The sequence below is a fragment of the Oncorhynchus gorbuscha genome, linkage group LGY, assembly GCF_021184085.1.
Source record: "Oncorhynchus gorbuscha isolate QuinsamMale2020 ecotype Even-year linkage group LGY, OgorEven_v1.0, whole genome shotgun sequence".
In the NCBI taxonomy this organism is placed as follows: Eukaryota; Metazoa; Chordata; class Actinopteri; order Salmoniformes; family Salmonidae; genus Oncorhynchus; species Oncorhynchus gorbuscha.
This window is the reverse complement of record NC_060199.1, coordinates 999,936-1,072,024: the sequence shown is the minus strand read 5'-3', so window position 1 is coordinate 1,072,024 and position 72,089 is coordinate 999,936. Positions and strand designations below refer to the sequence as shown.

Sequence of the window (72,089 nt, the reverse complement as noted above, 5' to 3'; positions counted from 1 at the left end):
TATGGTAATTTATCAAAAGGATTTGTTTTCTAATTATTTGTGGGTCTATGTAATCTGAGGGAAATATATGTCTCTAATATGGTTATACATTTGTCTGGAGGTTAGGAAGTGCAGCTCAGTTTCCACCTCATTTTGTGGGCAGTGTGCACATAGCCTTTGTTCTCTTGAGAGCCAGGTCTGCCTTTGGAGCTTTTCTCAATAGCAAGGCTAGGCTCACTGAATCTGTACATAGTCAAATATTTCCTTCATTTTGGGTCAGTCACAGTGGTCAGGTATTCTGCCACTGTGTACTCTATGTTCAGGACCAATTAGTAGTATAGTTTGCTCTGTTTTTTTGTAAATTCTTTCCAATGTGTCAAGTAATTCTCTTTTTGTTTTCTCATGATTTGGTTGGGTCTAATTGTGTTGCTGTCCTGGGGCTCTGTGGGGTGTGTTTGTGTTTGTGAACAGAGCCCCACGACCAGCTTGCTTAAGGAGCTCTTCTCCGGGTTCATTTCGCTGTAGGTGATGGCTTTGTTTTGGAAGGTTTGGGAATCGCTTCCTTTTAGGTGGTTATAGAATGTAACGTCTCTTTTCTGGATTTTGATCATTAGCGGGTATTGGCCTAACTGTGCTCTGCATGCATTGTTTTGTTTTTTTACGATGTCTCTCTCTTTCTCTCTCTCTCAAACACACACAGACACAAACACACAAACACACACACAGATACATATATCTGGTTCCTTTATGTCGGTTTTAGATTCACTCACAAGCGAGTCAATCAATTAAAGAAAAGATGCATATCGAATAACGATATCTGGATGTAACCTAGTCGATGCCATTTAGGCCTACAAACAAAACAGTTGAGTTGATTCCTGATTGTAACCTAAGCAAAGTATGCTAGTTTATAGCAAAAAATGTGTCTCCCGGCGTTGATAATACATTTAATTGATATATTTTTTATTCCATTTGAAATCGTTGAATATTCCATATGTTATGAGTATGTTATTATTAATTAGAATCTCCATATGAATACATATAAAGTATATATTAGCATCGAAATAGTACAACTGACATATGAATGCAGTCGACCCAGAGCTTGCCACTGTGCCATATCTGGAGTGGAAACGCGGTCATCATGAATCCAGAGACCCCCAAAATTGCTAAAGCCTTGGTGCTAAAGTGCATCGCGAATTACGCGCGAAGGGAATCAACATTGACTTTGACTAGCACAAAGGAGGTCAGAGCAAGCCTTTTGAACACACGCACTGAGATATTAAACAAAGCAATATCACTAGAGGTAAAGAGCAACATGAATACATGAATAACGGTTTTGAAAGAACTTTATACTTTTACCAATAACACATGAACTGACAAACAGGAGACGAAGCTATTACTTTGGTGGTGGTAGTGGTGGTGGGGTGACGTGTGTAAAGGTCGACCGAGGTAATCTCGTTTATCCACGGGTGATTATTTATTTAAAGAAGACAAGAGCAAATATTGGAGAGCGAGGATACAAGATACCACTAAACTCTGTTCGACTGAACCTCACAATATCATATTTCATCCATGAGCACAGACGTGCTGGGCAACGCTTTGTTTAATGCATGAGTTTATTCCAGACAGACGACCTAGATGATAATTATGCATTTATTCAATTAAGGGTATTACATTAGTTTTTATTTGCATACGGATTTAGGACGTACCAAGGCTCTTTCGTGATTGTGCTGCGATGGGGCCTTTTCTGCACCACGATGTTTTAATTGAATAGATTATAGGCTCTATGTGTAACTACCTCCTACCATGGTGCACCTTCTTACACGTCGAAATCAAGAGGTATTTGAGTTTAGGTATTCAATGTAAAGTCCTTTGGAAATGTTGTGACGGATTATTTTAAACGTTTGTCGTTTCATTGTTACAGGTTCATGTATTTCCCTGTTCTTCATTGGGTTCTTTGTTAAGCCTGCCTGCATAAACCGTTGTAATAGGCTATACTACATATTGTTGACTGAACATAGAGTCAATTCATTAGCAAGTGATATCCGGGTCCGTTACCTGAAACAAGTGGAAAGGACTCGAAATGCTCATTCAGTTTAATCAGAGTTTTGCTTTTTTTTTTATTCCGTCGTGCATCAAGTGGTTTTCGTTTGTTGTTTTGCAACTTCTTTCCAAGGCCAATTTCTATCCTAATAAGTCAAATTTGACATTATTCCATATGTTAGTTTATTGTCACCTCTTTTAAACTACGGAGTAGACTAGTTGATAGCTGAAAATACGCACATGACTTTTAACATCTCTCACATTCAAAGGCTCAGCCAATCAATGAAATAACCACAAACACGATATAGTCCCACACGTTTCATGTCTTGGAATTAACATACAGAGTAGGATGAAATTAATTTTCGATCATGCAAACAAACATGCGTTATGTTCTGAAACAAATCCAACAAATGAAATAATCCATGCTGTGTCATTTGGCATCCTGCAGCAGCCAGCTATTTCCGCAATATCACTCCTTGTGAGCGAACAAATACAGCCGTTGGCCCCCGCAGATCTGGTCTCCGATGCCAGCCTCCTATGCCAGGGCTCACCTCTGTGTTCAGCGGGTAACGCTGTAGCACGCACACGCGCGCACACACGCACGCACACACACAAACAGTAATTATTCAAATCAGAAGCGAGTGGTTTAAGTATTCAATGAAGAGGGAAATTATAAACTACAAAAAGACCTCAGTTCACGTCGATTTGGAAACCTCAAGACACAGGCCATATTAAGGGCAAAAGTAAGTGTAATTTGCATCAAGCTATTTTTGTGTTTGTTTAAGGATTAGTTCCAAAAATTTATTGCTAGATCAAAACTACATAATTGTTACATCAAAAACGCAAATAAAATGTGGTAGGCCTAACTCTTGTGTTGAATGGTTGGATAAAAGCTTCACGGGTCATTATTTTTGTTTGTTCAATCCTTCTCCAACCCCGTTATTTTCTCAGACTCTTCGGGGGAGGTTAACTGATACACAATAACATATCCTTTGAATATACGGCCTAACATGTGGCATATGCTTCGCTAGTCTTGGCACTGGCAGCATGCACTAGCGCCTTTGGCAAGCGCAAAGACTCCCCAAGCCTGCCAAAGTGAATGTGTTGGACATGCGTAAATGTTATGCCTGCGGAGCAACACAGAATCAAAAACACATGTAACCTATCAATGCATTCACATCACAGACCAATTCTCTCGTTTGACATCGACCACGCCTACTTGAATAGGCCTCACCAAACAAATAGGCTCGTTCAGCAACATTTTGCTTAGCAAAACGTCATATAGCGTTTCCCCGCCCTTTCTTTCTCTTCACAGAAATCTTCCCTAGATCGATGCTGACAGTAAATATTCAGGAAGTTAATACGCCACTTCCCGGCAAGATCACAGATCCTGTTTGAAGCGCGAGACCTGACAAATAAGGACCGGAGCGGCACACAGGGCCTTAAAGATGCTCTAGCATATATTGTCTGAGAGGTGACGTTTCTGAGTTTGAAGAGAGTAGAAGAAACGTAAACAATGTGGTGGACATAACTGACATTATTCTACATTTAAAGTGTCAATCTGCATTTTTAAACAATAACTGCCACTGCCACTGTTTCGGTAAAAAGTTGAGTGATGGACCTGGAGAAATGTAACCACTCTCAAATTCATAGAGGATACAAGGACAAAGAATCCATGAAATTGAAATGATAGTTTTCAGCATGTTTACATTTACATTTACTTTGTTTAGAAACATTGGAATAAAACAAGCTGATATTTTGGGTTCTGATGGGTTACAACAGTTGAGCTAAACTCATGGGGCATTTCTAAATTATATTCTTCAAGAATCACTGAATGTCATGACATGGACGATGTAAATATGAAAATGACCCCAATTAGAAACTCATTTTGTAGCATAGGCTACGGCTTCCCTGATACACTCATGATATACTAAACATCATTAAATACTTGAATGTTGACAGCCTACTGAAGCAAGTCATTGCAGTGGTGATATAGGGAAAATGTCTCGTGTGTGTTTTTTTCGCCAGGTGTATGACAGGACATGATATTTAATGTGACATTAAATTGACCTAGATTCTGTATAAGGCAGATGATGGGGTATCCTGAAAATATCCGATTCATTTGATAATCATGAAGTAGAAAAATAGGAACTATGCCTTTTGCTGTTCATTTATTTACCACGAAACTGTAAGAAAAGAATGCAAATGAGTCGATACATTTGGTTATAGCACAACCATGCAAATGAATAGGCTATAACATGGAAATATATAAACATCATCTACTACTTGATAATGTAACCCATACGATAATGGAACGCTATAGGCTATTGAAAGTCGATGTTTCATTAAGTAGATTTTTTATAACAAAATGGTTATTAGCTATTAGTAGAATATGATGGATATTATCAGCGATTAGTATGTTAAAACTATTATCTTTATAAGTCATTGTGTTGACTGTGGTCGTGACTGTGAAATGTAACTAATTGCAATTTAAAGGTACATCGTGGATATTGAGATCGCAGGGTCGTGAAGTAGCAGTATGTGCAATGTTCAGGGACTGCAACATTGAGCATGTCAAGTAATGGCGGTTGTACAAATAAGTTATGGTATAGGGAGGGGAGGGTTAAAAGTCTTTGAGATGTCAATTTTGTTTTTGTTTGTTCATGAATGTGAATGTTTTATGACATTAATTCGTTTCCTACCGCAGTGCATTTTCTTGTACTAAAACAAATAGCATATCTGTGAACATCAGACACTAAAGAAATACCTAATCTATATTATCTATTGAAATTGAATGTATTTGTTTTATGGTACGCTGCATCTTACTCTGTTTGCATGCTATAGGCACAATACTATTGTGCCATTATGGCGTAACTACATGTGCGGACACTGAAGTCCGGACCTTGGTCATTGTTTCTAATAATAATATAAAATATATATTTTGTACACAAAGAAACTAAATGACGGGTCAACATAAATCTATTGCTCCCAGCGTTGATCAAAGCTCAGAACGCTAATATTATCGATCTGACTGAGTACTAATCGCGCCTGCCTTTGCAAACGAGGGATATCATGATCAGTAGTTTTTCGTTATATTCACCTGCGTCCCCCGGATTTGCCTTTTAGCAGCACATTCACCACTCTCTCAAACGGTTTACTCCGCCCTCTCGCGGCACAGACCGAGAGCCTGAGATGTAAAACGAACTACCGCAGTTTGCGGTTGGCTCAAGTCGGCACCTTGAGACGCTGCTGACAGTTTGTTGGCAAGATGCTGGACAAAAGGCAATTTTAAAACCATCCTGCGACTGCTGCTATGGCTACAGACATCCCCCAAACAAACAAAAAACCGTCTCCCGGAGAATGAGTGCACAACTGGTGAATAGTCGCTTAAAAATAAAGTATGTCAGTCAGGTGGCTAGCTTCCGGCAGAGACTTCTATTGCAGTAATGTTGAGGGGTCTGGCTAGCATTACTTAGCCAGCTAGAAGGTAGAAGCTAAAGTTTACATTAAACGGAGCCTCCTATCTCAGCAAGAGCAAAAAACATGCTACTGTACTAAGTTCACATAACTTTGTGGGCTACAACAGTGATGTGGCGCTCAGTGTGTGTGTGTGGGGGGGGGGGGGCAAGCTACAATGCATGCAGGAAGGTGCAGAGGAGACAGAGAGACAGAGAGAGAGAGGAAGCAAGCAGAGAGAGGTTAGTACAGTGGTTCACAAACTCGGGGTTGGGCCAAATGTGGCGTTCCCTGAGAATCTGTACTAATATTAACAAACAAGTTTTGAACTTAAAAAGAAGATAGGCCATGTGGAGATGTTGATATTGAAGCATATCTTCCCTATAGGCCTACCTTACAAGGCAATCAAAATGCAAATAGTACAATTCTAAAAAAAACTTGTACATTTTGGTTTGTAGCTGATGCTAGGTGTCAGTGTGAATCATTTCTCATATTTTCCCGCTTCCAGGGGTATAACATTACAGTTGTATAGCTATAGGCTAGAATGGCTTAGGGTGTAACTCTCACAGAAACACCATTATATCACCAACACTTTTTTCAAGACTTTCCCTGGATGCCACTAGTCTAAAAATGGAATCTGTCTCATCTTAACATTTTAGGTCACTCCAACAAAACGATTTTGAGGTACACTGATATTATATTATGTCATTTGGAAAAAGTTATATATATATATATATATATATATACACAAAAGCGAACACTAAAATAACACATCCTAGATCTGAATGAATGAAATATTCTTATAAAATACTTCTTTCTTTACATAGTTGAATGTGCTGACAACAAAATCTCACAAAAATTATCAATGGAAATCAAATTTATCAACCCATGGAGGTCTGGATTTGGAGTCACACTTAAAATTAAAGTGGAAAACCACACTACAGGCTGATCCAACTTTGATGTAATGTCCTTAAAACAAGTCAAAATGAGGCTCAGTAGTGTGTGTGGCCTCCACGTGCCTGTATGTCCTCCCTACAACGCCTGGGCATGCTCCTGATGAGGTGGCGGATGGTCTCCTGAGGGATCTCCTCCCAGACCTGGACTAAAGCATCCGCCAACTCCTGGACAGTCTGTGGTGCAACGTGGCGTTGGTGGATGGAGGGAGACATGATGTCCCAGATGTGCTCAATTGGATTCAGAACGGGATTGGAACGGGTAGACCAGTCCATAGCATCAATGCCTTCCTCTTGCAGGAACTGCTGACACACTCCAGCCACATGAGGTCTAGCATTGTATTGCATTAAGAGGAACCCAGGGCCAACCAAACCAGCATATGGTCTCACAAGGGGTCTGAGGATCTCATCTCGGCACCTAATTGCAGTCAGGCTACCTCTGGCGAGCACATGGAGGGCTGTGCGGCCCCCCAAAGAAATGCCACCCCACACCATGACTGACCCACCGCCAAACCGGTCATGCTGTAGGATGTTGCAGGCAACAGAACGTTCTGTCACGTCTGTCACATGTGCTCAGTGTGAACCTGCTTTCATCTGTGAAGAGCACGGAGCGCCAGTGGCGAATTTGCCAATCTTGGTGTTCTCTGGCAAATGCCAAACATCATGCACGGTGTTGGGCTGTAAGCACAACCCCCACCTGTGGACGTCGGGCCCTCATACCACCCTCATGGAGTCTGTTTCTGACCGTTTGAGCAGACACATGCCCATTTGTGGCCTGCTGGAGGTAATTTTGCAGGGCTCTGGCAGTGCTCCTCCTGCTCCTCCTTGCACAAAGGCGGAGGTAGCGGTCCTGCTGCTGGGTTGTTGCCCTCCTACGGCCTCCTCCACGTCTCCTGATGTACTGGCCTGTCTCCTGGTAACGCCTCCATGCTCTGGACACTACGTTGACAGACACAGCAAATCCTTTTGCCACAGCTCGCATTGATGTGCCATCCTGGATGATCTGCACTACCTGAGCCACTTGTGTGGGTTGTAGACTCCGTCTCATGCTACCACTAGAGTGAAAGCACCGCCAGCATTCAAAAGTGACCAAAACATCAGCCAGGAAGCATAGGAACTGAGAAGTGGTCTGTGGTCACCACCTGCAGAACCACTCCTTTATTGGGGGTGTCTTGCTAATTGCCTATAATTTCCACCTGTCTATTCCATTTGCACAACAGCATGTGAAATGTATTGTCAATCAGTGTTGCTTCCTAAGTGGACAGTTTGATTTCACAGAAGTGTGATTGACTTGGAGTTACTCTGTGTTGTTTAAGTGTTCCCTTAATGTTTTTGAGCAGTGTATATATAGCTTTATCTAACGAAGTTATAGATCAATATACGTTTCACTATATACCACTCGGGGAGCCTAAAGTTTAGAGAGAACACATTTCATCAGCTTTTAATACATGTAGTACAATTTAAATTATATTTGGGGCAGAGCTTGCAGGTGTAGAAAGTGGATGTGGAGGTTCTAGACTGCAGTTGGATGTACTGGCAAATTCTCTAAAACAACGTTGAAGGCGTCTTATGGTAGAGAAATTAACGTTCAATTCTCCGGCAACTGCTCTGGTGGATATTCCTGCAGTTAACATGCCAATTGCACACCTTCAAAACTTGAGACATGTGTGGCATTGTATTGTGTAACAAAACGGCACGTTTTAGAGTGGCCTTTTATTGTCCCCAGCACAAGGTGCACCTGTGTAATGACCATCTGCTTCTTGATATGCCACACCTGTCAGGTGGCTGGATTATCTTGGTAAAGGAGAAATGCTCACTAACAGGGGTGTAAATTTGTGCACAGCATTTTTAGAAATAAGCATTTTGTGTGTGTGAAAAAATTCTGGGATTTTTAACATTTTAACTCAAGCAACTCAAGCACATATCAAGCAAAGTAACACTTTTTGGTTGAGTGATAGGACTCTTCAAATCAAATGTTATTTGTCACATGCACCAAAAACAACAGGTGTAAACTTGTCATGAAATGCTTGCTACCTGCCCTTACCAATGATGCAGATTTTAATCTAATTAAAAAATTGTGGCAAAAGAGGAATAAAATACACAAGAATGCAGCTATCTATATCCAGGGAGTATATAGAGTATACCAGTACCAGATCAACGTGCAGGGGTACAAGATATTAGAGGTAGATATGTACATAATGGCAGGGTAAAGTGACTAGGCACCGGGATGGACAATAATAACAGTAAAATAAAGAACAGAGTAGCAGCAGCATTGTGTGTGTGTGTGTTTCGGTATGCGTGTGTACATAGTGTATGTGAATGTGTGTGTGTGAGTGTGAATATATAGTATTGTGAGTGTGAATATATAGTATTGTGAGTGTGAATATATAGTATTGTGAGTGTGAATATATAATATTGTGAGTGTGAATATATAGTATTGAGAGTGTGAATATATAGTATTGAGAGTGTGAATATATAGTATTGTGAGTGTGAATATATAATATTGTGAGTGTGAATATATAGTATTGTGAGTGTGAATATATATAGTATTGAGAGTGTGAATATATAGTATTGTGAGTGTGAATATATAGTATTGTGAGTGTGAATATATAGTATTGTGAGTGTGAATATATAGTATTGTGAGTGTGAATATATAGTATTGTGAGTGTGAATATATAATATTGTGAGTGTGAATATATAGTATTGAGAGTGTGAATATATAGTATTGTGAGTGTGAATATATAGTATTGAGAGTGTGAATATATAGTATTGTGAGTGTGAATATATAGTATTGTGAGTGTGAATATATAGTATTGTGAGTGTGAATATATAGTATTGTGAGTGTGAATATATAGTATTGTGAGTGTGAATATATAGTATTGAGAGTGTGAATATATAGTATTGTGAGTGTGAATATATAGTATTGTGAGTGTGAATATATAGTATTGTGAGTGTGAATATATAGTATTGTGAGTGTGAATATATAGTATTGTGAGTGTGAATATATAGTATTGTGAGTGTGAATATATAGTATTGTGAGTGTGAATATATAGTATTGTGAGTGTGCACAGTCAGTGCAAGATAGGGTCAATGCAGATAGTCCGGGTAACCATTTCATTACTTCCTGTTGTGTTCCTGCTGTGTTCCTGCTGTGTTCCTGCTGTGTTCCTGCTGTGTTCCTGTTGTGTTCCTTTCATGTTAATTAATCCTGTGTTCCTGTTGTGTTCCTTTCATGTTAATTAATCCTGTGTTCCTGCTGTGTTCCTGTTGTGTTCCTGCTGTGTTCCTGTTGTGTTCCTGCTGTGTTCCTGTTGTGTTCCTGCTGTGTTCCTGCTGTGTTCCTGCTGTGTTCCTGTTGTGTTCCTTTCATGTTAATTAATCCTGTGTTCCTGTTGTGTTCCTTTCATGTTAATTAATCCTGTGTTCCTGTTGTGTTCCTTTCATGTTAATTAATCCTGTGTTCCTGTTGTGTTCCTTTCATGTTAATTAATCCTGTGTTCCTGTTGTGTTCCTTTCATGTTAATTAATCCTGTGTTCCTGTTGTGTTCCTTTCATGTTAATTAATCCTGTGTTCCTGTTGTGTTCCTTTCATGTTAATTAATCCTGTGTTCCTGTTGTGTTCCTTTCATGTTAATTAATCCTGTGTTCCTGTTGTGTTCCTTTCATGTTAATTAATCCTGTGTTCCTGTCCAAAATGACCGCCCCATTATAGCTAATTATGAATCAATAATAATACACATATTATCACCTAACGTTGTGTTAGATCTTTTTATCAACTTAAGTTCTTGTGAACATTACAGGTTTTCAACTTCTATTTGCTATTTATGGCCTGTAGGCCTCATTGACCTTTTATTTTATTTTTTGACCTGAGCTCATACAACTCATTTTTGAGTAAAAAAAAGCATAATGTACGGATGATTTTGAATATAACAAATACTCAGATGAAACATATCATGCTATTTATCACAGACTACTTTGTGTCAAAGTTAACAAGCACTCTCTCTTCCTCACCAGTGTCATGATCAAAGATATGATCAAGAGACTCACATAGAGTAAGTATATCGTTTGGTCATTGTGCTGCCACAGAATGAATTGTGACCAAGGCCTCAAATAAGCTTTATATACCAGAGCAGCAAGAAAAGTTCTATATATTATTGAAACAATTGTGAGAATGACAACAAGTGTGGTTTCCGTGGAGGAAAGATTATATTTGGGAAAGGTTCCCGTGGGGGTAGACATGGAAGCCAAGAAGGGGAGTGAGGTGTGTGTGTGTGTGTGCTCAAACACACATGCATGTGGGGGTCTGGGGGAGGAAGTGTGTCCATCTGATGAATGGGCATATGCCTGAAATCTATTTTATACACTACTTTTAGTATCACCAATTCATTTCTAATGACCGGTCATTAAAATGTAATGAAAATCATCCAAATGTATGTTGTGTGTTCAGATGCTCTGTATGTACAAAGTCATGGAACCTTATGACTATCAGATTAAATGAACGATGTTTTTCAGAGAGAAAACTTGTAAATCGGTCCAATTCGACCAGAACACGGATCATTTTGGTGACATTTGTAAACCAATGAACGACTGAAAAGGGCTACGTGACGTAGTCTACGAGTCCCCGTAGAAAGGCGCGGAGTGTAGCTATAGGTACCAAGGTGCGAAGCAAAACGAAGCTGAGACCGCTTCCGAGTCTTGACAAGGGATTTGTACACATCGAATCAATAGTCATCTCCTCCCCATAAATTGCACACACACATAGGGCTCAGTGCTCGCCTTGCCGAAGAGCTTGATACCCGTAGGAAAACAATGTCTGTTTTGCAATAGCCATTGGACTTGAACAATTGTGTGTTTTTATGCATTCGATCGTCGTCTTTGCTATTATTTTATTCTCGATTGATATTCGTTTTGGGTGTTTTGCGTCAGCATCCACGTGTAGCATTGAACGTCGCTGTTATGATTCGAGCCTTGGAGCAACTCAAGAGTGGAGGCCAGGATACCAACCACAAGTCATCTACAATTCTGCCGTGTTTTTAGTTTTTCCCCTCCTTTCTCTGTTGTTTCTGGAATACGTATTTACTCCTTCATTTAGTCCTAATGCAAGTTGAACCTGTGCAGTAGCTCTCGACCACTTTTGCCTGAAGACAGAGAGAAAATGGTGCATTTTTGTGCATCCTGAAGTCTGCATATTGAGAGAGATTATTTGATTCAGAATTTACTTTGTGGTTTGCTGGTATGTTTATTTAATTCTTCTCATCTATTGGTTGTAAATAGTAGGCTATTTTGTATTTGATCACGTGTTCAAATATGGTGTAAACTATAGCCTACACTCCATATAGAAAACGTAATATTTACTATAATCATGTCTGAAATTAAAGGCCTATATTTGAATACGAATCAAAATCACAGTGTTGGAAAGGAAAATATGTTTTTTCGTAGCCTACCATCTTTATTGGCTTGGATTTTTTGACATCCTAAACCAATAGACGGGAGTCATTCACTTTAAATGCATGGGCGAGATTTGCGTATCATGGAAGTTTGGCTTGCAGATCTGAGGGAGACGCTTGCAAGTGTAGCTCTCCAGCCTCCACGATGCTCTTCCACGGGCTGCTCGGAGGCGAGATGCAGGGGGGTTATCTACGAGATGGGCCGGAGGGCGAAGGGCGATTCTACCGCCATCAGTTCGGCTATAGACATGGGAGAAACCGAGACGGTGGGTGAATGCTCTATTAAAGAAGGACCTGCGCTGTTCAGACATGTGGAAGCACAAATAAAGCGTTAATTTCGAGGGACTATGGTCAGAAAGTAAACTACGATTAAAATAGATGTATTTAATAGATGTATTTATAAGATAGAAAGCAGTACATTGCTTGCATGTTAGCGTTCACATTTGCTAACCATGTGTGCGTAAAGTGTAATTATTCATGGGCTACTGGCTACTATTTCGTATTCCTACGAAACAACATGTTACAATAACTTTAGAATTGTATTCACGAAGTTTCCTTTCGGATGCATGTAGACGACATAGGCCCACTTAGATAACAAAACAGATATATACAGTAAAAACTCAAAACATTTGATTTTACACTGCATGGTATGTCTGTTTGCCCGTTTTAAGGCCGTGCATGTTCATTCACAACCCAATAATTATTTCTAACAGATCGTCTTGATCACTTTGATTTTGTTGTAAAAACAAACAAGTCGTTGTTCAATAGGCCTAGCTCACGTCGATTGTCCACTAAAACACGTCTTAAAGTTGGACATGCTCATGTCCATTCAACTCTCCAATTGAAATATAACACATCCAAAGGAAAATACGTTTATTTCACAGAAACATTCGAATTATAATGCTTAATCTGTGATTATTTTTTTATTCGTTTATTAGACCTAATCAAATACGTTTTGCAATATTTTGGTTGTCAACAATATTTGTTAATTGATGATAATATTGAGTGTTTCACGTGAATTAATGCGCTTAGGAAAAATATTTTAATTTGACATTTTCATTTTATATAGTTGTTATAATATATGTAGCGCATGCCTCAATGAAAAAAGAAGGTTTCTGGTGCATTTACATGTTAGGCCTACCTGTTACGTTATGCCACATTTAGGTTCTATCTAGTGTTACCATTTTATCTATCGCTTTCATGACTGCAAAGTAGACAGAGGTATGAACAGGTATGGAATATGTGTGCGCAAAATATTCACTGTTATACAGTATTGGCCTTGACATTTCTTGGTGGCATACTATCGAACGTGTTCTCATAAAACTGATTTCCCTTTCCCTCTTCAGGGTATGAGGTCCATCAACAGCGACCGTGTGGCCTTATGCGCGGGCTGCGGGGAGAAGATATCTGACCGCTACTACTTGCTTGCGGTTGACAAACAGTGGCACATGCGCTGTCTCGAGTGCTGCGAGTGCAAACTCAACCTCGAGTCCGAGCTTACCTGTTTCAGTAAAGACGGCAGCATCTATTGCAAAGAAGATTACTACAGGTAACCATGATACAAGGCTACAGCTATAACAACAACAACTGGCCAAGCAAGCATATAAACGAGAGATATCCAATTAGGCCTAGGCCTACAGCTAGTATTCTATCTAGGCTACTTATTACAAACACTTCAACTCCCCAGCTACTGCTACTCCATTGGTAGGCTAATCTTCCCCAAAACCATTGGTAGGCTAATCATCCACAAAACACGGTAGCTTGTTATCCACGCAGGCCATACATTATTTACAAATTACAACACATTAGCCAATATGCTACTATTCCATATCTCTGGTAGACCTATTCTTGTTTTTGATGCTCTACTTAGTCTAAACCAAAACATCATATTTTTAAGTGGCAAAAGGACAAGAATGAAACAAAAAACATGAAGATCTGAAGGCATTTAGCCTTTTACGCGTGATAATGAATATGCATGTATTGATTAATAACAACTTTACATCAACGTTCTTCGTCAGAATGTGCACAAACTAAAGTTTGTTGACCCTGGATTGAATCTATATTCTGTACGTGTTTGTGTCATCCGCTCTCTTCTCCCAAGCAGGAGGTTTTCCGTCCAGAGGTGCGCCCGGTGCCATCTCGGGATCTCGGCGTCGGAGATGGTCATGCGGGCGAGGGACTTGGTCTACCACTTGAACTGTTTCACCTGTACAAGCTGCAACAAAATGCTCACGACCGGAGACCACTTCGGTATGCGGGACAGTCTTGTGTACTGCCGGATCCACTTTGAGACACTCATACAAGGGGAATATCACGCGCATTTCAATCACTCGGGGGATGTAGACTCGGGCAAAGGACTTTGCGCGGGCAGCGCGGGAAACTCGCTGGGGCAGACCTACTACAACGGCGCCCGAACCGTGCAGAAAGGAAGGACGAGGAATAGGAAAAGTCCCGGGCCTGGAGCAGATGTGGTGGCTTACAACGCAGGTAGGACGAGTATGTACCGGTTAGCCATGAATGATTATGGCCATTTAAATCTACAGAAAGTGCCACGAAAAGAAAATCTCACAATTGTAGGACCTATTTTTTTTCACAGTATGTGTGATATCTCTGTTGGAATGAAAGATAACGCGCAAAATAGTGGATTGTTGGACTAATTTGAAATATTTTGATTTGATGGAAATCGGCCCTTATTTCGATAGGCCTATTTTGTCTGCACCGTTTTGGGAAACATAGAATGGCCTTTTTGTCATTTTTTAACAAAGTTAATCAGTTTGATAAACTAAATGGTTACTTCTTATTTTTTATAATAAAAATATGTTATGCTTTGGACGTGTTTATGCGCAGACTAGGCCTGACATGTTTTAAAACGGATCGATATGTATATGTTGATTTATTGAATAATTCACCTTTCTGAGACAGCGTAATTTTAACAAGATTTCATGTTTGCTCAAAGATGTGAGGGAAAAGTGAGAAGTTCAATGGAGGCCTCTGATGATTTGTGGAATGGGAGCGCTTGATCCACTTCCAATCTAATATATTTAGATAACATATCCTGAGAGAAATATGCAAGATGAACATGCACAGACCACTAACTAACGCATTCAAGGAGAACCTGCTTCTGAAGGTCTACCCAATTCTCCATGTCCTTCTGCATGTCCCATTATAGGCTACAGCGAGACGGTTTGCGTAATAACATCTCTTAAAACACTCCACTTCATTCTTTAAAAAAAACATTATATTTCACTTTTCCCACTGGACATTTCATTTGCAAGCTCATACACGGTCAATTTAGTCTTGTAAAACCTATCTCAAAAGTTAGAGTAATCAAATATTTTTTAGAAGACGACAGAAGCAGACAAGTTGAAAATAGTTCAGATGGGGGCTAGGACTTCAAAGAAGATGAGCAAGAGAGATGATCGATTTTTTCCCCAGTCCCACTTCACTTGTTGAGTCTCGCAGTTTGTTTGGTTTTGGGGTTAAAAAAAACTACATTTTTATTGTAATACATGGGAGAACCCGTGTAGAATCCTGAATAAAACTCTCCCCTGTGAGATTTCGAGAGAAAATCTCCCGCCGCCAGGAATGTTATTCCGTCATAAATAAAGGACCGACTTGAGCGAGAAGCTCTTGGTGTGTGTTACTTTTGTGCGAAAAAAAACCACTAGATTACTTTGACGTCTTGGTATTATGATTAGGCATTAATAAGCTATGTTTATACTTGTTATTATCATTATTATCGTATTATCATTCCGATAATAATATGAGTAGGAGTAGGCAAGGATAGGCCCAGTAAGGATAGAGCCAGATTGTATAAACCTGTCGGTTTTTCGAGAGTAAAGGATTTCATGATCCAATTTCAGGTCGCTATAGCTCCATATTGTGGTGGCATATGGTGATTTGAATATGAAAGGCGAATGGCAGAACGCTTTAGTAAGCACGTGAGTTAAACATGAAGGGCTAATAGTTAAAAGATTAGGTCTGTTCTCTGCATTCTGCTTTGGGGAACGAGAATTTGGATTTTCGTTTCATAAACATTTTGAAATGTACCGTTCTGAGTGTGCTTCAATAACTATGAGCATGGAAATGTAATTACAATATTTATACATTATTGTCAAGGACTATTTCATAAACAACTTACTTTTTTTGACAGGGTTGTCTGGTAAATGGTTATACAAATGGGCAGGATTAATTGCACAATTTCCCTCCAAATCTAAAATAGCTGACATAAATAAACGACATACAAAAGAAGAAAGCCTAATTACATCAAATCAAATAAGGACTTCGATCTTAAACCAACTAATACTGTATATAGGCTTATACCTATCTTTCTTTGCATAATATTTTGCATTGTCCAAGACAACCTTTACCCACTTTTACAAAATCTCATATCTAATGAAATTGGAATTAAATGATAGCCTGCAGTGTTAAACAATATTGAATAAGGCATCATGGAGAGGAACATGTTGCCTTTTCTTTCCTTCTACCTTTCTGTTTTGGAGCTTTGCTTCCACCCATTTGTTGACATTCCTTTCACTATCATCTGGATGTTCTATCACACCCTGACTGCACTGCATAACACTGTCAAAATACATGACAATTTGATCCAATAATCTGCAATCAATCAATCAAATGTGTTTATAAAACCCTATATACATCAGCCAATGTCACAAAGTGCTATACAGAAACCCAGCCTAAAACCCCAAACAGCAAGCAATGCAGATGAAGAAGCACGGTGGTAAGGAAAAACTCCCAAGAAAGGCAGGAACCCAGGAAGAGACCTAGAGAGGAACCAGGCTCTGAGGGGTGGCCAGTCCTGTTCTGGCTGTGCCGGGTTGAGATTATAACAGAACATGGCCGAGATTTTCAAACGTTCATAGATGACCAGCAGGGTCAAATAATAATAACCACAGTGGTTGTAGAGGGTGCAACAGGTCAGCAACTCAGGAGTAAATGTAATTTGGCCTTTCATAGCCGAGCAATCAGAGTTAGAGGCAGCAAGTGCAGCAGAGAAAGAGATTCTAAAACAGCAGGTCTGGGACAGGTAGCACGTCCGGTGAACAAGTCAGGGTTCCATAGCCGCAGGCTGAACAGTTGAAACCGGAGCAGCAGCACGACCAGGTGGACTTGGGGACGGCAAGGAGTCATCAGGCATGGTAGCCCCGAGGCAAGGTCCCAGGGCTCAGGTCCTCTGGGAGAGGAGGGAGAGGGAGAATTAGAGGGAGCATACTTAAATTCACACAGGACACCGTATAAGACAGGAGAAGTACTCCAGATATAACAAACTGACCCTAGCCCCCGACACATAAACTACTGCAGCATAAATACTGGTGGCTGAGACAGGAGGGGTCGGGAGACACCGTGGCCCCGGCCGACTATACCCCTGGACAGGGCCAACCAGGCAGGATATAACCCCACCCACTTTGCCAAAGCACAGCCCCAATACCACTAGAGGGATATCTTCAAACCACCAACTTACTACCCTGAGACATGGCTGAGTATAGCCCACAAAGATCTTCGCCACGGCACAACCCAAGGGGGGGCGCCAACCCAGACAGGATGATCACGTCAGTGACTCAACCCACTCCAGTGACGCACCCCTCCTAGGAACGGCATGGAAGAGCACCAGTAAGCCAGTGACTCAGCCCCCGTAATAGGGTTAGAGGCAGAGAATCCCAGTGGAGAGAGCGGCACCAGCCAGGCAGAGACAGCAAGGGCTATTCGTCGCTCCAGTGCCTTTCTGTTCCCAGTTTGGTGAATTCCATAACTATTGGCAAAAGTTTTTGACATGCAATTGACATTTCACATTTTATTTACTCACTTGAATATTTTGACATATGAATTTGTTGTCCCCGTTTTTTAAGGAATTATTAGTAACACTTTAGAGTCATTATTCTAGTAAATACAATACTTACTGTACTTACAGAAGAAAAAAGGGAAAAAGTGAGTTCCAATAATGAGCAAATGCAATACTTTTAACACTGCACTACTTACAAAGTAATAAGAACACTTAAGGTAAGCTATTTGTGGTGTCCAGTCAATCTTTCGGGTTGACATTTTATTGATTCATTTAGGCATTTTCACTCAGTGTTGTGGGTATTTAGGAGTAATCACATTGATTCTTTTTGTATTCAGTTTTGCAACTAACATGCTTTCTAATTTAGAGCTTCCAGAGTACTTGTAGATTGCCAGACGTGTTGTAGGTGTTTTGCAGACAGTTTTGCCCATGCTGTAAACTACAGAATGTAAACATATAGGTCGTGCTCTTGCTTGATTCAATTTGATACAAAAGTTGTCATTATGAATTCATTGAAATTAGCACAATAGTTTATAGATATAGATTTCTAGTGAAATGATTGCTCTGTAAAAGGACCCCTTTAATGCATAATTTGCTTATTTTGACTTAGATTTTCAGTTGGCATTTTAATTTCACTCAAAAATATGTCACTTTGATGAGTGTATCCGTTTAGCCTCCACTAACCACAACCTTGTAAAGTCCAGTCCGTCATGAGCTTTCCTGTCAACAAATAAGACAGGCGGTCTGTCTGCCATAGCGTTCACAACGGCAACAAAACAACACATTGAAATAGTCTGAATACGTAATCCCAATGATGACATGATCGTAACCATAAACTAAATGCCATGAAAATGGTCACCAAAGTATTGTGTTATACTGTATTGTATCGTATCTTAACCAGAAACGAACCTGTGTGTGTTGTCCCTCCCCTCCAGCATTAAGTTGCAGTGAGGACGGGGACCTCCTGGACCGTGACTCCCACTACTCCTCCAGCTCCAAGTCCAAGCGCATGCGCACCTCCTTCAAACACCACCAACTGAGGACCATGAAGTCCTACTTTGCCATCAACCACAATCCAGACGCCAAAGACCTGAAACAGCTGGCCCAGAAGACGGGTCTCTCCAAACGCGTGCTGCAGGTGAGAAAGAAGATTCCCTTCATAAGGACAATTACTTACACACAGGTAAAGGTAACTGCCAAAATAGTGGCTACCATGCCTATGCCCCCATCCACAGGGCACGAGTGTCACTGAATGGTTTGATGAGCATGAAAACTATGTCATCCATATGCCATTGCCATTTCAGTTGTATGATCTCAACCCAATGAAACACTTATGGGAGATTCTGGAGCGGTGCCTCAGACAGCGTTTTCCACCACCATCAACAAAACACCAAATGATGGAATTTCTCATGGAAGAATCATGTCGCATCCCTCCAATAGAGTTCCAGACACTTGTAGAATCTATGCCAAGGTGCATTGAAGCTGGTCTGGCTAGTGGTGGCCCAACGCCTTGTTAAAACCCTTTATGTTGGGGTTTCCTTTATTTTGGCAGTTATCTGTATGTTATTGTATATAGCCCACTTCTGGGCTCATATTGAACAAGTGTCTCAGAGTAGGATTAGTTTGTCCTTTTAGATAATAATGAATAAGATTATATGGATAGGGGGGACCTGATCCTAGACCAGCAGTCCTACTCTGAGACGAATACTGGCACTGATGCTCATTTGGTAAGTGAAATCTGCATCGCATTTCACCAGTTACAAATACTGTAAATCTTAATTTTTGCTCTGGTTATCTGTATGTTTCGGTTTAGTACAAAATTCCACCTAATTAAATATACCATTTTACTTTTTTATTACATCATTACAATCCAATGCAAGTCACTATATTAGCATTTTTTGCACTTCATGTCCAATGGATCCTTAAGTGTCTAAAATGGATTGTGTATCTCAGCAAAGTTATTATTTGGAAACAATGTCCAGTTAAACAAAACCAAAGCATGGAGTGCTGTTATAACTTGTCCATAGACTGCTTACAGGGTAAGGAAACAAAGTGATTTTGTAGTTTGGGTGAACTATCCCTTTAACTACTAACACTCAGCATTCACACAGAGGGAAAGTGATTAATCGGTGTAACAATAAAGGAATTAGTTTAGAGTAACAATGTTCCTCTTGGGAAACAGCTTGGATGCTAACGATGCAACTGACTGTAGGAACTACAAAAATAATTAACTTAGAGCTGCAACATGTACATTTTTGGGAGACCCGACCAAATTTACATAAAAATGTGAGTTATAGATCTGTCATTCTCATTCTCATTGAAAGCAAGTCTAAGAAGCAGTAGATCTGTTCTATGTGGGCTATTTCTATGCTTCCCGTTCTTAAGATTAGTTTTTGAGTCTTTTACTTTTGGGTTTTGAAAACCAGCCTAGAACAGCTGAAAATACAATATTTTTGGTTATAGAAAATATATTTCACAGCGGTTTAGGTGGCACAATGATTCTCTACACTCTACTTTTGTTTTTTCATATAAACTGAAATTAGATGAACAATTAGAATTTGATCAACCAGGAAATGGCGAAGCGATTTCTGTATAGTGCATCTTTAATGTTACACAAACTATGAAAGCTCTTGGGATACTAGGCCTTGTACAATAGTACTCGACTGTGTGGCAAATGGAAACAGTGGTTTATGCTTGTGAGGTTATTGTCAAGTGTTGTACATTGATGATGGTACCTGCATCCCTTGTAGAAAAATGTATTTGTGTGGCTATGTACTCAGTATTTCAACAATTCCCTCATAGTTGTTTTACATGTAGTAGTAGTAGTAAATAATGGCAATATTTGAAATTGCATTATTTGTATCTGTGGTAATAATGAACTTAATAATAGTGCAAAATGCCAGAGAAATCTATCAGGGAAGTTTTTGATTAGTATAATTGATTAGTATAATTGATTAGTATAATTGATTAGTATAATTGATTAGTATAATTGATTAGTATAATTGATTAGTATAATTGATTAGTATAATTGATTAGTATAATTGATTAGTATAACTGTTTAAGTGTTATGATTATCCCAAACAAATTGTAAATAGAAATGACCCACATTTTTCCATCCCGTTGAACATAATTTTCACAAGAGTAAAAACATTTAGTCCTCACACAGTCAGTATAGATATCCCTTGATCTAAGTCATGACCTATTTTTTTACATTTTTTTAAAGAAAGTGTCACCGAGTTATCATACCAACTGTTTAGCATTCGATATGGGAATTCAAAAACACGCAACGGACCATTTGCAAAAGTATAAACAACTGCAAATTATATGTGTTTTTTTTAAACAGACAGGCGTAAAACACGGATTTAATGAACAAACTGAAGAAAAACAAAGCCGACTCTTTGCTTTGATGAATTCCATTTTCATGTTTGTCATTTTGATTTGAATCCCCCCCCTCCTTAGGTATCTCTCTCTTTCTAAACCTTTCCCCCCACAGCCCAGGCTTCGGTTCACCACACTTACACTATCTATTGAGCATTTTCTTCCCCTTTCTCTTTCTTTCTGTGAAGGTTTGGTTCCAAAACGCCCGGGCCAAGTTTCGACGGAACATTCTACGTCAGGAGAGCACAGGACTGGACAAGCTGTTGGATGGGTCCATTCTATCAGGGGGGTCGCCTTCAGGCCCTCCCTCCGAGCTGTCCAACTCCTCAATGAGCCCTTCCAGTACCCATACCACCCTCACGGACATGACCAGCCCCTCTATGACATTGGCTAACCCTGTACTGATCGCCGTGCCGGGGGGCATGGACCTACATGACTCCATGAGTGTGAGCCCCTCCCAGACCACCCTTACCAGCCTTTTCTGATGTCACCCACCCCACCCGATCCACCCATAAACCCATCCACCAGCTTACTCAAGAGGGAGTCACTTATATAAATGATATTCCCCCTGGACCCTGGACCTTAGGCTTCTACCCTGTCACTTCCATCCTGACCATTCTGTTTCTAGGGATTTGTAAAAAAGAAAAAAAGAAAAGGTAAAAGCATTGGGGAGTGTAAAATGCAGATGCAAAGTACTGTAGCAAGGTTATCCGGAAGACTATCGTGCCTTATACATTTTAATCACACGGAGGAATCCCTGATCTGAGAAATGTCTCATCTAGGTGGCATATTTCTTAAAAGATTTTGTTAAAGGACGGTTGCCCCACTGACAACTGCATTTGCTTAAGACATGGCCATCAAAGCTGATCTACTTTCCAATTCAGTCTGTACAGAGTAAGGGTCTGATGTCAACAAGAAAATGTATATTGGTAGATAGGGCATAGATGAGAATTAGAATTAAACTGATACAGTTAATATAAAGATATGGTCACTATCCTTTACTCAGACTTTGCTTTAATATTTTGTAACAATAAACTGTCATACACAGAAATTAGATATAATATATATTGATATCTGACTCATTGCTGATGGAATTGCATTGATTCTATTTGCAGTCACCATTTAATATCTCAGTAACATATACATTTTAAGGAAAAATAGCTACAACATATCTAGTGCTTTTTGAGCATGACACTCTTTGGATTATGAATTGATAGGAGAAACATATGGATTTAGATTGTGGAATAATGTCTGGCTATTTGAATATTGTCACATTCATCACTACATTTGTAGTTTGTTTCAGCACTTGTGTACCAGATGCACTTCCACACGCACACGCCATACTTACCTCAGTCTAAATGTCTTTCTATGTTCTTGTTTCTGAAAACCAGCACTCTGATTTTGGGTAGATACCAAGGTTATGGCTCTGTTTGCATGGTATCATATTTTGAAATTCTAAAAGTCTAGACAATGTAGGAATTTAACACAAAATAAATCTATTTAACACTTAGATGCTGTATGGGAGCATCGAACAATGGTACCAGCAATCCAAAATAAATCCAAGACACCACTTCTAAATACTTATTTGGAATTGTCCCTACAAAACGGTTGGTTCCTTGTGGGGACCTGCCTGAATATTGGTGTTGGTACAGAGAAACTAATCAGGGATTTGTGAAGTTGGCAAATAAACCCACTTTACCTGGGTCCTGTTCATTAGGACCGCACAGTAGCAACATATTTTGTAATGGAAAACGTAAACGAGTGTTTCTTATTGGACAAATTCAGATAGTACTTCCTTGTTTCAAACTGTTTTCTTCCACTTGGTGCCTACTGAACATTAACCTGGAAGCTGGTAGGACTATAAGGGTTTCTGACATGGAGAATCAAGCTGCCTTCCTTTTGACTGTGATTACCTTCACTCATGAATGAGGATGTACACTTGTGTACATCGACAAATGTTGTTTTTTGATTCATCATCCCTTTAACCACAGTCTTTTCTTTGTTTGTCCTCCCATTCTTGTGCAGTTTCCCCCTTTTGATGTAATTAAGCATTAATTTATTTCAAAATGTAACATGGTGAGCAAGATTTGACCTGGTCTCTGTTGTTTAAAAAAAAGTTACTACCTATAGGATATGATCATATGACAAATGCACACATGTACAGTTGAAGTCGGAAGTTTACATACACTTAGGTTGGAGTCATTAAAACTTGTTTTTCAACCACTCCACAAATGTCTTGTTAACAAACTATAGTTTTGGCAAGTCGGTTAGGACATCTACTTTGTGCATGACACAAGTCGTTTTTCCAACAATTGTTTACAGACAGATTATTTCACTTATAACTCACTGTATCACAATTCCAGTGGGTCAGAAGTTTACATATACTATGTTGACTGTGCCTTTAAACAGCGTGGACAATTCCAGAAATGATGTCATGACTTTAGAAGCTTCTGACATAATTTGAGTCAATTGGAGGTGTACCCGTGGATGTATTTCAAGGTCTACCTTCAAACTCAGTGCCTCTTTGCTTGACATCATGGGAAAATCAAAATAAATCAGCCAAGACCTCAGAAAACAAATTGTAGACCTTGCTCCCAAGGTTCATCCTTTGGAGCAATTTCCAAATGCCTGAAGATACCACGTTCATCTGTACATACAATAGGACACAAGTATAAACACCATGGGACCACGCAGCTGTCATACCACTCTGGCAGTTGATGCTTTCTGTCTCCTGTACTTTGGTGCAATAAGTGCAAACCAATTGCCGAACAACAGCAAAGGAACTTGTGAAAATGCTGGAGGAAACAGGTACAAAGGATTCTATATCCACAGTACAGCATCATGTTGTGGGGGTGCTTTGCTGCAGGAGGGACCGGTGCACTTCACAAAATAGATGGCATCATGAGGTAGGAAAATTATGTGGATTTATTGAAGCAACAGCTCAAGACATCAGTCAGGAAGTTAAAGCTTGGTCGCTAATGTGTCTTCCATTTGGACCATGACCCCAAGCATACTTCCAAAGTTGTGGCAAAATGGCTTAAGGACAACAAAGTCATGGTATTGGAGTGGTCATCACAAAGCCCTGAACTCAATCCTATAGAAAAGTTGTGGGCAGAACTGAAAAAGCGTGTGCGAGCAAGGAGGCCTACAAACCTGACTAGGTTACACAAGCTCTGTCTTGAGGAATGGGCCAAAATTCCCCCAACTTATTGTGGGAAGCTTGTGGAAGGCTACCTGGAATGTTTGACCCAAGTTAAACAATTTAAAGGCAATGCAACCAAAAATGAATTGAGCGTATGTAAGCTTCTGACCCACTGGGAATATGATGAAAGAAATAAAAGCTGAAATAAATCATTCTCTTTACTTTTATTCTGACATTTCACATTCTTAAACTAAAGTGGTGATCCTAACTGACCTAGGACAGGGAATGTTTACTTGGATTAAATGTCAAGAATTGTGAAAAACTGAGTTTAAATGTATTTGGCTAAGGTGTATGTAAACTTCCAACTTCAACTGTATCTAATATTGTCTATGTGTCTCAAAATCATTGTAATGTAGTTAACATTAAAAATAGTGAATGACTAACCTTGGCCCCTTACGCTATGAAATCACACACTATTGCAGAGACTTTGATATTACCTGCCGCAATTAATATGGTGAAAACATTGTGTGGGGAGGCAGAGGCACAGAAACTCACATCAGTACCTTTGTTTGTTAAGTAATGTGTTACATCGCTAGCAATCAAGAGGAAACTCTGACTGAACAACTCCAAAACTCCACAGCATATGCTATCCAAATGGATGTTAGTTGTGAGCGCCAAGATACCCATGCATTGACTTTTGTTCGCTATACATGTTGGGGGATGCTTTTTAAGAGGACATATTGTTTTGTCTCACAATTCCCGAGCATGAAACTGCATTGGGGATGTTCAGTGTGCTTCGTGGCTATATTGACCAAAAGCAGATTCCATATGGGATTGAATGGTGTGCTTTTGCACAGAGGGGGTTCCGTCTATCACGGGACAGCTGTCGGGTCTCTGAACTCTAGTTATGAGTGTGTCTCCCTCTGCCATTGTATGATACACCAAGAGCATCTGGCGACAAAAGAGCAAAGCACAGACCTCGGTGATATACTGCGGCAGGTAACGTTGATTATAAACTACATCACACAACATCCACTGCGTGGAGGTGTAAGATCAGAGCATGACAGTGTTCTATCTCACACCGAGACTTGGTGGTTGTCGAGGGGGAGCGTTGGAAAGATTTTTCGCATTGAGAGAGAAACTCGTCATTCACAATGGATGTATAAAAAACGGACTTGCTGACTTTCCGTGTAATGAAAATTAAATAAAAGAAAACAGCATCAGTAAGTGTGTCACAGTGATGACTGCTCACCTCCAATGCTTGGAAGAGCAGTTTGGGATGGACCTACTTCCCAATCCATTTGACTGTGATCCTAGCTCAGTTGACATGCGGGTTAGGGGAAACGAACAGCTGATCGAGCTTTCGTATGGCTGAATGCTTCGGACAACACATTCACGGGTCACAACGGAGGGGTTTTTAGTTCCTGACTCAAAGGGAATACTCTGCCATCTCCCTCTAAGCATTATTGCGGAGTACAAAACAACTGGAAACTGGGAACTAGGAAATCTCTGACATCGAACTTCAGTTCAAGACAACTGGGAACTCGGAAAGAAACGAGCTCCGACTGGGAAAAATATTTTTGAACGGTCATCCAACTCAGAATTCCAAGTCAGGAACTCAGGCTTCTTTCTAGAGCTCTGACGTTCCAACCTACAGATCACTGACGTCATGATTTTACCTCATATTTTTCAGAGTACCCAGTTGTCTTGAAAGCACCATTAAACTCATGGTAGGAGACCCTTCACCAGCTCATATCTGTGTGAAGCTGGATTCAGTGCTCTCGTATGCATTAAAACAGAATATCGATCCCGGTTGGATGTGACAGCAGAGATGAGGTGCGCACTGTTGACCAATCCCCTGACTTTGAGAAGGCCCGGTCAACTTCCGGCGCCGACAGAGATGGCCGCCTCGCTTCGCGTTCCTAGGAAACTATGCAGTTTTTTGTTTTTTTTACGTGTTATTTCTTACATTAGTACCCCAGGTCATCTTAGGTTTCATTACATACAGTCGAGAAGAACTACTGAATATAAGATCAGCGTCAACTCACCATCAGTACGACCAAGAATATGTTTTCCGCGACGCGGATCGTGTGTTCTGCCTTACAAACAGGACAACGGAATGGATCGCATGCAGCGACCCAAGAAAACGACTCCGAAAAAGAGGGAAACGTAGCGGTCTTCTGGTCAGACTCAGAACAAGGGCACATCGCGCACCACTCCCCAGCATTCTTCTTGCCAATGTCCAGTCTCTTGACAAAAAGGTTGACGAAATCCGAGCAAGGGTAGCATTCCAGAGGGACATCAGAGACTGCAACGTTCTCTGCTTCACGGAAACATGGCTCACTGGGAAGACGCTATCCAATGCGGTGCAGCCAACGGGTTTCTCCACGCACCGCGCCGACAGAAACAAACATCTTTCTGGTAAGAAGAGGGGCGGGGGCGTATGCCTTATGACTAACGAGACATGGTGTGATGAAGGAAACATACAGGAACTCAAATCCTTCTGTTCACCTGATTTAGAATTCCTCAAAATCAAATGTAGACCGCATTATCTTCCAAGAGAATTCTCTTCGATTATAATCACAGCCGTATATATCCCTCCCCAAGCAGACACATCGATGGCTCTGAACGAACTTTATTTAACTCTTTGCAAACTGGAAACCATTTATCCGGAGGCTGCATTCATTGTAGCTGGGGATTTTAACAAAGCTAATCTGAAAACAAGACTCCCTAAATGTTATCAGCATATCGATTGTGCAACCAGGGGTGGTAAAACCCTGGATCATTGTTACTCTAACTTCCGCGACACATATAAGGCCCTGCCCCGCCCCCCTTTCGGAAAAGCTGACCACGACTCCATTTTGTTGATCCCTGCCTACAGGCAGAAATTAAAACAAGAGGCTCCCACGCTGAGGTCTGTCCAACGCTGGTCAGACCAAGCTGACTCCACACTCCAAAACTGCTTCCAGCATGTGGACTGGAATATGTTTCGTATTGCGTCAGACAACAACATTGACGAATACGCTGATTCGGTGTGCGAGTTCATTAGAACGTGCGTCGAAGATGTCGTTCCCATAGCAATGATAAAAACATTCCCTAACCAGAAACCGTGGATTGATGGCAGCATTCACGTGAAACTGAAAGCGCGAACCACTGCTTTTAATCAGGGCAAGGTGTCTGGCAACATGACTGAATACAAACAGTGCAGCTATTCCCTCCGCAAGGCTATTAAACAAGCTAAGCGTCAGTACAGAGACAAAAGTAGAATCTCAATTCAACGGCTCAGACACAAGAGGCATGTGGCAGGGTCTACAGTCAATCACGGACTACAAGAAGAAAACCAGCCCAGTCACGGACCAGGATGTCTTGCTCCCAGGCAGACTAAATAACTTTTTTTGCCCGCTTTGAGGACAATACTGTGCCACTGACACGGCCTGCAACGAAAACATGCGGTCTCTCCTTCACTGCAGCCGAGGTGAGTAAGACATTTAAACGTGTTAACCCTCGCAAGGCTGCAGGCCCAGACGGCATCCCCAGCCGCGCCCTCAGAGCATGCGCAGACCAGCTGGCCGGTGTGTTTACGGACATATTCAATCAATCCCTATACCAGTCTGCTGTTCCCACATGCTTCAAGAGGGCCACCATTGTTCCTGTTCCCAAGAAAGCTAAGGTAACTGAGCTAAACGACTACCGCCCCGTAGCACTCACTTCCGTCATCATGAAGTGCTTTGAGAGACTAGTCAAGGACCATATCACCTCCACCCTACCTGACACCCTAGGACCCACTCCAATTTGCTTACCGCCCAAATAGGTCCACAGACGATGCAATCTCAACCACAATGCACACTGCCCTAACCGACCTGGACAAGAGGAATACCTATGTGAGAATGCTGTTCATCGACTACAGCTCGGCATTCAACACCATAGTACCCTCCAAGCTCGTCATCAAGCTCGAGACCCTGGGTCTCGACCCCGCCCTGTGCAACTGGGTACTGGACTTCCTGACGGGCCGCCCCCAGGTGGTGAGGGTAGGCAACAACATCTCCTCCCCGCTGATCCTCAACACGGGGGCCCCACAAGGGTGCGTTCTGAGCCCTCTCCTGTACTCCCTGTTCACCCACGACTGCGTGGCCATGCACGCCTCCAACTCAATCATCAAGTTTGCGGACGACACAACAGTGGTAGGCTTGATTACCAACAACGACGAGACGGCCTACAGGGAGGAGGTGAGGGCCCTCGGAGTGTGGTTTCAGGAAAATAACCTCACACTCAACGTCAACAAAACTAAGGAGATGATTGTGTACTTCAGGAAACAGCAGAGGGAACACCCCCCTATCCACATCGATGGAACAGTAGTGGAGAGGGTAGTAAGTTTTAAGTTCCTCGGCGTACACATCAGACAAACTGAATTGGTCCACCCACACAGACAGCATCGTGAAGAAGGCGCAGCAGCGCCTTTTCAACCTCAGGAGGCTGAAGAAATTCGGCTTGTCACCAAAAGCACTCATAAACTTCTACAGATGCACAATCGAGAGCATCTTGTCGGACTGTATCACCGCCTGGTACGGCAACTGCTCCACCCACAACCGTAAGGCTCTCCAGAGGGTAGTGAGGTCTGCACAACGCATCACCGGGGGCAAACTACCTGCCCTCCAGGACACCTACACCACCCGATGTCACAGGAAGGCCATAAAGATCATCAAGGACAGCAACCACCCGAGCCACTGCCTGTTCACCCCGCTATCATCCAGAAGGCGAGGTCAGTACAGGTGCATCAAAGCTGGGACCGAGAGACTGAAAAACAGCTTCTATCTCAAGGCCATCAGACTGTTAAACAGCCGCCACTAACATTGAGTCGCTGCTGCCAACACAGTGACTCAACTCCAGCCACTTTAATAATGGGAATTGATGTAAAATGTAAAATATATCATTAGCCACTTTAAACAATGCTACCTAATATAAAGTTTACATACCCTACATTATTCATCTCATATGTATATGTATATACTGTACTCTATATCATCTACTGCATCCTAATGTAATACATGTATCACTAGCCACTTTAACAATGCCACTTTGTTTACATACTTATGTCATATGTATATACTGTACTCTATATCATCTACTGTATCTTGCCTATGCTGCTCTGTACCATCACTCATTCATATATCTTTATGTACATATTCTTTATCCCCTTACACTTGTGTCTATAAGGTAGTAGTTTTGGAATTGTTAGCTAGATTACTTGTTGGTTATTTCTGCATTGTCGGAACTAGAAGCACAAGCATTTCGCTACACTCGCACTAACATCTGCTAACCATGTGTATGTGACAAATAACATTTGATTTGATTTGATTTGATACTGCAGCTATCAAACAGTTGAACAGCAATGATATATCTCAAGGTCTAAGTTGTGTAATCTAGTTGTTTCAGCAGGGTTAAAACCGCTTCTTGCTCCTGGAAAATTTGACAGGTGTTAGTACCACTACCATTGTTTTGCACTCTGTTAACAAATAGCTGACTCACCAGGGCTGTGTTCATTAGGTAACGCAACTGAAAACTCAAATCGAGGGTCCAGGTCGTCAGTCTTCCATTTGGTGTCTAATAAACAATCGGGGTCCAAGACTACTTCCTTGGTATCCATAATATGAGGTAGACCCAAATCCTTGGAGGGCCTTCTTCAACACCCATCCTACCATATCAGTCAATCATATGCATTTATAAGATGTCATAAATTGCTTATACAGAACCCAGCCTAAAACCCTAAACAGCAAGCCATACAGTATTACTACACACTCATGTTATACTTTGGACTTGTAACTTGGTAACATTCAAATCTGTTACGGCATTCGTCCTCCTCTAATGACGAGTAAGAGAGGTTGGACCAATTTGCAGTGTGGTAAGTGTCCATAATGTTTAATCAAACACAACAGAACACTGGAACAAAGCAATAAACGTGAATAAACAAAACAGTCCCGTGTGAGAACAAACACTGACACGGAAGACGAACACCCACAACTCAAGTGAAACCAGGCTACCTAAGTATGATTCTCAATCAGGGACAACGATTGACAGCTGCCTCTGATTGAGAACCATACTAGGCCGAACACATAAATCCCAAATTATAGAAAAACGAATATAGACAACCCACCCAACTCACGCCCTGACCATACTAAAACAAATAATAATATATAATATAATAACAGAACTAAGGTCAGAACGTGACAGAATCAAATCCATTTTTATTTGTTAGATGTGCCGAATACAGCAGGTATCACCTTACAGTGAAATGCTTACTTACAAGCCCTTAACCAACAATGCAGTTAAAGACAAATAAGATAAGTCATTCAAAATAAAGTTACAAATAATTAAAGAGAAGCAGTAAATTAACAATAGAGGCTACATACATGGGGTACGGGTACGTAATCAAAGTGCAGGGGCACCGGTTAGTCAAGGTAATTGAAGTAATATGTAAATGTAGGTAGAGTTAAAGTGACTATGCATAGATAATAACAGAGAGGAGCAGTGGAGGGAAAGGGCGGTGGGTAATGCAGATAGTCTAGGTAGTCATTTGACTAGCTGTTCAGGAGTCTTATGGCAAGAAGGTAGAAGCTGTTAAGAAGTCTTTTGGACCTAGATTTGGCGCTCCGGTAGCGCTTGCCGTGTGGTAGCAGAGAGAACATTCCAAAACTAGGGTGGCTGGAGTCTTTGACAACTTTTAGGGCCTTTTTTTTGGGACCGCCTGGTATAGAGGTCCTGGATGGGAGGAAGCTTGACCCCAGTGATGTACTGGGCCATACACAGTACCCTCTGTAGTGCCTTGTGGTCAAAGGTTGAGCAGTTGCCAAACCAGGCAGTGATGCAACTAGTCAGGATGCTCTCGATGGTACAGCTGTAGAACTTTTTGAGGATCTGAAGACCCATGCCAAATCTTTTGTGTCTCCTGAGGGGGAAAAGGATTTGCCATGCCCTCTTCAAGACTGTCTTGGTGTGTTTGGACAATGATAGTTTGTTGTTTATGTGGTCACCTGCTCCACTACAGCCCTGTCGATGAGAATGGGGGCGAGCTCGGTCCTCCTTTTCCTGTAGTCCACAATCATCTCCTTTGTCTTGATCACGTCGAGGGAGAGGCTGTTGTCCTGGCACCACACGGATAGTTCTCTGACCTCCTTCCTATAGGCTGTTTCATCGTGTCGGTGATCAGGCCTACCACTGTTGTGTCATCTGCAAACTTAATGATGGTGTTGGAGTCATGCCTGGCCATGCAGTCATAAGTGAACAGGGAGTACAGGAAGGTACTGAGCACGCACCCTAAGTCCAGGATCCAGTTGCAGAGGGAGGTGTTTAGTACCAGGGACTTTAGATTAGTGATGAGCTTTGAGGGCACTATGGTGTTGAACGCTGAGCTGTAGTCAATGAATGGCATTCTCACGTAGGTGTTGCTTTTGTCCAGGTGGGAAAGGGCAGCGAGGAGTCCTGTGGATCTGTTGGGGCGCTATGCAAATTGGAATGGGTCTAGGGTTTCTGGGATAATGGTGTGGATGTGAGCCATGACCAGACTTTCAAAGCACTTCATGGCTACAGACGTGAGTGCAACGGGTCGGTAGTCTTTTAGGCAGATTACATTAGTGTTTTTGGGCACAGGGACAATGGTGGTATGTGTTTGAAACATGTTGGTATTATAGAGTCAGTCGGGGACAGGTTGACACATGCAGTTGGTCAGCGCATGCTCGCAGTACGTCTTGGTAACCTGTCTGGCCCTGGGGCCTTGTGAATATTGTCCTGTTTAAAGGTCTTACTCACATGGGCTACGGAGAGCATGATCACACAGTCGTCCGGAACAGCTGATGCTCTCATGCATGTTTCAGTGTTACTTGCCTCAAAGCGAGCATATAAGGAACTTCGCTTGTCTGGTAGGCTCATGTCACTGTGCAGATCACAGCTGTGCTTCCCTTTGTAGTCTCTATTGATGCGTATAGGAGCCAGTGTTGTATGATTCAGTCTTAGCCCTGTATTGACGCTTTGCCTGTTTGATGGTTTGTCGGAGGGCATAGTGGGATTTCTTATATGCTTCTGGGTTAGAGTCCCTCTCCTTGAATGCGGCAACTCTTCCCTTTAACTCAGTGCGGATGTTGCCTGTAAACCATGGCTTCTTGGGGTACAACGTCATTAATGCACTTATTGATGAAGCCAGTGACTAATGTGGTTTACTCCTCAATGCCATCGGAAGAATCCCGGAACATATTCCAGTCTGTAGCAAAACGGTCCTGGAGCTTAGCATCTGCGTCATTTGACCACATCTTTATTGACCAAGTCACTTGTGCTTCCTGCTTTAGTTTTTCTTCTAAGCAGGAATCAGGAGGATAGAACTTTGGTCCAATTTGCCAAATGGTATGCGTTTCTGTGTGTGAAGTAATAAACGGCCTTTACTATACCATATCCGCCTTGTCCAGAGTCTCAACTTGGTCTCGTTTCTCATGTATTTATTCATCAACAGCCGCCACCTGACCAAAACCCCGGATAAACCACCGGTAGTAATTAGCAAGCCCTAAGAACCGCTGCACCTCCTTTACGGTGGTCGGAGTCGGCCAATTACGCATAGCCTTGACGCAGTCATACTCCATCACCACCCCCGAGGTGGAAATGCAATAACCCAGGAAGGAAACGGCTCGTTTGGAAAACTCACATGTCTCCGCCTTAACGTACAGGTCATGCTCCAGCAATCGCCCAAGAACCTTGCGCACCAGAGACACATGCGCGGCGCATGTGGCGGAGTAGATCAAGATATTGTCAATATACACCACCACACCCTGTCTGTGTAGGTCCTGGAGAATCTCGTCGACAAAGGATTGAAAGACGGCTGGAGCATTCTTTAACCTATACGGCATGACGAGGTACTCATAATGGCCAGGTGTGGTACTAAACACGATTTTCCACTCATCTCCCTCCCGAATACGCACCAGATTATACGCGGTCCTGAGGTCCAGTTTCGTGGAGAACCGCGCTCCGTGAAATGATTCCACCACCGTAGCGATGAGAGGTAGTGGGTAACTAAAACCCACCATAATGGAATTGAGATCTCCATAATCAATGCACGGACGCAAACCTCCCTCCTTTTTCTTCACAAAAAGAAACTCGAGGAGACGGGTGACATGGAGGGCCGAATGTACCCCTGTCCCAGAGCTTTTGTGACATATGTCTACATAGCCAACGTCTCCTCCTGGGACAAATGGGTACACATGACTGGGCAGTGCAGCGTTTACCTGGAGGTTTATCACGCAATCCCCCTGTCGATGGGGTGGTAATTGGGTCAGGCGATAGCCAAATCGGCATACTTAGCGGGAATGCGGATGGTGGAAACCTGGTCTGGACTCTCCACCGTCGTCGCACCGATTGAAACTCCTACACACCTGCCTGAACACTCCTCAGACCACCCCTGGAGAGCTCCCTGTCTCCACGAAATCCTAGGATTGTGACTAGCCAGCCAGGGAACCCCCAGCACCACCGGAAACGCAGGTGAATCGGTAAGGAACAGACTAATCTGCTCCTTATGATCCCCCCACGTAATCATCTCCAGTGGAACTGTGGCCTCCCTGACCAGCCCTGACCCTAATGGTTGACTATCTAAGGAGTACACAGGGAAGGGGGGGGATCTATCTGTACTAACGGAATCCTCAACTCCTGCGCGTTCCTCGTCCCCTGCCTCAGATGGAACAATCTCTCACTCGGGTGAACTGGGTAGTGGCCCCTCACCGAGTCGGACCCGTTCCAGACAGCATTGGCCCACTCCAGGGCTCTACCCGTTAAACAAGAGATGAGGACACTCACTCTCTCCTCGTCTGAGGGACCCGGCCGAACGGTGGCCAGGTAAAGCTAGAGTTGGAGCAGGAATCCCTGACACCCCGCCGCCGCTCCATCGTACTCCCTCGGAGGCGCAATACGCAAGCGCTGGTACCGGATACCGCTGGAGGACGTTGTAGCGTTGCAGGTGGGGAAGTAGGGAGACCACTCCTCTCCCATCGGTCCATCCTCTCCATCATCTGATCCATCGCTGATCCGATGCGATGAAGGATGGACGTGTGATGAAGGACACTCTCCTCCATCGTGGGGAGAGGGGTGGTGCTCCTGCTGACTCCATCGTAGATGCTGCGGGCTTCTGTAATGCTCGAAGAGTGATGGGTGTGGAGTCAGGCGCAGAGAGCAGAGGATTGGGGAAAACGCTTTATTCTCCGTACAGTAACAGCGCACGAACGGGTGACGCCGAAACACAGGCGGCAATCCCCCAAAGAACAAGAACACTCCATTAAAAAAACAGCAAACAAGCCTGCACGAACACAGGCGGGCTAATTGAACTTAAATAACCCCTTCCCAAAAACCCAAACAAGGAACAGGTGAAACCAATTAGACTAAACAAAACGAAAAGAGGAAAAAGGGATCGGTAGCAGCTAGTAGACCAGTGACGATGACCGCCGAGCGCCACCCGAACGGGAAGGGGAGCCACCTTTGTTGATATTCGTGACACTCTCAGACCATGACAAACAGACAAGATTTTCTGGACTGATGAAACCAAGATTGAACTCTTTGGCCTGAATGCCAAGCATCGCATCTGGAGGAAACCTGGCCCCATACGGTGAAGCATGGTGGTTGCAGCATTATGTTGTGGGGATGTTTTTCAGTAGAAGGGACTGGGAGACTAGTCAGGATTGAGTGAAAGATGGAACGGAGCAAAGTATAGAGAGATCCTTGATGAAAACCTGCTCCAGAGTGCTCCGGACCTCAGACTGGGTTGAAGTTTCACCTTCTAACAGGACAACGACCCTTAGCAAACACCCAAGACAACGCATTAGTGGCTTTGAGACAAATCTCTAAATGTCCTTGAGTGGCCCAGCCAGAGCCCGGACTTGAACCCGATAGAACATCTCTTGAGAAACCTGAAAATAGCTGTGCTGGGACGTTCCCCATTTAACATAACATAACAGAGCAAGAGAGGATTTGCAGAGAAGATTGTGAGAAACTTCCCAAATAAAGGTGTGCCACGCTTGTAGCGTCATACGCAAGAATACTCAGGGTCTTTAAAAAAAGTTTGAAATATCCAATAAATGTCGTTCCACTTCATGATTGTGTCCCACTTGTTGTTGATTCTTCACAAAAAATACAGTTTTATATCTTTATGTTTGAAGCCTGAAATGTGGCAAAAGGTCGCAAAGTTCAAGGGGGCCGAATACTTTCACAAGGCACTGTAGTATATGCATATTATTAGTATGTGTGGATAGAAAACACTCTGAAGTCTCTAAAACTGGTTAAATCATGTCTGTGGCTATAACAGAACGTGTTTAGGAGTAAAAATCCCAAGGAAAACTTTTCACAAACAACACAAAAAAATATTAATCTGCCAGTCTATGTATTGTCTATGGCAAGAGAAAATAGATAGAGTCCCGTTTACAATGCCTACACCTTCCACACGATGTCACCAGTACTGGAATTTCCTGAAAACCTGATTTTGATCAGATAAATAAAGCCCTCTGTCAGTAATCTTTAATTTTCAACAGACACAAAAGACAAATTTCCTTTATATAAAAATCCCCATAACATGAACATTAAATGAAAGAAACCGCAAGGCACCATCAGTAGCCTATATTTTCTATTTTAGCAAAAGTGGGCTAAATTTACTTCAAAGAAAAAAACAATAATAGCAATTTTCTATCATCCACTCAACTGAAATATTTTTAAAATATAATTGGATTGAAATACAATAAAATAAAGTGCAAAAATCTATTAATCAAAAACAACACTTTGTTTAAGGAGAAGTAACATGCAGTGAAAACAAATATTAAACTTTAACTTTTAAACTTGAACTGAGTAAAAACTCTAAATATGTGATTGCACAGTAATGTTCACTTGTTTGAGGTTGAGGGTGATACTTGGTGGTGTCCCATCTTTTCCACAAGTTCATCAATGTTCGGGGTAAGGCTCTGAGCTGAGGAAATCCTCAGAATTGAGTGGAGGTGTTCAGCAGTAAGTCGACTTCTGTGTGATGTTTTGTTCAAGTTCATCAAAGAAAACAGTTGTTCACACAGGTATGTGCTGCCAAACATAGACAACGTTTGAGCAGCCTGGATGCGCAGCTGGGGCATTGTGTCGGGAGGAAACGGGCGAACTCCGCAGCACCCACTGCCGCATATTTTGCCCTCAGTGCATCATTGCATTGGAGGTCAATCAACTCCATTTGGAGGTTTGGTGGTGAGCTTTCCACGTCAACAGCAGATGGGTTAAGCAGTTCCAACCTGCTTTTTTGTGCTTCAAAGTCAGCAAATTTCAGCGGCAAGCATACCTAATCAGCCAACTGTGCGCTCGGGAACGCACTGGTAGAGAGCTTCTCTTTCATGGTCTGGCAGCTGGGAAAGTGGCTCAAATTTTCTTTCCGCATCTGCGTCTCCCACAGAGTTTTGGTTTAAATGCCTTCACTGTACTGTACATATCAGAATGACACGATCCCGACCCTGCAGCTGCAAGTTCATTGCATTCAGATGACTCGTAATGTCACACAGAAAAGCCATTTCACACAGAAACATTTCGTCTCGGAGTTGTGTTGTGTCTTTCCCTTTGCTGTCCAAGAACAGACAAATCTCCTCACGAAGCTCGAAACATCTTTGAAGCACCTTTCCCTGGCTTAGCCATCGCACCTCTGTGTGATAAGGCAAATCACCATGCTCCGTTTCTAACTCCGTCGGAAATGCCTTGAACTGGCGGTGATTCAAACCTTTGGCTCTGATAAAGTTAACTGTGCGGATGATGCTCATTGTCCATTTTCAAGGCTTTAACAACGCTTCCTGGTGTATGATACAATGATAAGCTGTCAGCTCACCTGTCGCGTTTTCCTCTTGCATCTTTTCCCGTATCTTTGCCACCAGTCCGCTCCTGTGTCCAACATCGCAGGTGCTCCGTCGGTTGTCAAACCCAAAAGGCAGCTCCATCTCATTTACACATCTTGACACCTCTTCATACAAATCATGCCCCGTAGTTGTGCCATGCATAGGTAAAGCCAAAAACTCCTCTGTCACGCTTAGGCTGGAGTCCACTCCGCGGATGAAAATTGACAACTGGGCAATGTCAGAAATGTCGGTGCTCTCATCCACAGCCAAGGAATATGCAATGAAATCTTTTCCCTTTTTCACAAGCTGCTCTTTTAGATTGATGGACAACTGGTCTACTCTCTCGGCAATGGTGTTTCTGCTCAGACTCACATTTAAAAAGTTGCCTTTTTCTGGGCAAACTTCGTCACAAACTCATGCAGTTTTTGATGAAATCCCCCTCCGTAAATGGCTGATTTATCTCTTCTGCCAAAATAAAACTGGCCTTGACAGCAGCCTGGCCTTGTGATTTGGCTTTTTTGACTGTCGAGATTTGAGGCCTGTTTTAATTCCTCTGCCTTTTGTAGCCTTTGTTCCATGTCCATATTCTTGTTGTTGTCCGCGTTTTCGTTTCATAATGTCGTCTCAGATTATACTCTCTCAGTACCGCCACACTTTCTCCACACAGAAGACACACAGGTTTTCCAGCTACCTCCGTGAACAAATACTCCGACTCCCACCTTGTTTGAAACCCCGGTTCTCAGTGTCCACCTTCCGTTTTGCCATTTTTGATGGGTATCTGAAAGTTAATTTTACTGTGATGCTGACAACTGCTGTGCCAATAAATATTGAAATGAAGCAGCCTAGTCGGTGCGTCACCGTTGCATTGTGGGAAATGTAAAAAAGATCTGTGCCGGCTTGCTGCGGTCTGCGGGCCGGTTCTAATAATAAATCAAGATCATCCCAGGGGCCGTAAAAAACCTTCTCGCGGGCCGGATGTTGGCCGAGTCACTGGTGCTTCCTGCTTTAGTTTTAGCTTGTAACAGCAATCAGGAGGATAAAATTATAGTCAGATTTGCCAAATGGAGGGTGAGGGAGAGCTGTTTGCTTATGGCCGTATACAGCTCATTGAGTGTGGTCTTAGTGCCAGCATTGGTTTAGTGGGCTGTTCCGTGCTTCTACACCTGCATTGCTTGCTGTTTGGGGTTCTAAGCTGGGTTTCTGTACAGAAGTTTGAGATATCAGCTGATGTAAGAAGTGCTTTATAAATACATTTGATTTGAATTTGATTTGTTCTATCATTTGTGTCTGGAAGTACCTAGCATGCTAGCCAATGTTAGCCAGTTAGCTTGGGTGCCTGACTGCTGTTAGGTCAGAACGCTCAGATCAACCCTACTTTTCGGCCAGTGTGTCTCTGAACACCCCGAGAGCGAAACACTCTGAATTTAAGAACGACCAGTCTGACAACGCTCTGAGTACACTCCAGCATTCCAGATTAAATTTACGAACACACCCGTAGTATAAGCCAGCCTTTAGTCTTGAAATCTTTGTTTTTTTAGTGCATCGCCTCACATGTGAATCCTTAAAGAGATGGGTGGGGCTAAAACTTAAAAGGGTGTGAATGATGCTGAATGGGTGTGGACTACCATTCCAGTGTTTTACTTGCTATATTGTATTTACTTTGCCACCATGGCCTTTTTTGCCTTTACCTCCCTTCTCACCTCATTTGCTCACATTGTATATAGACTTGTTTATACTGTATTATTGACTGTCACGCCTTGGTCATTGTATCTTGTGTTTTGTTATATGTTTGGGTAGGCCAGGGTGTGACATGGGTTTATATGTTGTATTTCGTATTGGGGTTGTATTAATTGGGAGTGTGTATTATTAGGGGTGTGTCTAGTTAGGCTTGGCTGCCTGAGGCGATTCCTAATTGGAGTCAGCTGATTCTCGGATTGGGAACCGTATTTAGGTAGCTTGAGTGCGCGTTGTATTTCGTGGGTGATTGTACCCGTCTTAGTGTTAGTCACCAGATAGGCTGTATTAGTTTCACTCGTTTGTTGTTTTTGTATTTTCAGTTATTTCATGTACCGCATTATTCTTCATTAAAAGTCATGAGTAACCTACACGCTGCATTTCGGTCTGACTCACTTCAAACAACAGACAAACTACATTACATTGACTGTATGTTTGTTTTACTCCATGTGTAACTCTGTGTCGTTGTATCTGTCGAACTGCTTTGCTTTATCTTGGCCAGGTCGCAATTGTAAATGAGAACTTGTTCTCAACTTGCCTACCTGGTTAAATAAAGGTGAAATAAAAAAAAAACTAAAAAAAACAAAGAAGAGCTCTCCAATAGGTACCAAAAGATTCAAGGGCCAAAAGTTAGGTTACAAGTTTATCAACTATCAAAGCAGAATTACTTTCCCATTGTCCTTCAACTGTAGTGTATGATATACCATTTTCTAGCTCTGAGCCTCTACTTTTATCCAATGTAAAAAACACAATTTCAACTACATATGACCGAATTGAGCCGGTTGGTAACAAATGGGGTTTTAAAATGCTTGGGGACTTTGGAGTATGAGTCTGGGGGAGATAATGATTTGGGCAGCGATGCCATTTAGTGAGCTCTGAAATGTAAACTAATTATGAAGAATTAGGATTCTATTCTGAAAAACATTCTTTATCGGCTTCCTGTGGATCACTCTTTGTTGAAGTTGTAGAGAGCTGTAAGGCGAAGACAGACACCTGTAATTTGTCAGGTGTTGTAGGCCTACATCTGTGCATATCATTTTCAAAAGCTTCAACATGTGATACATATAAACCGACACCAGGCTGACATCTCCTATTGTAATATATGACTATAGGTCCATCAGCATACTCTGAGGAAACATCCAGAGAATAACATTGAAAAAAATGCTGGATAACCTCTCATTAGGAATGAATTGGTCTTGTGCTCAGTATCATCATATACAGATGTCGGATCTTAATTTGACCTGTTTCTTCGCAGGAGGAAAATAATCCTGCAGCAAGAGAATTTGAATATCTGAAGAAATATTTAGAAGCACCGACAGGGGGCAGCTGGAAGCAGTGTTTGTATACATTGCAGTCCCATACCTACATTGGACTGCAGGTCCACTGGGCGCCAAGTAGTGTATGTAACTGTGGAGGCTGGTAGGATGATATATAGGAGGACCGACTCATTGTAATGCCTGGAATGGTATGAATAGAACGGCATCAAACATATGGAAATTACGTTTGACTCCGTTCCGTTTATTCCATTCTAGCCATTACAATGAGTCCATCCTCCTATAACTCCTCCCACCAGTCTCCTATGATATTTAGGCTACATGCAGGCTACAATGCATCTCATATGAATTCTTATGTGGATTATAATAAATTGACATATTTGTAGGGGGTAGATGTATCTCTCGTTAGGGGAAATCTGTTTTTTGTCAACTGTTTTCATACACAGTATGTTCAAGGCAAACCATGGGTGGCCTCAATGCCTGTGGGGTCCATCGGTTACAGCCGCTGGACCCCACTACACATACTGTATGCCAGTGTTGGCATTGGTTCGAATCTGGCCCACTGCCCTTTGACTCACCTCCCCTTGTCTTTCCTCTTCAAAAAAAGTAATATAATTAATTAAATTAGTTTAGAGAGACTATAGCCAAGTTAGGCCCACAAGTTGATTGCATTAATCGAAATGTTTTCAAGAAGTAAAACCAATAGTCTAATAATTGACAAGTGCCTCAGCTCAATAAAATCATCTTTGGAATTGCTCAAATACATAAACATCTGACCAGCTTTACGAAATGACATATTAAAGCCACACAATACAGGCTTTCAATCCACAACAAGGATGACTTCAAATGCAGGCATCAAACTGAAAGTGCAGTAGGCCTATGCTACTGTAGCCAGTGCATAACAGCTTAGCAATGGAAATAACAACAACTGTAAGGGCCATGCACACCAAAGATCCTTTAACCATATTGACAAATGATACATAGCCTAACTATAAAACATGAAGGAGCATCCACACTGGAGTAAAATGTATCGTTCTACAGTATTCCTACATCTGTCAATCAACTGACGGCCCAAATCAGCTCATCAACTCAGCCAGGGAAACACAAACAGTAGCATATTAATGGTTTTCACACCATTAATTATGTGACAATGGGTAGGCTAACGGTAGCCTACAGAATGTATTGGAATATTATCAAATAAGAAGGGGCCTATTGCAAAACTTGATGTCACGTTAAACCATCAATACGCAACCTATTTTGGAGTACGCTGATACCTAGCTAGTAACCGAGATTAACTAAGATTAAGCTACATACAATATGTTCATTTTACATGCACATTACCATAAATTCAAATGTCGGGGAATGGCAATATATGCAATAATGAGATGATCAAGCACATTTCAACCACATTTTCAACGTAATTTTAACTAGCACATTTTGTTGATGGTTTCTGGTATCCTTAGCTTTTCCATTCCTCCCTGTGTTCTATCTCAAAACCAATACACAGCAGGGGTAAAAGAGATGACAGAATAAAATCAATGCAAATCTCCTTAAGCCTATTATCATGTTAAACTCTCTAGTTCAGAGGCAAGAAAGGAGAACAGACTGGACATTAGAAATGCACTGAGCCTTCGGTCTCAGCTCACTACTGCCATTGTGTAGCTTTGTGTAGCTTTGTGTAGCGGATGGGGGCCATGGCATAGTATAGACACACACACAGAAGCACCCACGCACCCACACACACACTACAGGACAGGGGGGGGGGGTAAATCTGCATTGTCAGTCAAGCACGCAGATGTAGCTGAAGAGTCTACCCCCCCTCCCCCTTTCCCCACATCCCTTCAACCCTTCACTGTCCACTGGGCCCCAATCATGTGTATAGAAGTATGGGGGAAAAGAGAGAGGGAAAGAGAGCATGGCCACAGCAATTAAAAACCCTGTCCGCTCAATTGACTGTGCTCATAGAGGAGGGGAGAGAGGGGGGGGAGTGGGTCCTGGAGCGTAATGAAAAAATGAGGGTGTATGCAGATCAGGGGGCCGAGGCCAAAAACTGACCATTTAGGGGCGATTAGGACTCTTATCCTCCAAGCCGCAAATGTTTCCCCTGACCCCTGGGTTCGTTAATTAGAGACCCCAAATAGGCACACACACACAGACGTGTTCCAACCGACAACACAGAAACACCAACACGTGTGATAGGGTTATGTGATGCATACATACATCCTTGACAAAATTACAATGATAAATAGGTTTTTGGCACACAGCCAAGCAGTTTTACGATTCACCCTCCTGTCACATCGCTGATAATCTCTGGGCGGGACAAGTGATCGCGGAGGCCCTCCGAGTGGGACTGCCCCTAGGAGGGGAGGCAGTGTTTTAGTTAATGGCAATTATGCCTAATTAGGTGAGTGGGCCATTCCTGTAAGGGACTAAGGGAACGCACCCTATTTTGGACTACGCTGATACCTAGCTAACCAGTAGGGTGTGGGTCTGGTCACTTTTGCACAGGAGAAGTGGATTCTTGCACATTTCTCTGCATGCTATCAGGATGCCTGCTATAGGTTTTTTCTTGCTATGCATCGATCTTGACATTGCTTGTTTATGATTTTTTTGTCCACTAACAATAACATCTATGCAATACCATAATTATACCATAATTAACAGATTAGAATCCTTTCTACACACAATAGTTTATACCATAGGCATTTGTTTGAGAAGTGTGTCGTCACTGTACGTGGTGTTTGTGTCTATCCAGTTATGCACAGAGTTATGCTTGTCCATACTCTTCTATTCTCCCACTGTTCCCTGCCTTCAGTCATTAGTGACGTCTAGTGTATTAGTGCGGAGCCGGAGAATGGTTTTTGTAGAGAAACTGCCGTGGAAAGCCTCCTCTTGCATGGTGGTGTATCCACTGTAGCTGCAGGCAGTAGTGTTGTCTTTGGGTTGTGTTGAGATGACCTCTACTGGTCTACTGGGTGAATGGCATCACCAAGGCCTGGGTGCTGACCTAGGATCTGTTTGCACTTTAGATCATAATGAATGATATTATATGGACAGGTTGGACCTGATACTAGATCAGCACTCCTAGTCTGAGACACTTTATGAATACGGGCACAAAGCTCAGAGTCTAATGAGTCAGGGGTTCCAAGCTCGGATGAATTCTCTCGTCACCAAACGGAAGCTAACGGGGCGAAACATGGAGGAACCAACCTGAACTTGTTCCATTGGATAACTCTCATTTTCGTTGCAATTTTTTCCTATGGTTTGATATAGTGTACACTGAGAAGGCACCCAAAGGATTTTAGAATGATCCAGATTGAGTTGTTTCACAGTATTTACACGTTAGCGTTAGCTGTTAGCTGTTAGCTGTTTACCGAGCATTGCTCATGCATAGTGGAATACACCATAGATAATTGTTTCTATAGATTTCTTCTATGCCAAACGGGAGAAACAAATCATTTCTATTCATCAAATCAGTTCCCAGTCCGATAGATAACTACAAGAAATGCCATCACAAGAATCATATAAAGGAACGCTTAACTTGTCCTTATTAAAATTATATTTTGACGCATTCCAATGCTGAATATCAGAAGCTAAACATGCAAGTAATTTCCACCAAGCTAAAGACATGTAAATAAATATACTTTAATCAACATAATAATGTCAGATGTGACATTATCCCATTATTATCAACGAACCAGAGACCATAACTTTATGATACATAAAGCCATCTCCTCAGCCTCAGGGGTCCTTCAGACGATCCGATGGCACCGGTAGTTTATCAGGAGCTGGTTGGCCCATTATAAATCAATTGAACTAGCGACACATGAACTTTAAAAAGGCCACAGTGCCTTCGGAAAGTATTCAGCCCCTTGGTTTTTCATTACACATTTCATTACGTGAATTTACGCCATTTTCTAAAATGGATGCAATAAAAAACTCATCCTGAGCAATCTGCACACAATACCCCATAATGACAATTCAAAAGCAGGTTTTTAGAAATGTACATAAATATTCATACCCTTTGCTATGAGACTCAAAATTGAGCTCAGGTGCATCCTGTTTCCATTGATCATCCTTGAGATGTTTCTAAAGCTAGATTGGAGTCCACCTGTGATAGATTCAATTGACTGGACATGAATTGGAAAGGCACATACCTGTCAATGTAAGGTCCCACAGTTGACAGTGCTTGTCAGAGCAAAAACCAAGCCATAAGGTTGAAGGAATTGTCCGTAGAGCTCCGAGAGAGGTTTGTGTCGAGGCTCAGATCTGAGAAAGGGTACCAAAAATGTCCTGCAGCATTGAAGGTCCCCAAGAACACAGTGGCCTCCATCAAATTGAAGAAGTGTGGAACCACCAAGACTCTTCCGAGAGCTGGCCACCCGGCCAAACTAAGCAATTGGGGGAGAAGAACCTTGGTCAGGGAGGTGACCAAGAACCCGATGGTCACTCTGACCATCCAAAAACACACATTCTGACCCATCTTTAAAATAGCTGCCAGAAGAAAGTCACACAAAATAAGAAAACCAATCGCCTGATTGGTAGAGTTGCCAGACGGAAGACACTCCTCAGTAAAAGGGACATTACAGCCCGCTTGGAGTTTGCCAAAAGGCACCTACCTATATGACTCTCAGGCCATGAAAAAAAAGATTCTCTGTTCTGAGGAAACCAAGATTCAACTCTTTGGCCTGAATGCCAAGCATCACTTCTGGAGGAAACCTGGCACCATCCATACGGTGAAGCATGGTGGTGGCAGCATCATGCATCATGCTGTGGGGTTATTTTTCAGTGGCAAGGACTGGGAGGCTAGTCAGGATCAAGGCAAGGATGAACGGAGCAAAGTACAGAGAGATCCTTGATGAAAACCTGCTCCAGAACACTCAGAATCACAGACTGGGACAAAGGTTCACCTTCCAACCGGACAACGACCCTAATCACACAGCCAAGACAACGCAGGAGTGGCTTCAGGACAAGTCTCTGAATGTCCTTGTGTGGCCCAGCCAGAACCCGGACCTGAACCCGATCGAACATCTCTGGAGAGAACTGAAAATAGCTGTGCAGTAACGCTCCCCATCCAACCTGATAGAGCTTGAGAGGATCTGCAGAGAAGAATGGGAGAAACTCCCCAAATAGAGGTGTGCCAAGCTTGTAGCATCATACCCAAGAAGACTCGAGGCTGTAATTGCTGCCAAAGGTGCTTCAACAAACTACTGAGTAAAGGGTCTGAATAATTATGTAAGTTATATTTTCATTTGATTTTATTTAACAAATAAGTAAACATTTCTAAAAACATGTTTTTGCTTCGTCATTATGGGAAATTGTGTGTAAAGTGATGAAGAAAAAAACAAATTAATACATTTTAGAACAAGGCTGTGACCTAACAAAATGTGGAAAAAGTCAAGTGGTCTGAAGGTCTCTCTCTCGCAGTGCATGCCGGGAGTTTTTTGGAGTATGAGTGTTTGGTGTGGAGGGCTCTGTCCTAACTAACTTTCCTGATTATGTCCTTGGTCTTTTCTTTCAATTTTATTTTCTATGGTGGAGGGTTAATGCAATATTTGTTTTAGCGGTATCCACAGTTTTTTCAAAGTTAGGGTGGAAGAGGACAGAATATGTTTCCTGGGGTTTGCAAGATGTGGTGTGTTCAATGGCTTCTCAGCCTAGCGCGTAGGAGACGCTGTCAATGCGGCATGGATTCAGGTGTGTTCAATGGCTTCTCAGCCTAGCGCGTAGGAGACGCTGTCAATGCGGCATGGATTCAGGTGTGTTCAATGGCTTCTCAGCCTAGCGCATAGGAGACGCTGTCAATGCGGCATGGATTCAGGTGTGTTCAATGGCTTCTCAGCCTAGCGAGTAGGAGACGCTGTCAATGCGGCATGGATTCAGGTGTGTTCCTGAGTATGGAGTGAAGGTGGAGGAGGTTCTGTTCACGGTCGGTGAACAGGTAGGAGCTGAATTAATACATTCTGCTTCTAGAATGAACAAAGCCGTGGTTGTGTTCATAAAAAGAGCAAATTTGGTTGGTAGGCTAATTGCTAGTGGAATATTTGTAAGGGGTCTGTTGGTGCCAATTTAACCTCTCTCTACCCCTTTGACAAGAATGGTAGTTGCAAATGTGCCTCAGTTTCTTACGGATGATCAAATCAGGAAAGAGCTCAGTCATTTTGGTAAGTGTGCTAGCGGTTTCCGTGTACTGGTCGGTAGGTTTTCAGGCAGATACCGTTAAGCAACTTGTTTCGTTCCGGAGGCAAGTGTTTATGTTTCTGAATAACAATGAGCAACAACTAAATGTGCATTTTAAAGTGAGGCATGGGGAGGGGCTCTATGCAAGGTTTGCCAGCACAGATAGTCTACGGTGTTTTGGGTGTGGGAATTTGGGGCATAATAGCTTTCCATTCCCACATAAAGGCCGTAGACAAGGTGAGGATACAAGCTCCAGTGGGGGAAATTGAAGTCAACGTGCAGGGGGTTAGGAGATGCAGACAACAGAGGCTAGGCCTAGTCATGCCAGGGATGGTGGTGTAGATGAGGCTGGGCTTAGTCATGGCAGAGATGGTGGTGTAGATGAGGCTGGGCCTAGTCAGGCTAGAGATGGTGGGGTAGCGGAGGCTGGGTCTAGTCAGGGTATGGACTGTGGTGTAGATGAGGCTGGGTCTAGTCATGCTATGGATGGTGGTGTAGCGGAGGCTGGGACTAGTCAGACTAGAGATGGTGGTGTAGTTGAGAATGGGTCTAGTTATGCTATGGATGGTGGTGTAGATGCTAGTGGATGAGGAGAGTATAGTGGGGAAGTGTAAGAGACTAGGGGGGAGGAGGAGGGTGTCAAGCGGAAAAGAAAAAAGGGTGTGGTCAAAGGCACCATGGAAACTTTGCCTGGTGCTATGGGGGGGGGGGGCTTGCCCTGACCAGAGAGGAAGGGCAGGTGATCAGGATGGGAGATGGAGACGAGGAGGAAAGTGAGTATGAGGAGTTGTTTTTGTCAGACTCCTCTTCAATGGGCCCAGTGCTGACTGCCAGTCAAGCAGAGGGGTAAAAGTACACATTGAGAGAACTGACAAAGTTCCTGAATGAGAGCAAGGTGGATAAAGTTAATCTTGAGAAAAAAAAGTTCTGATCCGAGAAAGTTTGTAAGATCAGTACAAAATGTTCTGAAAAATGAGGGGCATGGTGTCCTCTCACCCAGGAAACGGTTTAGGTTGAGGAAGTGGGTCGCAGCGGTGCGTAAATGTTTACCTTCAGACACTGTATATTTTCTTTCTGACACTGGGGCTTTTTGAGCTTTGCTATTGGTCTCTTTCTTTGCTGGCTTTTCTCCTACTTCTTATGGAGACTCTTCGGGTAGGATCGCTCAATATAAATGGCGCCAGAGATGCGGGAAAGAGGAGTGTGTTGGGAGAATATGTAAAACAAACAAAAAAAGTACAGGTGTTGTTTCTGCAGGAGACGCATAGTGATGTGTTGAATGAAGTCGATTGGGGCCTCTGATGGAAAGGGGCAAGTGTGTTGAGCCATGGGACACATTTTAGTGCAGGTGGCAGTCCTTTTTGCACCGGGTCTGTCTGTAAAAATGTGCTCCTCAAAGGAGGTGTGTAGGGGTAGGCTGCTTGTTGTAAAAGCAAAAATAAGCAACATGGGTTTTGTCTTTATAAATGTGTATGCACCTAATACATGGAGAGAGAGTGGGGTTCTATTTGGGAGTCTTAGACAGGAACTCTCACAGGTAGCGCCTGAGGAGACGCTGGTGGTCGGATGGGACTGGAACTGTACAATGGATTTTACGAAAGACAAAAATGGGGAAGAGCCTTATTCAGTGTCAGTGGGGGTGTTAAGGGACATCATTAATCAGTTTGACCTAGTGGATGGTTGGAGAACTAAACATCCCAACACAAGACAGTAGACATGGGTGAAGGTTTTTGGGGCTAGGGTGAGTGCAGCCCGACCTGATCGGTTTTACGTGTCTAGGAATTGGGGCAATAGGCTGTTGGGCTCTACCATTCTCCCGGTGGAGTTTTCGGATCACCACATAACCATGGTTCGGCTGTCTATTTCACCAGGCATCCTATTGGAGTTCAATGTAAAGCTCTTACAAGATGCCACTTTTTGCTCAGGTTTCCAGACCTTTTGGGAAAGATGGGGACAGCGTAGAGAGGAATATGAGTCTCTGAGTCAATGATGGGATGTAGGGGAAAGTCCAAATTCGGCTTTTCTGTCAACAGTACACAGCTCTCTCATCCTCAGAGGCTAGGAGAGTATTGGGGGAACTAGAGCGTTGTATTAGTGAGATGGAGGTAGAGATGGTGGGGCAAGGCAATATAGGCCTCCAGACTAATTTAGCTGAATTACGTAGGGACCTGGGCAGTTTTTTTCCAGGTTAAAGCAAAGGGAGCACTTGTAAGAGAGAGGTTCTCCATGATCAAGGAGATGGATGCTCCCAGCTCCTTCTTTGCTTTGGAAAGACTGAGCGGTGAAGCCAAGGGTATGCATTGTCTATGGCTGTCTGATGGGCGGGTGACCTCTGTGATGGGGGAGATGCGGGAGCTGACTGTGGAGTTTTATACTGAGTTGTATAGGGCAGAAGTGTGTGATCCAATGTGTGCTCAGGTCTTGTTCGCAGGACTCCCTAAGCTCTCTCTGGCACAGAGGGATAAAATGGACATTCCCCTGTTGTCCCATGAACTGTCAGAGGCCATAACCCAGATGTCCACCCGGTCGTGCACTGGAGGTTGATGGACTTCCAGTGGAGTATTATAAACAATTCTAGGGAATAATTGGACAGGACTTATTTTGCGTGTTGTGTGAATGTGTCTGGGTAGGAGAGTTTTCGATGAGCTGCCGTCGGGCAGCTCTGGATCTCCTGCCCAAAAAAGGGGACTTGTGTGAACTTAAGAACTGGAGGCCTGTGGCATTACTCTGTGCGGACTACAAAATATATGCCAAAGTCCTCTCTAACAGACTGAAGTCCCATTTGGACTCGATAGTACATAAGGACCAAACATATTGTCTACCGGGACGCTCAATCACGGACAACTTGTTCTTAATCAGGGACATGTTGGACTTGTCGAGAGGTTCTAATGTGAACTTTGGACTGGTCTCTTTAGATCAAGAGAAGGCTTTTGATAGAGTGGACCATGAGTATCTGTTTAATGTGATGTCTGTGTTTGGGTTTGGGGAAAGGTTTTTGACCTGTGTGAAGATGTTGTATGCTGGTGCGTCATATATGGTCAAGGTGGGAGGGGGGTTCAGTAGGCCAGTCTGGGTGAGACGGGGCATTAGACAAGGATGCCCTCTATCTGGGCAGTTATACACACTAGCCATTGAGCCTTGTTTGGGACTGCTACGCAGGAGACTGCAGGGAGTGTGCTGGACAGGCATGGGATGTAGTGACATGCATAGCAGTGTCAGCATATGCAGATGATGTTTCTGTGATGGTCAGGATATGCAGGCACTAGAGACTAGGCTGAAGGTGTACGAGGGAGCTTCTTCAGCTAAGGTGAACTTGGGCAAGAACAAAGCTCTGTTATGTGGGGCATGGGGGGATATGGCCCCTCTGCTTCCAGGGGGTTTGCAGTGGGGTTGTGAAGGGCTTAAAGTGTTGGGAGTGTACCTGGGCTCAGAGAAGTGGGTCTGGAAGAACTGGGAGGGTCTGTCACAGGCAATGGTGTCAAGACTGTCCAGGTGGAGGTGGCTCCTGTCCCAAGTGTCATATAGAGGGAGGGTGCTGAAAATCAACAACCTGGTGGCATCTTCCCTGTGGCATAAACTGGATGTCCTCCACCCCCCCTCCCCCTCCACTGGTCTGCTCGCAGACCTGCAACGCAAGCTGGTGGACTTTTTCTGGTCGGGCCGTCACTGGCTGAGGGCGGCAGTGTTGTACGTGACAGTCCACGAAGGAGGACAGGGCCTGATGGAACTGGAGAGCAGTATGGCTTCTTTCCGGCTAAAGGCGGTACAGAGACTGCTGTACCATTCTGATGTTGGCTGGAGGGAACCAGCATGCACACTGCTGAGGAGAGCTGGCCGAGGGTTGGACCGGCAGCTGTTCCTCATGAAGCTGGAGAGGCTGAGTACAGCAGGTCTCTCAGATGTGTACTCTGCAGTGCTGAGGGCCTGGCAGCTGCTAAGGTACACATGAGAAGGGGGTGTGGAGCCTGGGCTGTGGGAGGAGCCTATGTTCAACAACTCAGCCATCCCTTTGAGATCGGTTCAGTCGGCCACCCTGCAGAGGCAACTGATGGCAGTGGGTTTACAAAGGCTGGGTGACCTGAGACTGCTGGGAGAGGAGGGGTGGAAAACCCCGGACGTCTTGGCACAACAAACAAGGATAACATCTCTTAGGCTGCTGGAGGAGGTCTAGGAGGTACTGTCTGAGCTGGTATGTGGGGTGTTTGAGCGGCCAAAGTGGGAGGGGCCACCAATGTTTCCGCCACTTCAGGTGACGGCAGAGACTGGAGACTGGCAAGGGGGTCTGGAGGACTTGTTAGATTTTATCACACCGAGCCTGGGGGAGTTTGAAGGGGTGGGAGGTAAAACCCTCTACAACCTCTGCATTAAGGTAAGGAACATTAGGAGCCTAACAGGAGTGAAGGCACATCAGTGGCAGGGGGTATGTGGGGCAGAGAGTATGGTGGGTTTTAGATGGAGGGGGCTCTACAACCCCCAGTACCAAAGAGGTCAGGGGAATCCAGTGGAGGGTTCTCCATGGAGCCCTGGCCACTAACAGCTGGTTGGCACGGGTTGAACCGGGAATCTGGCAGCGGTGTCCTTTCTGTGTAATGAAATAAACTATGATTCATGTGTTTTCTGTGTGCCCCAGGTTAATGCCATTAATATCTCTGTTGGAATGTCTGTTTGAGAGGTTGGGGGTGGTTTTTACTGTTGGGATGTTCATAATGGGATACAGGTATTCTGTTTGCTCAGGCAAAGTTGGCTATTTGGCTAAGGAACAGGGTCAAAGGTCGGGGGATAACAGGCACTTTACTATTATTTAATGGGATGGTCTCTGCGCGCCTTAGGATTGAGTACTAGAGAATGATAAAATGTGTGGAGATGTTTCAGGAGATATGGTGTGTTGGGGGGGCTGTCTGTATAGCTGGGGAAGATGTTTTGGATATACGGTTGTAGAAGTGGGTATTGTGATGTTGGTTTGTATCATGTAGTAGATGGAAAGTTGAGTATGGTACATGTATGCAGTACAGGATATATTTGTGTTTTATTTTTAAGGGGGGTGAGTTTTTTTCAATTAAAATGAGAAAGTCTCTCTCTCTTTCTCATTTGTGAAAAGGCTCACGTATGCACCGTGCGACTGTGCCTTCAGAGTGTGTTTATTTGCAGGTCCTTGGCACAGCATAGCTACATGGAAATAAAAAGGTACCCTAAGTCTTTTATCCCATCGAAGTTGTGTCAAACTCCGGACTTTATGTTTCAGTGTCAAACTACACACTTACAAGACTACACACAATGACACATGTCGATCAAATAGATATACTATTGTCCCCCCCAACAACCCCCTCCTGCCCTCCCTCCTTTGGCCCCGTCTGTCTGTGAAATTGTGAAAGACCCCTAGCAGTCAGAGAATGAATAGACAAGGATGTTCATCTCTATTAAGGGACATCTCTTCAGTCTGCTGCCCAACAAGGCATCACACAAAGGACGAGAAGCGTTTCATTCACAGGGGCTTTTCTACTCCTCCTCCTCCATCTCCTACTCCTCTTCGCTTTCTCTGACTGTCCTCTTCTATTGCTCTCCGTCACTCGTTCTCTTCTGAGAAGAATTGTAGCCATTTTCAACAGACAGGGAGTTTTTTGGGTTGTCTTGGGGTTGGCTAATTCTGCTGTTAAGGTTTCTTAAGGTTGTGAATGAGTTTAACTGAGATTTTATGTCTGCAGGGTGAGGTAAGGTGTTCTTTTTGTTGAAGCTTTTCTGGTGTTTCAGAGAAAGGCTGCAGACAGGCTCAAATCGAGGTTTGTCCATTCTGAGACACACAAACGGCCTTGTGTGTGTGTGCATGTGTCTAACTTTGTTGATTAATAGTCCAGAACACTGTGTTTCCTTGGAGCTCACTCCTTCAGAGACCAAGTTATTCAAAGTGTCTCTTAAAAAATGTATCATTCAAAGTTATAAATGCCTATTAAAATACCCTAGATTGCTACTAATTTAATTGACGTTCATAGCCGGGCATCTAACGAATACTGTCATCTTATACAAAAGTTTTGTTTTCCTTTTTTTCCTCTATGATTCTAGCGAGTAACATCAAGACCCCCTCCTGAAGGACCTGCACTGAGAGCACACACACCAAAAGAACCTACACCCAGACTACAACATCACCAGCCAGATCCCCTCCAGCAAGGAATCGAATCCACAACCTTGGTGTTGCAAGCACCGTGCTTTACCAACTGAGCCACATGACACCTACTGTAATGGTCTGAGCCTAAACCACACGAAAACAATACTAGACACTATGGAACACAAAGCTTTTACTATCTCACCCTGGATTATACAAGGTCAGAGGTCATCTGCCTTTGGCCTAAAGAGCAGGAACGCAGACTTCAACGAAGTTGGATATACAGACATCGTCATCCTACAAGAAACATGGTATAGAGGAGACCGACCCACTGCTTGCCCTCTAGGTTACAGTGAGGTGGTAGTCCCAATCGCCAAACTACCAGGTGTGAAACAGGGAAGAGACTCAGGGGGTATGCTAATTTGGTATAGAGCAGACTTAACCCACTAACTAGAAATAAATAAGGAAATGATCTCAAAAGACAAAACATTTCCTCATGTGTGCTACCTACAGTATATCCCCCCAAATCTCCATACTTTAATGAGGGAGAGATAAAATACTTCCAGGCCCAGGGACATATACTAGTGGTGACGCAAATTCCAGAACTGGACAAGAACCTGACACTCTCAGCACACAGGGGGACAAACATCTACACTGTACATGGAGGTGACAGCACTCCCTTCCCAATATGCCCCCCTGGACAAAACTACAACAAAACAACCCACAACTCCTACAGCTCTGTTGCACACTGGGATCCTCATAGGAGGAAGGGGAGGACCATCCTCCTCAGTAAATTTCTTATTTTTTTTTAAAATAGTGAAACATAATTTTTAGATAAAACTATGCTAAATATATTCACACCACCAAATTATTGATTACCACACACTATTTTGCAATGAAGGTCTACATTAGAGTCAACTGCAATCTGTAGTGTAGCACCAGAGGACAGCTAGATTCCGTCCTCTTCTGGGTACATTGGCTTTAAAACAAAACCTAGGAGGCTCTCGGTTCTCACCTGCTTCCATAGACTTACAAAGTAATTATGACAACTTCGGAGGCTGTCGTCCAACCTATCAGAGCTCTTGCAGCATGAACTGACATGTTGTCCACCCAATACTGAAAGCACAAGTTAAAGCTAGTTAGCACTGCAGTGCATAAAATGTGGTGAGTAGTTGACTCAAAGAAAGAAAAATACAATAGTTGAACAGTTTTGAACAAATGTTTTTCTTTGAAAATGAAGAAGCAAGATATATATATTTAGTTGTATTCTTTTCACTTAGCCAGCTAGTTTAGTCTACTCAAAGACCCGGCTCAAACAGAGAGGGATGCTATGTTAGCTAGCTGGCTATGGCTATCCAACACTGGAACACAGGGACACTTTTGGTTTTATTAATTTATTGCCACCAGGGCTCGCCAGTATAACTGGTAAACCGCTGTAGTGCTTACCAGTTATGAGATGAAGGTTTGGCTCGGAAAGGTTTTTCCGCCTGGTCACAGACAACTAATGTGTTGTGAAGTCCACAAGTGAAGGGAACAGGTGAGAGGAGGAGAGCGCGTAGATGTGAGAAGGAATTATACAACGAGAAAAATGTAAGTGAACTGTGTTTGATCAGCGGTGTATTTATTTGCAACTGTTGGACTAATGATTACACCCTCAGCTAGATGCAGGCGCTATTGAATGTGTCACTGTCCGTCCCCTTGATTACTTTACTTTTTCTCTCAACCTGTGCACCTACGTTGTAAACTTTCATTCATAGGCTAGGTTATAACAACCTCCAAATTGAAAATGAACCGAAGCATACTTCCAAAGTTGTGGCAAAATGGCTTAAGGACAACAAAGTCAAGGTATTGGAGTGGCCAAAATTCACCCAACTTATTGTGGGAAGCTTGTGGAAGGCTACCCGAAACCTTTGATCCAAGTTAAACAATTTAAAGGCAACCAAATACTAATTGTGTGTATGTAAACTTCTGACCCACTGGGAATGTGATGAAATAAATAAATGCTGAAATAAATCATTCTCTCTACTATTATTCTGACATTTCACATTCTTAAAATAAAGTGATGATCCCAACTGACCTAAGACAGGGATTTTTTACTTAAATGTCAGGAATTGTGAAAAATGTATTGTGAAAAATGTATTTGGCTAAGGTGTATGTAATACTTCCGACTTCAACTTTAACTTTATGTGTAAAATTATTTTTTGAAGGTTGTGTTTTTTATAATGAGCTAAGCTAATTCCAGCTATGTGTGGAGTCATGTTAACATAGAATGCATTCTGGGTGTCACGTAATCGTCTGTCGGACCAAAGATGTTATAACAAAATGAGATGAGTAAGGGTTCACAAATTTTTTGAGAACGTCCGGAAGTGAATAGTAGGATGTGAACAATGGTAGATGACACACCCCTTCAACATGCTATAACAACTATAAACAGATCAAACTCATGTCGTCTTCTATTATTATCTTTGGTTCCTGTGAGAGAAAAAATGAAGCACAAACTACCCATCATCGGATTGCTTTCGATTTCTAGAAAGTGATTTACTCAATTATTTTGGTCAATGGCGAGCTCAACCGTGATGTGATTCATTATAATAGTAATTGCTATTAGTTCATTCATATTGTAGATTATGTCAGACAAGAGTTTAAAAATTCTGACCTCTTGTGTTATGTCAATCATTCCTCAGGTAGTGCTAGGACAAACATAGCCTACATTTCTTTCATTTGGATGATGGTGTTATGCTGTAGATACTTCTGTGAATGTCTGAACATTGCATCCAAAAATAAACTGCTCACATTCTGGACATAACTTTGTAAGGACCGTATTTGTGCTAAATGTTTCTGAAAAAAAAGTGTGGCCAGCTCAAATACTGAGTGTTGCATTCGAAACTGGCCGTTCTAAATAAGCTTTCTAATCAAGCATTCCAATCACACCGGATTGATCGTACGCTACAGGGATGGTTAACGATGCTTAGAGGGTGTCTGTTTTCTGTGGGCAGAGGGTCCCTGGTTTGAGCCCAGGTAGGGGCGAGGAGAGGGACAGACGTAAAATGATTACACGGGCACCATTGTAAGCAGAAGAATCTCCTCTTGGTAATTATTTAAGTCTGGGTAGCGAGCTCATTTGTCATCGATCGCTAAACCAGAAATAGTCAACAGTTTTTATTTTTTCCCTACTTTTTCATTATACAGACATAAGCACAGTTGACACCATCGAGGTGAGGATGTTTACTTCGACCTCATGCTTTGTTTTTTTCTCTGACATGCACTGTTAACTGCGGGACCTTATATAGACAGGTGTGTGCTTTTTCAAATCATGTCCAATCAATTGAATTTACCACAGGTGGACTCCAATCAAGTTGAGAAAGATCTCAATGATGATCAATGGAAACAGGATGCACCTGAGCTCCATTTCGAGTCTCATAGCAAAGGATCTGAATATGTATCTAAATAAGGTATCCTTTTTTTTATATATTTGCAAACATTTCTAAAAATCTGTTTTTGCTTTGTCATTGTGGGTTACTGTGTGTAGATTGCTGAGGACATTTTTGTATTGAATCCATTCAAGAAAAAAGCTGTAATGTAACAAAAAGTGAAAAAAGTAAAGGGGTTGAATGCTTTCTGAAGGCATTGTATACGGGCATACGAATTTATAGGGGCAGGCCGAGCTGATGACCTCCTTTTAAGATGGCCTCCACCACAAATTGACGGGGTCAGAATGGACTAATAGAGCTAATGGAGCTGTGGTGAAGTGGTGCTTGAGGTCCAGGAACGCCCGGTCAGCAGCTGGGGACCACGTGTACGGAACCTTAGGAGTAGTGAGTGCAGAAAGGGGGGAAACCAGGGTGCTGTAGCCCCGGATAAAGCGACGATAAAAATGGGCAAATCGCAGGATGTGTTTCACAAAAAGCTGGTTCTTTAGGAAGTGCTGATCTGTCGGACGTGGAGCATGTGGTCTTGGGCTGAGCAGGAGAAAACGAGGATGTCGTCGAGGTATACAAAATGTCATTAACCAGGGCCTGGAACACAGCTGGAGCGTTGGTCAGATCAATGGGCATAACCAGATATTTTCAGTGTCCGCTGACCGTGTTGAAGGCCGCCTTCCATTCGTCCCATTCCCGTATCCGCACCAGATGATAGGCATTCCGCAGATCCAACTTAGAGAAAATAGTGTACCCCTGGAGTGACTCGAAGGCCGAGGCGATGAGTGGTTCTTAATTAACGTTTTTGGGATAGGGGGCAGCATTTTCACTTTTGGATGAATAGCGTGCCCAGAGTGAACTGCCTCCTAATCTGTCCCAGATGCTAATATATGCATATTAGTATTGGATAGAAAACACTCTGAAGTTTCTAAAACTGTTAGAATGATGTCCGTGAGTACAACAGAACTCATATGGCAGGCGAAAACCTGAGAAAAATCCAACCAGGAAGTGGGACATCTGAGGTTTGTAGTTTTTCAAAGCTTGGCCTACCGAGTAGACATTGAGATATGGATTAGGTTGCACTTCCTAGGGCTTCCACTAGATATCAACCGTCTTTTGAAACTTGAATGAGGATTATACTATAAAAGAGGGGTTCATGAGACCTCTTTGAGTCAGTGGTCTGGCAGAGAGCCTTGGTCTCATGACGCGCGCTCCCGACAGAGTTACCTCTCGTTCCAGTGCTTTTTCTGAAGACAAAGGAATTCTCCAGTTGGAATATTATGGATGTTTTATGTTAAAAACATCCTAACGATTGATTCCATACATCGTTTGACATGTTTCTAAAGGATTGTAACGGAACTTTTCAAGTTTTTGTCTGGATGAAATGCTCGCGCCTCATGAAGATGGATTACAGGATTACTGGGCTGAACACGCTAACAACAAGTGGCGATTTGGACATAAATGATGGAACTTTATGGAACAAATCAGTCATTTATTGTTGAACTGGGATTCCTGGGAGTGCCTTCTGATGAAGATCATCAAAGGGAAGTGAATATTTATGGTGTTGTTGCTAACTTTGTTGATTCCAAAATGGCGGCTATTCCTCTGGCTGTTTTGGGTTCTGAGCGCCGTTCTCAGATTATGCTTTTTCCGTAAAGTTTTTTTGAAATCTGACACAGCGGTTGCAATAAGGAGAAGTCTATATTTAATACTGTGAATAACACTAGTATCTTTTATCAACGTTTATTATTAGTATTTCTGCAAAATCACCAGATGTTTTAGAATCAAAACATTACTGCACGTAAGGCGCCAATATAAACTGAGATTTTTGGATATAAATATGCACATTATCGAACAAAACATACATGTATTGTGCAACATGATGTCCTATGAGTGTCATCTGATGAAGATCATCAAAGGTTAGTGATTAACCTTTTGCGTGTAGGGGGCAGTATTTTTGTTTTTGGCTAAAAACGTACCCATTTGAAACTGCCTATTTCTCATCCCCAGAAACTAGAATATGCATATAATTGTCAGCTTATGATAGAAAACACGCTAAAGTTTCCAAAACTGTAAAAATATTGTCTGTGAGTATAACAGAACTGATATTGCAGGCAAAACATGAGGAAAATCCAATCAGGAAGTGCCTCTTATTTTGAAACCTCTATGTTCCTATGCATGCCTATCCACCATTTAAAGGGATGTCAACCAGATTCTTTTTTCTATGTCTTCCCTAAGGTGTCCACAGTCTTTAGACATAGTTTCAGGCTTTTATTTAGAAGAATGAGCGAGAAAGATCACATTGCGTCAGTGGATAGGTGAGGGCTCTCAGAGTGAGTTTTGCGCAACTGAGTAAAGCGGCCATTGTTTCTCCCGGTCCTATTGAAAAACCTACACACCCGGTTGATATATTAACACATATATATTTTAAAAACAACCTGAGAATTGATTATAAAAAACGTTTGACATGTTTCTGTGGACATTATGGATATTATTTGGAATTTTTGTCTGCGTTGTCGTGACCGCTCTTTCCTGTGGATATCTGAACATTACGCGACAAACACACAAAGGTATTTTCGGTATAAAAATAATCTTTATGGAACAAAAGGAACATTTGTTGTGTAACTGGGAGTCTCTTAAGTGAAAACTGTGTTTTGCAATATTGACCTTGTGATTTCATGAATATGAATATTTTTTTGTAATATTATTTGACTGTGGCACTATGCTATTCAGCGGTTGCTGATGACAATTATCCCGCTTAAGGAAGTTAATTTAATCTATATTTCTGCTTTTTGTGACTCCTATCTTTGTCTGGAAAAAAATGGCTGTGTTTTTTCGACTTGGCAGTGATCTAACATAATCATATGTTGTGCTTTAGCTGTAAATCATTTTTTAAATTTGACACGATGGGTAGAGGAACAAGATGTTTATCTTTCATTTCCTGTATTGGACTTGTTATTAATGTGTGAAAGTTACATATTTCAAAAAATATTTCTGAATTTTGCGCTGCAGCCGCTAGAAAGGTTAAAAACCTCTTGGGGATGGGGGGCAGCATTTTCACTTTTGGATAAATAGCGTGCCCAATTTCAACTTCCTGCTACTCATGCCAAGAATATAAGATATGCATATTATTCATCGATTTGGATAGAAAACACTCTGAAGTTTCTAAACCCGTTTGAGTCATGTCTGTGAGTATAACAGAACTTATGTAGCAGGAAAAACCCAGAGGAATAACTGTTCATAACTTTTTTTTTGTCATCTCGCTTCCCTATATTGTCTTTTTCCATTGGAAATTTAATAGAAATGTATTTTCAGTTCCTACATCTTCCACACGATGTCGCCAGTGTTTGGAATATGGCTGAGGTTATTTCTTTGTCTTAGCAGGAATTAGGCCAACTCGGAACGGGGACCCTTTTGTGAGGTGCACAAGATGTGTAAAGCAGAGCTTTTTCTTTTCGTTGATGTATTGAATACAGATATTTTGTAGGGAATTTGCGTTTTTCTAAGCTGTTTCTTTCTGGATCAAACAGTCTTTATAAATGTACATTTTCGACATATATAGACGGAATGAATCATACAAAAGGACCAATTGTGATGTTTATGGGACATATTAGAGTGCCAACAAAAGAAGCTCGTCAAAGGTAATGCATGTTTTATATTTTATTTCAGCGTTTTGTGTAGCGCCTGCTATGCTAGCTCTTTTGTTTACTACTGATTCAGATGGGTGCAGGCTATCAGATAATAGCTTCTTATGCTTTCGCCGAAAAGCATTTTTAAAATCGACATGTTGGCTGGATTCACAACGAGTGTAGCTTTAATTGAGTATCTTACATGTGGGATTTAATGAAAGTTTGAATTTTATAGCGTTTTATTTGAATCTGGCGCTCTGCATTTCCCCAGGCAATTGACCAGTTGAGACGCTAGCGTCTCCCTATCCTTAACCTCTTGGTGTTAGGGGGCAGTATTTTCAACGTTCCCGTTTTAAACAGGATAATTTGTCAGGAAAAGATGCTAGAATATGCATATAATTGACAGCTTTGGATAGAAAACACTAACGTTTCCAAAACTGTAAAGATATTGTCTGTGAGTATAACAGAACTGATGTTGCAGGCGAAAGCCTGAGAAAAATCCAATCCGGAAGTGCCCCAGGTTTTGAAAGCGCTGCGTTCCAATGACTCCCTATTCAGCTGTGAATGTACCATCAACGAGCTTTCTATGTATTCCCCAAGGTGTCTACAGCATTGTGACGTAGTTTTACGCATTTCTGTTGAAGAATAGCCGTAGGCGGCCACATTGCGTAAGTGGTCACATGGTGGCTCCGAGAGAGATGCTCGCGTAAAATACAGAGGTAGCCATTACTCCAATCGGTCCAAGTGAAAAACTAATTATCCCGACGGATATATTATCGAATAGATATTAGAAAAACACCTTGAGGATTGATTCTAAACAACGTTTGCCATGTTTCTGTCGATATTATGGAGCTAATTTGGAATATTTTCCGGTGTTGTGGTGACCGCAATTTCCGGGCGATTTCTCAGCCAAACGTGAAGAACAAACGGAGCTATTTCGCCTACAAAAATAATATTTTGGGAAAAATTAACTTTGGCTGTCTACCTGGGAGTCTCGTGAGTGAAAACATCCGAAGTTCATCAAAGGTAAACGATTTGATTTCATTGCTTTTCTGATTTCCGTGACAAGGTTGCCTGCTGCTAGCAAAGCATAATGCTATGCTAGGCTATGATAAACTTACACAAATGCTTGTCTAGCGTTGGCTGTAAAGCATATTTTGAACATCTGAGATGACAGGGTGATTAACAAAAGGCTAAGCTGTGTTCCAATATATTTCACTTGTGATTTTCATGAATAGAAATATTTTCTAGGAAGATTTATGTCCGTTGCGTTATGCTAATTAGTGTCAGATGATGACAACGGTCCCGCTCACGGGACGGGGTGTCACTACAGGTTAAGAAGTTAAGCTGCATCCCTGGCCTTCTTCTTCCATTGTCTTAACGCCACTCAGAGGAATTACAATGTGGGGAATCGTGAGCTTCTCGTGTTGAAGATGGCATTGGAGGAGTGGAGACACGGGTTGGAGGGGACGGAACATCCATTCACTGTGTGGATGGATCACAAGAACCTGGAATATCTCTGCAATGCCAAGCGTCTCAATTCCAGGGAATTTCTGTGTGCCCTGCTTTTCATCCAGTTCAACCGGATGCGCTTTTATGCCGCTATAGCCCCGTGGCTACACACTCGGACACCGAGACCATCCTTCCTACCTCGTGTCTGGCGTTTGGCACCTGGTTTTACAAAGCCGCCCATTTCATTCCTCTCCCCAAGCTACCCTCAGCCAAGGAGACGGCCTAGCTTATGGTACAGCACATCTTCCGGATCCATGGATTTCCGGTGGACATGGGCTTTCAGTGAAAAATATAAGAGGGCAACAGTACTTGTGCAAAGTTTCAGAATGATAACTTCCAAAATGAGTGTGATACATGACATTTATCATTTATCAAGTCACCCAGGTGTCCCACACAAGTAGCCAAAATGTACCCAAGCAGCCAAATTGGTGAAGGTATACATTTTGAAACAAATAACTATATACAAAATACCAAAATGGTATTCTAACACCCCCCCCCCAAAAAAAAAAAAAAAATTGGAGAAAAAAATCAAATAAAAACAACGGAAAAAAATAATAATTATTGATTAAAAAATATATGAAAACAAATATATATACATATATACATTTACAAAATAACATGGGTAACTATTTACACACTTTCAATATTTTGAAGACCCTCAGTCCTCTATCAAATCAAATCTATTTATATAGCCCCAGCCTAAAACCCCAAACAGCAAGTGCCTACAACTGACTCATCAGTTGGCGGGGGATCGGGCGGAGAGAGAGAGAGAGAGAGAGGGAAGCCAAATGTGAAGGAAAAAATTGCTTTCCATTCTCAGGGAGACAGGTAGCAAGTCTTGGCATGCTGTTATTTTGTAGCCCTTTCCTGCAGGCAAATGATCTAGTGGCCTCATGGATAGAATTATATTAATATTCTTCACAATGATTATTTTTCTGTGTCACAAGGTTTTGTTATATTTCAGGCTTCTGTGATGTATATAAAGTGTAATAATGGGATACAAACTCAAAATTGAATACATTTCAACTCTATATCTGACTTGGTGCATGTGCCTTCTTTTTTTAAGATCATAACCTTGTGTGTGCGGTGTATACTTTTGTTAAAGTAGATGTGTTGAAGACTATCAGGAAACACTGAAAAGGAGCCATGTGTGGTCCTTTCTTTTCTCAAGAATTAGGTCATTTCTCATCATACTGGGTCATTTTGTGACTCGTGTTTTCTTCCAACTAGGTAGTTTGTCATTTAAGTACATCCAACAAACTTGGTTAATTGCATCTGTGGTATCATCGGTAGTAATGTAGTCACATTTTCACTCCTTATTTCCCTATTCAGTGGGAAAAAAGTAACAGAATTAGTCTCCCTCTACGGACGAGTGCGAGGAACAAGAAAAGGGGTAAATCTGTAGAATAATCCTCTTTCGTTTAACGCTGTCAAAACTGTCAAAGGTCACGGACTGCATCCCAAGCTGAGTCTGGCAGGTCACCTGGGTGATCTCCTCCCATTCAGTGCCATTGACCCAGGCCCAGGGCAAAGCCAAGCCAACTGGAAGTCATTAATGTCGCTCAGTTACCACTGGGTATCCATTGTCCTCGTAGTGCAGGATGAAAGCAGAGAATCCAGGGATCTAGGTCAGTACCGGGGCCATCGGCAGCCAGTATTGGGCTATTGCTTTTAATTGCCTTAATCAGTAAAAGTGGGTGGGGGGGCAGGGCCAGAACGTGGTTGACAAGGGCCATCCCCATTAATCCTAGAACCCCCCCCCATCTTTTAGATGGAGCAGATGTCAATCATTTTGCTCCCCCCTCATCCAGTCGTCACTGTGTGGGGAAATGGGGAAGGGGGGGGGTGTACCTACTACTGTGAGGTTGAGTGTCTAATTAGGCCTGGTGGTTTAAATGTGTGTGTGTGTGTATATGTGTGTGTGTGTGTGTGTGTGTCATTGCACATGGGTGTTGCAGGTTTGTATGACTGAGTGTGTCTCAGAAGCAGCCTTGAGTGCAGGATTGCTGTATAGGGGAGTGGCTCATCGGTCTGTCTGTGTCTGCCTCTGTCTGTCTGTCAGCTGCTGGTCTTGGAAGCTTTCACAATCTGCAGCCTTTGTTGTGGCGCTGCCACGGATGTGTGTCTGTGAGGGGCTTAGTTTGTGGTTGAGGCCCTGACACGAAAAGAAAGAGATGAGTGTGGGGAAAGCCGTCCGTGTACTACTCATTTACAGTAAGCGGGAGAAGCAGCTCCCGCTGTGATCCTTTGATCAGCCCAGAAAGCCTCTGGTCTTTAGCATTAGACAGTAAACAAGTCTTAAAGAGCAAAAAGCAGCTTTTAGTCAGACAACTGTTTGGGAATGGAGCTTCATTATATAGCACTGCACAAGATGGTCACAATAATATAGTGGGTGTGTGTGTGAACACGAACTCAATATACTATTACTATGCCACTTTCACATGCTAGTTGGAACTAGGAAACTCAAAAATGTTGCTTTTGACACATGTAATTATTTGCATGAAATTGATCGAAATGAAGCCTGGTTTGTTGTAATGCGCTAAGGTAGGCCTACTGTACTTTTACATTGGCATGAGAGGGTTAATCATTGATTTTTCATAGGCTAACGTTACTTGATGAAGACATGCTGTTAGCACCTGAACTTTTGTCTTGAAGCTTAAATGTAGCAATGAATTCTGATCAATTCTAAATAAATTATATTTAATTACCTCTGAAATTCCATGAAAATGATAGAATGACAAAGTAAATAAATATGTAGGCTATAGCAGCCTATAGGTAGGTAAATGGTGATTTCTTCCCTGTCTTCTCTCACTCTGTCAGTGAATAACTGTAGGTGTGTGTGCAGAGGCCCGTCGGTCGGAGGCTTGACTACTTGATCGGGCCAAATCCGACATAAAAAGAACACAGACAGAAAACTCTACCAGCTAAAACATCTGTCCTCAAAACAGTTTGCTAATGTGCCACGCACTTGAACTGTCCAAGTGCTTAGCTTACAAAAAACGTACCATCTCTATTGCGTATGAACACAAGCTGATCCACTGGATGAACCTCATCACACCAACGAGATAGAGGATCCAAATGTACCCTGTTTGCCTGCATGCTCATAAAACTCCATGGACACCCTCTTGGGCAGTGGAACTCAGAAATATATGTGGTTACTTGGTTACTGTGCTGTCCTTGGTTACTGTGCTGTCCTTGGTTACTGTGCTGTCACCACGATTCGAAGGACGCTCAAATCGCTTAAAATAACCCTCATCAAGATCTGATAGTCCTACCCATCACATTATTATTACAGTTATATGATAACTTATCACAATGGTGCTCGTTTAGGAAAGTTAGACCAAAGCTGAATCGATGTCTTGCAAGATCACAATGGTTCATTAGTTTTTTAGCATAGCAGCAGTAATGTTACACCAGAAACATCGCCCCAGTCATTTCTTATCTGAAGCTTTGATTTTAAAAAAAATAGGCCTACAAGAGAGGCTAATAGTTTGTCAACACAGTCTGCTTTAATTTGCTCACGAAACAGTAAAATGTGAACAAATGTCTTTCACGAATGACAGTCATGAAGGACTATTTTGAAATGAGGTTGGTGTTTGAGACAATATCGGTTGGCAAAGGCAGAAGTTGCAATTGGAGGATGCATTTTATGTTTAGGGCTATTCTACAATTATATTCAATAGGCTACATCATTCGGTACAAACGTTGATTAAGAAATGATGATGTCGTAAAAAAAAAGCTCCCTCACCTAAAATAAATTGCATTAGACCCTTTAATTCTCTGCACATGCTTGTGAACTGTTGCATTATTTAAGAGTGCAAAGTGGTTTGGTTCCATTATTCAAATGTGTATCAAGGTTAAGATGAAAAGTCACTTGCATAGTAGAAGCCCGCTTATTGCCGACACTGGGATGTTTACGGTAAATGTCTGTTGCCAAGCCCCAAACCCTATCTCAGCACAATTAAATGTACAAATGATGTAAATTGAAATCTAGTCGCGCTGTTTCTCCTTAAACTTTTGTCAAGGAGAAAAGCCCCTAAGCGAGAGAGAGAAATGTGTGTAAGGAATGAGGCTGCTAAAAATGTAGTAGTTGCTGACGGCGTTGCTCCTCTCTCTCTCTCTTCCCCCTTCTCTCCCTCTTTTCCCTCTCCTCTCTTCCCCGCTGTGGGGGACAGCTGGCTCTCATCCATCGTCCCTTCACAGAGATACAGTTCAGTGGGCCACTGTCAGTTAACCTGTTGTTTTCTAAAGAAACACTCACCCAGTCCATAGCCAGGGACTTTGTTTTTCTGATATCTGGATAGTCTAAAAACATGTGTTTGAAATACTGTATATATCTTTTAAAAGATTGGGGGGAGGGTGCACTCTGTTTCAGCATGGAAGGTGGGGGAGGGGCAGAAGAGGAGCAGGGCCTGGTGCGATAGAGGGTGGAGAGAGAAAGTCTGAACTCTTGCAGGTGAGACAAACTTGTTGCTGCAATAGGTTATCTGTCATCTCGTGGTAGTGTCTGTATTGACCCCATCAAATTGATGTTAAGAAGCTAGCTAGCTACACTAGCCAGCTAAGTTAGCATATGTTGCTGCGCTCCCCATCCCTGTCTACAACAATCACTCTATTCATATTCAACAACAGCCTACCGGTTGGTTGATCATTGTAGCCTACTCCTTCTCATTTAACCAAGTTAATTATAATTCCATTTTGCATTGATTAGAAATCTCCCACCTGACTTGCTACACATGGAGCCTCTGACTGTATTGTAGGCCTGTACTGCCTTTTTTGTTGGGCACACCCATAAAAACTGCCATAAAACTGTTTTATTAATATTTGAAATGACATGGTATATCCTTGTGTAACCGGTGTGAAATGGCTAGCTAGTTAGCAGTGGTGCGCGCTAATAGCATTTCAATCGGTGACGTCACTTGCTCTGAGACCTGAAGAGGTTGGTCCCCTTGCTCTGTAAGGGCCGTGGCTTTTTTTGGCGCGATGAGTAACGATGCTTTGAGGGTGACAGTTGTTGATGTGTGCAGAGGGTCCCTGGTTCGAGCGAGGGGACGGACGAAAATTAAACTGTTACATTGATGATGTTGACCCGGATCACTGGTTGCTGTGGAAAAGGAGGAGGTCAAAAGGGGGGGTGAGTGTAACTGATGTGAAATGGCTAGCTAGTTAGCGGTGGTGCGCGCTAATAGTGTTTCAATCGGTGATATCACTCGCTCTGAGACCTGAAGTAGTTGTTCCCCTTGCTCTGCAAGGGCAGTGGCTTTTGTGGAGCGATGGGTAACAATGCTTCATGGGTGTCAGATGTTGATGTGTGCAGAGGGTCCCTGGTTCGAGCCCAGGTAGGGGCGAGGAGAGGGACGGAAGCTATACTATTACATTTGTAAACTCAGCAAAAAAATAAGCGTCCTCTCACTGTCAACTGCATTTATTTTCAGCAAACTTAATAGGTGTAAATATTTGTATGAACATAACGAGATTCAACAACTGAGACATGAACTGAACAAGTTACACTGACATGTGACTAACAGAAGTGGAATAATGTGTCCCTGAACAAAGGGGGGTCAAAATCAAAAGTAACAGTCAGTATCAAGTGTGGCCACCAGATGCATTAAGTCCTGCAGTGCATCTCCACCTCCTCATGGACTGCACCAGATTTGCCAGTTCTTACTGTGAGATGTTACCCCACTCCCCAGTCCATGATGGACCCTCCACCTCCAAATCGGTCCAGCTTCAGAGTACAGGCCTCGGTGTAATGCTCCTTCCTTCGATGACAAACGCGAATCCGACCATCACCCCTGGTGAGACAAAACAGTGACTCGTCAGTGAAGAGCACTTTTTGCCAGTCCTGTCTGGTCCAGCGACGGTGGGTTTGTGCCCATAGGCAACGCTGTTGCCGGTGATGTCTGGTGAGGACCTGCCTTACAACAGGACAACAAACCCTCAGTCCAGCCTCTCTCAGCCTAAGGCTACGTTCACGCAGATGAGAAGTGACCCTGGGCATCTTTCTTTTGGTGTTTTTCAGAGTCAGTAGAAAGGCCTCTTTAGTGTCCTAAGTTTTCATAACTGTGACCTTAATTGTCTACCGTCTGTACACTGTGGTGTCTTATCGACTAGTGTCTTATCGACCGTTCCACATGTGCATGTTCATTAATTGTTTATGGTTCATTGAACAAACAGGGTTTAAACCCTTTACAATGAAGATCTGTGAAGTTATTTCGATTTTTACTAATTATCTTTGAAAGACAGGGTCCTGAAAAAGAGACATTTCTTTTTATGCTGAGTTTATTTGGAATCGGTGTTAAAGTGTTAAACCAATCAAAGTATATCTCAAAGTAGCCATTGATGACTGCTTTGCACACTCTTGGCATTATCTCAACCAGCTTCATGAAGTACTCCCCTGGAATGCTTTTCAATGAACAGGTGTGCCTTGTTTAAAGTTAATTTGTGGAATTTCTTTCCTTCTTAATGCGTTTCAGCCAATCAGTTGTGTTATGACAAGGTAGGGGTGGTATACAGAAGATAGCCCTATTTGGTAAAAGACCAAGTCCATATTATGTCAAGAACAGCTGGTTGAGAGAATGCCAAGAGTGTGCAAAGCTGTCATCAAGGCAAAGGGTGGCTACTTTGAAGAATTTCACATTTAAAGTACATTTTGATTTGTTTAACACTTTTTTTATTACTACATAATTGTGTATGTGTTATTTCATAGTTTTGATGTCTTCACTACTATTCCACAATGTAGAATATAGTAAAAATACAGAAAAACCCTAGAATGAGTAGGTTTGTCCAACATTTTGACTGGTACTGTATGCTGTATGGCAGTGCTGATGATATGGAAATCAAAGAAAAATATCTCAAATTAATATGCAACCATTTTAAACAACTGCATTAGCATGAGAAGCAAAAATGTGTTTACTTACCTATCTAAAAGTGGATCTTTTCGTTCTGAAAAATTGGATTCCGCGCTCAAATCAAATCTTTGCTCACTGACAGAGTTCTCAAATGATAACCAAAACCGCCATCGATAAAAGACAGTACCGTGCAGCCGTCTTCATCAACCTGGCCAAGGCTTTCGACTCTGTCAATCACCACATTCTTATCGGCAGACTCAATAGCCTTGGTTTCTCAACTAACTGCCTCGCCTGGTTCACCAACTACTTCTCAGATAGAGTTCAGTAGGTCAAATCAGAAGGCCTGTTGTCCGGACCTCTGGCAGTCTCTATATGAGGGTGCCACAGGGTTCAATTCTTGGGCCGACTCTTTTCTCTGTATACATCAATGATTTCGCTCTTGCTGCTGGTGATTCTCTGATCCACCTCTACGCAGACGACACCATTATGTATACTTCTGGCCCTTCTTTGGACACTGTGTTAACAACCCTCCATACAAGCTTCAATGCCATACAACTTTCCTTCCGTGGCCTGCAATTGCTCTTAAATACAAGTAAAACTAAATGCATGCTCTTCAACCGATCGCTGCCTGCACCTGCCCGCCTGTCCAACATCACTACTCTGGACGGCTCTGACTTAGAATACGTGGACAACTACAAATACCTAGGTGTCTGGTTAGACTGTAAACTCTCCTTCCAGACCCACATCAAACATCTCCAATCCAAAGTTAAATCTAGAATTGGCTTCCTATTTCGCAACAAAGCATCCTTCACTCATGCTGCCAAACATACCCTTGTAAAACTGACCATCCTACCAATCCTCGACTTTGGCGATGTCATTTACAAAATAGCCTCCAATACCCTACTCAACAAATTGGATGCAGTCTATCACAGTGCCATCCGTTTTGTCACCAAAGCCCCATACACTACCCTGTACGCTCTCGTTGGCTGGCCCTCGCTTCATACTCGTCGCCAAACCCATCACTAGCTTTAAGCACCAGCTGTCAGAGCAGCTCACAGATTACTGCACCTGTACATATAATTTAGCACAAACAACTACCTCTTTTCCTACTGTATTTATTTTATTTTATTTATTTATTTTGCTCCTTTGCACCCCATTAAGGAGCAAAATAAATAAATAAAATCAAATAAATCCAATACATTTCTACTTTGCACATTCTTCCACTACTTTGCACATTCTTCCACTGCAAATCTACCATTCCAGTGTTTTACTTGCAAAATTGTTCATTCATTTTGCCACCATGGCCTTTTTTTGCCTTTACCTCCCTTATCTCACCTCATTTGTTCACATCATATATAGACTTGTTTCTACTGTATTATTGACTGTATGTTTGTTTTACTCCATGTGTAACTCTGTGTCGTTGTATATGTCGAACTGCTTGGCTTTATCTTGGCCAGGTCGCAATTGTAAATGAGAACTTGTTCTAAACTTGCCTACCTGGTTAAATAAAGGTGAAATAAAAAATAAAATAAAAAAATCCAGACAGCTGATATTCTGATAGAGCTGCAAAATCTGGATCCCTACAAATCAGTTGGGCTGAGACAATCTGGTCCCTCTATTCCTAGAATTATCCGCCGCCATTGTTGCAACCCCTATTACTAGTCTGTTCAACCTCTTTTGTATTGTCTGAGATTCCTAAAGATTGGAATGCGGCCATGATCATCCCCCTCCTCAAAGGGGGAGACACTCTAGACCCAAACTGTTACAGACCTATATCCATTCTGCCCTGCCTATCTAAAGTCTTCGAAAGCCAAGTAAACAAACAGATCACCGACCATTTCGAATCCCACCGTACCTTCTCCACTATGCAATCCGGTCTCTGAGCTGGTCACGGGTGCACCTCAGCCACGCTCAAGGTCCTAAAAGATATCCTAACCGCCATTGATAAGAGACAGTACTGTGCAGCAGTTTTCATTGACCTTGCCAAGGCTTTCGACTCTGTCAATCACCATATTCTTATCGGCAGACTCAGTAGCCTCAGTTTTTCGGATGACTGCCTTGCCTGGTTCACCAATTACTTTGCAGACAGAGTTCAGTGTGTCAAATCGGAGGGCATGCTGTCTTTTCTCTGTATATATCAATGATGTTGGTCTTGCTGCGGGCGATTCCCTGATCCACCTCTACGCAGACGACACCATTCTATATACTTCCGGCCCGTCCTTGGACACTGTGCTATTTAACCTCCAAACGAGCTTCAATGCCATACAACACTCCTTCCGTGGCCTCCAACTGCTCTTAAACGCTAGTAAAACCAAATGCATGCTTTTCAACCGTTCGCTGCCTGCACCCGCACGCCCGACCAGCATCACCACCCTGGATGGTTCCGACTTTGAATATGTGGACATCTATAAGTACCTAGGTGTCTGGCTAGACTGTAAACTCTCCTTCCAGACAACAAAGCCGAACATACCCTCGTAAAACTGACTATCCTGCCGATCCTTGACTTCAGCGATGTCATTTACAAAATAGCCTCCAACACTCTACTCAACAAATTGGATGCAGTCTATCACAGTACCATCCTTTTTGACACCAAAGCCCCATATACTACCCTCCACTGCAACCTGTATGCTCTCGTTGGCTGGCCCTCGCTACTCCAAATCATCTTTTAGTCACTGCTAGGTAAAGCTCCGCCTTATCTCAGCTCACTGGTCACCATAGCAACACCCACCTGTAGCATGCGCTCCAGCAGGTATATTTCACTGGTCATCCCCAAAGCCAACTCCTCTTTTGGCCGCCTTTCCTTCCAGTTCTCTGCTGCCAATGACTGGAACGAATTGCAAAAATCACTGAAGTTGGAGACTGATATCTCCCTCACTAACTTTAAGCATCAGCTGTCAGAGCAGCTTACCAATCACTGTACCTGTACACAGCCAATCTGTAAATAGCATATCCAACTACCTCCTCCCCATATTATTACTTACCCTCTTGCTTTTTTTGCACGCCAGTATCTCTACTTGCACATCATCATCTGCACATATATCACTCCAGTGTTAATTGCTAAATTTGTTTATCCCATGTGTAACTCTGTGTTGTTTTTTGTCACACTGCTTTGCTTTATCTTGGCACGGTCTCAGTTGTAAACTGGCCTACCTGGTTAAATAAAGGTGAAAAAAAACAGTCACATGGAATTTGACTGTCATCATGACTCATGACCGCCAGTGTGCCGGTAATACGGTCACCGTAACAGCCCTAGGGGTGAGTGTGAGGGAGTCGAATGCCAATAAGAGTTTTTGTATGGCCCTTTGTCTCAGGAGCTGAGCAGAAGGTGTGTGTTTGTGCAACTTTTGTGTGGTTGTGACTGAGGGGGGTTTTATTCGTGTCTAGTTAGTATTTCGCACATTATCGTATAAACACATACTCATTGACACACACACACTTGCACTGTGGCATATACTGTATACACACACACACTTATATGTAAGTGGAATATAGTTTTTCCATCTGTCTGATCACGTGTGTGTTACTCTTTGTCATTGTATGGGATCAAAGAGAGCCTCTGTTTTGACACTCCAAGTGTATTTGCAGTGTCTCACAATGGCTGAGAAGTGTGTGTGTGTGTGTGTGTGTGTGTCATCGCAAGTTGTGGGTGGAGGGACTGTTTAGCGTCAGCTGTGCTGTGTGTGTGTCATCACAAGTTGTGGGGGGAGGGACTGACACAGAATACGCGATGAGAGTATACAGTGCTTTGCGAAAGTATTCACCCCCTGCCTCCAGTCCTGAGCCTTCAGCGACGTTCACCGGTCCGGAGCCTCCAGCGACGGCCTCCGGTCCGGGGCCGCAATGAGGGTCCCCAGCCCGGGGCCCGCAACGAGGGTGCCCAGCCCTGGGCCCGCAACGAGGGTGCCCAGCCCGGGGCCCGCAACGAGAGTGCCAAGCCCGGGGCCCGCAACGAGGGTGCTAAGCCCGGGGCCCGCAACGAGGGTGCTAAGCCCGGGGCCCGCAACGAGGGTGCCAAGCCCGGGGCCCGCGCCAGAGCCACCACCGATAGATGCCCACCCGCCCAGTCCGGGGTTGGCGACCTTAGCGAGGGTCCCCACACCAGAGGCACCACCATCTAGAGCTCTGGGTGGAGCCAGATTAAAATACACATGGTGGAGCCAGAATCCAGGTGGAGCAGGGTCTGATAGCATGTAACCCACAATAGACGCCAGAGCCACAAACCGCCACATTCATTACCTTTGACGGATAGATGCCCACCTTTTTTTCGGACCCTCATCTATAGGTTCAGGTTTTGCGGCAACGGAGTCCGCACCTTTGGGGGTTTTCTAG

The 72,089-nt window shown here is 42.7% G+C and overlaps 1 pseudogene; it reads left to right on the top strand.

Moving 5' to 3' along the window:
• The first annotated feature begins 12,005 nt into the window (after window positions 1-12,005).
• Window positions 12,006-23,246, top strand: LOC124016649 (annotated as a pseudogene).
• The last annotated feature ends 48,843 nt before the right edge of the window (window positions 23,247-72,089 follow it).